The sequence below is a fragment of the Choloepus didactylus genome, chromosome 3 (genome assembly GCF_015220235.1).
Source record: "Choloepus didactylus isolate mChoDid1 chromosome 3, mChoDid1.pri, whole genome shotgun sequence".
Lineage (NCBI taxonomy): Eukaryota > Metazoa > Chordata > Mammalia > Pilosa > Megalonychidae > Choloepus > Choloepus didactylus.
Window position 1 is genome coordinate 13310204 of NC_051309.1, and position 72089 is coordinate 13382292.

Below are 72089 nucleotides of genomic sequence, written 5' to 3' on the forward strand. Positions count from 1 at the left end.
AGACAAGCCACTACATATTTTTTGTTATTAGCTGAAACTCATCCCTATTAATGAAAATAAGGAACTCTCATGTTCCTCAGCTCTAAGGTCCCTTCCAGATCTGAAGTTCAATTCTATTTGGGGAGGTAGGGTGGGGGCAGGCCATCACTGGCTCATATTTGAATATCAAAATGCAAGAATATACCTAAGCCCATAGAGAAGAAACGGTTTTCACAAGGGAGAATTTTAAAATTTGGGGAAAAAAAAATCTTACCACTCAAGTTTTGGGAAACATTTTATAATTTATATATAAAATCTCAGTAAGAAACCATGTAAAATGACAGAAATATCCACCTTACAATAAGAGTCCAAAAAAAAAACCAAAAACATAAACAAAAATCAAACTGAAACAAAACCAAAAATCACACACATTTAATGTAAATTTCAATTATAAAACAAGAATAAGAACAAAATATTTTAAAACAATCTCAATTATTTGGCAACTCATCACATTATTGAGACAAATTTGATCTCAAGAAAAGTTTAATCTTATGAAAAACTTAAGTTGGACAGTTTGCTCATATGGGAGTTAAAACATGTTTAAAAAAGAATCTGGCAATAAAGCCAGTTTCTATCATGAAATAATTGTGTATAAAACAACATAAAATCCTTAAGCTCAACACATAGGAGTGACCTATTCTTCAATGCATTTCTCATCACTGAAAAAGATAACAAGGAAAGAATATTGGTAGAAGCCTCGGAAGAGCGCGGAGGACCGGGGGTTTCTGCGGCAGGTGTCGGGAGGGGACTTTACCTGAACCAAAACCACTTACGCCAGTGGGGCTGGTAGCAAAGTCACAGATGTGATTACAATCTAAAAACAGTTACATTCTTAAAAAAGAGTCACAATTATGACCAGAAAAGCAATGGAGACCTTTCTTTAGCTAAACTACTTTACTAGGATACATGCGAGAGGATTCTGTATTTCCTGCCAGATTATAGTCAGATAGTTATAGGGCAGGCAGAGTCCTCAAAAATGTTCTACTCCTGACTGCATAGCATTTAAAACCTTTTTTTATTAAAAAAAAATAATAAAATAAAATAAACAGATATATAGTAAAGTTCACAGATAAGTTTTCTCTGTAAAATAAATAAAGTGTTCATTGATTAGCATCATACATAGAGTAAAATACAACCTATTTTTACATGTTTATATACTGTACACAGATTACCAGAAGGCAGCCTGGTTGGTGTCTGATGGACTGGAAGGGTTTGCATTAGTGATGTGCCACATTGGGAAATCCCAATTTTGAATGTTAAAATATACAACTACTTTGTTTTGAGTTCAGATACAAAGTAAACTTATTTTCTTTTATCTGAAATAAATGTACATAATATCTTCTATGAACAATCGTTTATAAAGCTGTTTAAAACATAACAAGAAAAAGCTTGCACCTAAGAACTTACAACACATGCATACTCTTTTCCTGGTTTAAAAACAAAACAAAACAAAACAAAACAAAACAAAACAAAGGCCTATGGCCACCGAGGCTCCTCTCTGACAAGCCGGATTCATCAGTGTCAGGATTACCGCTTCGCCTTCTTCGTAGGGGCTTCCTCCACTCGCTGCTGGCCTCTTGTTCGTGCCCCAGGAGGGCTGGCTTCTCTCTTGCGCTTGGTAGATGGGGAGAGCTGTGTCTTTGATCTGCATTAAACAGAAGTCAAGGCAAGGGTGCGAGTTATAAGCAACTGCTTCAAATAATTTGGGAGTTCTTAAAAAAAAATGGAAGATCTTTGAACTTGACAGCCAAGAAGATAAAACCCAGTAACATTTATACAGGAAAAGGAAGGTACAGAAGAACTTGAGTTAACTGGTTACCACACACAAACACAGGACCCTGGAGGACAAGCCCAGAAGTCAGTGCCCTGGTTCTAGTTCTACACACTCCAGGTGCTGACAGTGACCAAGTCAGCTTCTTCTCTGGGCCCTAGTGCTTCTATCTATAAGATAAAGAAACCAACTGCCATCCTACCAATATACATAGTGTCCCAAGTTGAAATAAATAATGAGAGCACAGCAAGATTTCAGCCTAGGTCTGACTAAGTGCAAAATCATGTTTCAGAGTACAACATTATAGAAAAGAGCTGGCAATGTTAGTAAAGGCACAGGTATTTTGGAGAGCATTCTAGTCAATCTCTGCCATTCAGCCTATCCCTTCTTTCCATGCTGCCATTAGAACTATTTGTTGGAAACTCCAATTAATCATTTTACTCACCTAGATATATATATCTAAACTCTTGTTGTTCTCTGTTGCCTTCAAGATGAACTCATCCAGAGCATAATACATAAAGTCCTGTAAAATCTGCCCTCAATTTTTGCACCATCCTCAAATACAGTCCTTCTCAAGTATTTCCATTCCCCAAACATGCAACACTCTTTTACATTATCACGTTTGGTATGTGATGTTTGTGAAATCACACCACACTTCCCATCTGACAAAATTCCCCATTCTGAAGTCCTAGTTCAAAAGGAACTCCTGGGAAGCCTTCCCCAGTCCACAGCAAGCTGCTTCCTCTTCAGAAATCCCATAACCCTCTGCATTTTCACTGCGGCACATACCACTGTAATTTATCTACTTGTTTTTTTCAAACGGCAGGTTACAGTCCAGTATTTTGATGAAACATATTAATGGAACCCAATAGAAATACACTGGTATCATATCTATTAAGTTTGACTCATGAAAATTTTGTTTCAGTTACAGAAGCAAGAATGTGAGCACTGGTTGTATTTTAAAATATATTCTTATTGTGGGTTGTAGTCCAAAAAGTTTGAAAACCATATATAGATACGCTTCCCCCATCAGACAGTATGTTTCTCCAAGGCAGTTACGGAGTTTTAGTCATCTTCCTATCTCTAGGGCCTACCACAGTGCTTGTATTAGGTAAGCAAGTAAGCAAGCAAGCAGGCATTAAATGTTACCAATGAATGAAAAGACTTGGGAAACTAAAACACAAGACATGGAGAAATGGGACTTCACTGACAGAAAGAAATTTTTTTGCTCATTGTTCCTTTGACAGCAAAAGTATTTTTTTGAGTTGAAAATGAGGGAAATTTTGCTGCAGATGGCATAGATTCAACCTGATGTTACCTATGCCTGCACTGAAAATGGCTGAGAAGCAGTGTGTATTAATAACCCATGTCAACTGTGTCCAAGGAAAACCATCAGACACCTGATGAGTACCTATTCGCTGCACAGTTGTATGTGCTGGCACTGGGTGCCAGGCAGCACAGGACAGAAGCTTTGAGCTTCTTCCTAGCGGGGTGAGCTTAGTAGGCCATCCAGGCCCTTTCCATCCAGACTGTGTTCTGCCACTAGCAGACTTAGGAGCTTGTAAGAAATGCAAAATCCCAAGCCCTACACCAGTCCTACGGAATCAGAATCTGCATTTTAACACGAGCCTCAGATGATTCATCTGCACATTCAATTTTGAGAAGGATCCAGACCTTTCTGAGATGCTCCCCCTTACAAATAAAATAAGGGTACCTTTCACTTAGTAAGGAGTAAATGAGAAAATCTATGTGAAAGGTGCCTGGCACTTTTAGTTTTCTTTCCTTTCCATAACTTGTGGATAAATAATGCACCCATATGTTACAAGTACACTGTGAAGATCAATATGACAGATGTCAAAATGGTTTTTGTATATTATGAAGTCTTCAGTTTTTGGATGCAATAATGTACAGACAGTAAGACAAGTTCTTCATCTCAAAAAAGAGGCTTATGGTTCAGGGAAGGGGAGACTAAAGCAATATGCCTAAACCAATGGCATATGCTATTCTCAACTGCACAGTGATAGTTGGAACTGCAACAGGAAGGAGAGATCAGAATGGGCTGAAGCAGGAAGGAAGGCATCCTGAAGAATGTGGCCTCGAAGGATGGAAAGGCCCTGGCTGACTGGGAAGCTGGTGGTGAGGGTAGTCCTCAAGAAAGAACTAGCACAAGCAAAGGCAAAGAAGTAGAACTCTGTATGGCCTGTGGGAAGCAATGAGGAGATGATTCAGGCTGAGGTGGAAGGCGCAAGCTTGTGGGTGGCTGTCCCTGAAGGTGGGTGTTTTACTTTATTACCTTGTCACCTTTCCAATGCTCTGCCTAAAAACAGGTCCTAAGACTCTAGGTGGTTACATGCTCTTTACCATGTTGCACTTACTGCCTTCAGATTGATGACCACTCAGGGACAACAAGCTTTGTTTTCTGGGCTCATGGTATCAAGGACAGGCTTGTGTGGGAAGGCCATGAGGCCAGGCCAGGCGAGACTGGTGAGGCCACTAGGAGACACCTTTTACAGCCCTTCCTATTCATCTTGGAAGCCAGTGACCCCAAAGGACAGTCATTTGATGAGACAAAAATCTTAAAGGAAATTAGGAAGACAGCATTACAGTAAGAAAAATAGTCTAAGGGGGTTAATAATGACTTGACGTGTAAGCAGGGACTTACCTTCCTAATGGGGGAGATTTACTAACTTTTTCGCTGGTGGACAACTTCTCTTTTGCTAATTTTTGGCGATTTCTAGGAGAAACTGTTTCTGGGCTGCCAAGTTTGGATGTTGCACGTGCAGGTGGCTCGCTATGCTGTTTTCTGAAACAGATTATAGAAACACTGGACAATAGGTAGGTGGAATAATAGCACTGAACACTCCAGCCCCTATGACTGTTTGGAAAGGATGCGGCTCCTTGTGGGCAAGTCAGAGCAAATGGGACTAAAAGCAGGAAATGGCTAGTTTTCTTGACTATTGCTAACAGATAGATCTTAATGTCACCCACAGTTAACTCTGCTTGCATGGCTCTATCTTTGCTTTTACTGTGTGTGAGTTTATCATGGCTTCGAAAAAGATGTAACTGTTAAAAATAGAAAACTTAATGGCTGACAAAATGAAGATCCCATTAGAGCTCATGAGAGTAGAATAAAGGGCCAAAATTTAAAAAAAGTACAATTCACAAGGCTAAGTGTTAAGGCCCTGTAACTGGGTCCAAATAGTCAACTGTACCATTATCAGATGAGGGAAGATGTGGCTTACCAGAAAAAAAGCTCTTAAAGAAAGGACTTTGTTTAGGTGGCGTACAGCTGAATCCAAGGCAACTATATGCTATGCATGCACACTGAAGCACAGTATCCAGAAAGTAAAGTGGGAACAATCTCCTTCTGGATTCATTAGACCACACTTGGTCTTAAAAAGGGGATATAGACAAACTGAGGAGAACAGACAGGGATGATGAGGGGGCTCAAAACAAGAGAAGACCTGGAAGATGCCTTCAAGTCTTTCAGGGTAAATTATATAGAAGGCTCCAAGATTAGACCTATATCCAATGGGAGCTATAGGGAAACTGGACACAAGGAAGAGAATGGGTGCCAGGCAGCAGGTGCCTTCCCCGTCACTGAGCATGAGTAAAAGCAGTAAGATGGTTTCAGAGGTGCTGCGGGCACAGCAATTTAGGGGTAGTACTAGATGACTGCCAAGAACCCATCCCATCCTGAGAATCTGTGAAATTATGAGGACACCAGAGCTCTGGAACCCATCAGCCAACGCCAAAGAAACTAAACTAAAAAGAAAGAATACACTTGTAAATCAAAATTTCCTAAAATACATTAAGAGCGATCACAATCCAGGTAACTGAAGAACCTTGTAAGTCAAATAAGATTTGTTTTTAAAGAATGAATTTTAAAAGGCAAATCCGATAGCTGCTTTTAGATGCTTGAAGATGGCTGGAAGGCCTATGGAACCTTCTCTTGGTGAGCCCTACCATATGGGACGATCTTCCTATGACTGTTTAAGAGAAGGTAGTGGTGCTGGTAGAGGGTCCTGTACCAGAAAACAAGGATGCTGGGCTCCAGCACCACTACATCCCTCTCCTGTCAAGAGGAATCTTGATTCTGTGACTTCTCATCTATTTATCTGAGTTGCCCCACCTCAAAAAACAAATATAATACCACCTTATCTTTAGCCATGTGAGTGCCTAAAGTCTTTAAGAAATCAAACCATGACATGAATGGCTAACGTGCAAATTTGGTGGGATCAGAAAATGTCTAATTTTAAGTCTTTAGGTAAATACAAAACACTATTACTATGATCCTACTGACAAGTGGTGCTCTTGAAATAGAAGTTCCTGCACATTTTGATTAAAAGATTATAATCACAGTAAAAAGGGAAAATAGTCTTGCTTTCAAAGATATTAACCATTTGGATGAAACTGTATAGTGATGCAACATTTCTCAAAATGAGCTATGAGGAAGGCTGGTTGATGTTAATATGTGTAATGAGGGGGATGGGCGTTGATGTTAACATGTGTAATGAGAGTATAGTGGTAAACCATGCTTGTTTAAACAAAGTTAGCCAGTTTCCTTTCCTCTAGGACTTTGCCAGGTCCTAAATAAACTACACACACCATGACTTTCTAGGGGGAGAGAATTCACTGGCACTTTCAAACTTGTTTAAGCATGGTACTATTTTTCCAGAGACTCTGGCTAGACTAGGGTTTGGGAGAACATACTTTGGGATATGTGAAATTATCATTTACTTGAGTAAAAAATGGCTGAATATGAGCAATTTCATAAAACCAACCTATTACATACATTAGTCAGCAGTGCCTTATGGTAGTGATGCATGTGCCTGCTCTCTTTTACAAGAGTTAGGTATGTTGACCGCAGGGACTGTGTTTTGCTTCTCTGCCTTCACTATGCACACTCTGAGACATAGTAGATGCGCAATAAACATTTGTAAAGAAACTGAATGGGTCTCACCAAACAAGCATTTAAAACCTGGCAAAGGACCATAGTGATCTTTTTGGGAAAATGGTTTCAAATGAGAAACAGCTTCTCCAAGAAGAACCCAAATGTCAGAAGGCTGAGAGCTGGTACTCTCTGCTGAAGATAAAATGAAAGGAAACAGCTTACGTGGAGGAGGTATGAGTGATTCAGTTCAAAGAGAATCCCATGAACCCCAAAGCTGTATTCTGATGGGAGAAGGTGGGTGAAGATGTTTAGAAGCTCTTTCTAGGCCCCATTACCTCTGGGCCTCTGATCTGGTGGAGGATCTTGTGGTTGCTCCTGAGGGCTCCTCCTCTTCCTCCTCCTCCTCTTCCTCCTCAGACTCCTGGTCCTTCTTGTCCTCAGTTGCATCAGAAATTGATTTCTGACGTTTTCTTTCTGACTCTGAGGACTCTATAATGAATAGAAGGGCAACACCTGGATTGTACAATTCCCAAAGACACTTCCAAAGGATAGAGTCAAGGAATTTAGGAGAACTTAGGATGGGAGTTGGAGGCAGAAGAGGTGGTTTTCCGCTTCCTTTGTGTTTTAGCACTTGCAATTCACACTGTTTAATTTAATCTCAAACACATTTGGGATAGTTTACTTAGGCAGTTCACAGGCAGCATTCATGAAAAACTCACATGCATTCAGAAAAGCATCTGGGACATACCATTTCTGACATGAGATTAGAGCCATTTTGCACATATTTATGTAAGATTATTACTAGCTGTACCCCACTGGGTTTTTCCTCATCAGAAGAAAAACTTTTAAAAAAGATGATTTTGAAATAAGACTCTGTAATTAAGAATGTGCTAGAAACAACTGAGTCATACCGGCATCATCTGACAGATTGAGTGAACGCTTGGGCTTTCTTCCTCTCCGACGCACGTTTGTTACTGACTTTTCTTCACCATCGTCCTAGAAGCAATAAAATTGGAGATGAAAGGGTGAACAACTGATCACTGACTAAGTTTATTTCTAAAGGTAAAATCTGATAAGAAAACAAACACTTACATTGCTTATGCTTCTTTCTTGTAGGTTAGCTGTTTCTTTAGTGGACTCATCTTTAAGAAAAGGGAGATCTCTGCATTAATACTTTATTAGTGCATAATTAGCTTAAGAGGACTCCAGAAAGCTACCACCAGAATGCTACAGATTTTGGAGAAATCATGGCCTTGCTGACACTTTGACTTTGGATTTCTATCCTCCAAAACTGTGAGCCAATAAATTCCTGTTGTTTAAGCCAATCAGTATATGGTATTTGTCATAGCAGCCTTGACAAACAATGGCATCTCCCTTTTTTTAGAAAATAAAAAAATCTTGCTTTTCCAGAAAACAAGAAAAACTTGACCACAGGACCATATATGGTTAAAAGTGGAAAAAAGACGTAAAAATCACATATTTAATTTATTTTCTCTGATCAGAATACATACTTTCTTCATCTCGACCATGCTATTTATTTGATCTCAAATAGTCACATTCATCTCTTTGTCCATGTCAATCTTTTAAATCCCTCAATGGCTCTTCTTGCTTCTTTGCAAATATTTTTAACTTATGAAAATAAGATATTTACATTGTAAAAAATTGTAGAAAAGGCATGCAACTGTAAACAATATTATGGACTGCACCCATTATCCTACCATGCAGAGATAATCATTATCAGCATTTTGGTATTTTTTCTTTCCTTGGAATGAGAACAAAACGATTGAAATAATTTTGGCTCTTGAGTCCTGGCTCTGTAAGCTGCACAGGCTACTTTTAAAGTTTATTATTTCTTGGAGAACACTAGTTTCTTGAGCTGAATTTGTGCCTTGCTGTTCACAGCACCTAGCCCCAATCTGACCTATTTCTTCCCTAAACATATCCAGTAAATTATAGCTGGATGCACAGTGCAAGCTATTTCTCTGATGGAATGCCTCACTTTCCTCTCTGAAGGCTCCCCAGGTTTCTTTCACCTCCAGTGAGCGCTCCCTCTTCTGAGCCTCTGTGTTACCCAATGTCTCTGTTACTCACCATTCATCTGGCATTTACTGCATCATCTCTTCCTATTTTCCTCTCTTACCCCTTGAATTGGGCTATACTTCCCCTGAACATAGAGGCTGCCTTTTATTTTTATTTCACAAAGTTGTTTTATTAATTTTCCTTGAAATTGATAATGAATTCTCAGTGTACAAATTAAAAGGTACAAAAGAATATTCAGTGAAAATTAAGTTTCTCTCCCAATATTGAACCTCAGGCACCAGGCTCCCCTCTTCTGAGGCAAACATATTTCTCAGTGGCTTTGTGTTCCTTCTGGAGCTGGTCTGTGCATGCACATGGGGCTGTGTTTCTGAACGCAGTATTCTTACTGAGAATGGCTCAGATCACAGGAAAAGCCAAGAGGTATAGACCTTCACGGCTATAAGGACAACTGTTTTTACCCAAGAGGCTGCCTACTTCAATGAGAAACAGAATGAAACTCTAAAGGCTACCCCACAGCCAGCCTTTTCCTCCCATTTAGAGCATACACAGAGGAATCCTGTGAGTACCGACCTGTTTGTGTAACTTTCAGTTTGCTGCTAAGTGGAGACTGTTTCTACCTAAATTTTCAACAAACAAAAAAAATTGAAATCAGCAATTTATCAACTTCACATAGAAAGGTAAGCAACAATTTTAAAGAAGGTTTAGGGCCTCTATTTATGTAGGTAGCCTATCTGGGACCTATTTTTCTGTAGCTCATTCAAACTACCAAGCAAATGTGGATCCCAGTGCACATGGTCTTTGCACAACAAAAATCAAGGGTGCAGCAAGACTTCTCCCCAGCAACCCTGCTACTGCACTGGAGGAAGCACACAGGGACAATGCAGCAAGGCCCACTGTGCTTACTCTCCCCAGCACTAGCAAACTGTGGTACATGTTGGCAGATGCATTCCTATGGCTCTAGTTCTGGTACCTTACAATAATCCTATGAGTCAAGTGCAGGTATTATTGCACCAACTTTGTAGCCAAGGACACTGAGGCTCAAGAAGGGCATGTGACTGGCTCAGTGTCGCAGATTTGGAAGCAAGGGCCAGAGCTGAGGCTTGAATCCCATGGGCACCATAGGCATATGTTTGTCCTCGTTACGATGCTGCCATTGAAATTCATGCAATGAAATCGTCATATAATGATTTTGTTCGGTATATACTTCACGGTCAAAGATAAAGAACGTTTAAAAAGATAAATGATAGGATTTTCTGCATGGAAATCAGTGTACCTTTTATTACAAAATGAATTCCATAGCAAGTAGTAAGATGGCAAGATGCACCAGAAGTTTCCATAAAGAAACTACCATCTAAAAATCATATAAAATAGCTCATATCTATATTTTAACCAAGAACTGACTACAGGAAGACAAGTCCCTTTATAATTTTTAGATAACCAAATTCTCAAGAGAGGATGGAATCATACTGAAGAGCAAGAAACTAATATAGATCTGTTTATATGTATATAGCACTAATAATATTATTTGAATAGTTACTTAATGTTTTATTTGAGAAAGTCTTTTAAAGCTTTTCAAATACTTTTAGAAAAATAAAGTAGTGAAAAACTGGATATACAGTATACTCTTTCAGATCAAGAGCAAATTCTCAAAGTTTTCATCTTTTTTAATTACTTACAGTGGCAGCGCCAGTATCTGTTTTGGAGTCCTCTTCTAAAACACAAAAGAAATCTCACTTAGAAAATCAGTCTGAAAATTTTTTTTGGGTGTAAACTGAACACACATCAAATACCTACTTGCTTTTAATAATGTTTCTATGGGGTATTTACGAGGCCTTCCTCTTTTCCTTTTAATAATTATGGGCTGGTCTTCCTAAGGGACAAGTGAGAAAAAGAAAACAATTTAACAAAGAAAATATAAAAAAAAAAACAAAAAACAAAAATAATTTTAGCTTTTATTATACAAATAGCTCATTTTTTAAAAATGAGATTTAGAGTCCCCTCATAGGAGGGCTCAAATCCCACCTTTGTCATTTAAAAAATATGTGACCTTGGGCTTCCTGCTTCACTTCTCTTACTGCAGTTCCCTTCCCTGATAAATGCTGATAACAGCTAAATGAATTCATGAAGTTGTGAGGATTATGAAATAATGAAAGCAAGCCCCCGTGTTAGTTTTTATTTCTATAATAAATATGTACCTCCATTTAATTTCAGATTTATTCCAAATTACTTGTGACCACAAAAAAACAAAAAAAACAAAAAAAAAACATTGAATTTCTCATACACAAGTACGAGAAAGCGAAAAGAAGTTTTACTTTTTAACTGTTTAATTTTTTTTTGTACCATTAAAAAATTGGCTAACTCAGTGACGGTTACTCTAGAAGATCTAGTTCGTGTACAAGATTGTTCCCCTTGACACATGGGGCTGTCCCAGGCACTGTGACCCTCTGCCACACTGGGCTCTCAGCAGATCCGAATGTGCCTGGAGCAGGCAGGCCTCGGGTGGTCTGTCCACTCCTGCTGCCCTCCGGAATCCAGACCCTTGCATCATGAAACTGGGTCTCACTGGGTAATCTCTGCATGCTTTCTGTACACCCTGCTGCTGTTCCCATTTCATCCTGTCCAAACCACATGGCGCAGGCAGCCACTTGTTCTCTGACCTTTTCTGGTACCTGGTTTGGCTGCACTAAGCTTTAAGGCCAGGAATTTGACCTTGTCCCTGATTTAGAGCTTTGGGTTGATCCTAACTGGTCCATGACAAAAGTTAGGTCTCATACAAATGTTTTGAGGAAATGAAGAGGAAGAGAACAAAATTAATCATAATGACACTGATAAATACACTGTATGAAATGGTGTCCTACTGCACTAAAAAAAGTAAGCTCCTTCAAAAGCACTTAAGACAATCTTTAGGTAGCAATATTTAATGCATTTAATTTGTTTTTAGTACTTAAATAATTCTGAACAAATAAATAGGAAAAATATTTCTTGCCTCCTGAGACTTTGTGCTGTCATCTTCATTTTGCTCTGTCTTTTCGCCAGTAGCTTCACTGCTGCTATATTCATCTGCAGAAAAGGCAGAGCTCTGTTCGCTTTGGGTAACCAAGGTCAGCCTTCCCTGCTACAACAGCTCACCACAGTGACTTATAACTGCAGACACACAGGCACACACGCTCCATTTTCACGCCTATCCCATCAAAATTAATGAGCCTGAATGTGGTTAGTTGATAACCAGCACACTGGGGAGAATGGGATCCAAATTAACCATTCCCAAGGCCCTATTAGGCATGAGTTTTATAAAGGGAAATCAATGAGTGCAAAAGCCTGCTGAAGTCTCAGTTGGTGAAGCACGGTGAGAGATATGCTGACTGCTCTGAAGGCTTAGTCTCTTCTCAAAATAATTTATCTCAGTAGACGTACCACTCACCTTTTTCTTCCATGGCCTTAGAAACACTGCTGTTTGTTTTAGAACTCGTTTTTGATAGCTCCTCCAAATCTCCAGAGCTCTCTTCCTGTAGGGAAGTTGAACAAAACAAGAAGCTTCTTTTGCAAACTTAACACTGCCTCTATTTACCCCCTTGAAAGCATTTCTTTCAATTTCAAGAATAATTTTCTAGCTGCCTTTTAGAATAACTTGTTGGAAAATGTTTCTAAAAAGTATTTATTCTGCTAGTGAGACTATTTAAAAAGAAAAATTCTGAAGGCAGAAAACCATGAGATAAGGTTCAACTAAAAAGTAGCAAGGCTATTATTTTTTCCTCCTACAAAATGAAAATTGCTCTTTTTCTCCCTGTTCCTGGACTTTGCCTTTTCAAGAGACCAAAAACTCCCAAAGAAGAAACTCCAAAGGAAGAACTGATAGGAACTGGCAACAGTTGTAGGGTGGAGGGGAGGGGCGGGGGAGATTGGGGAGAAAGGATAAAAAGGAAAGTGTCAAAGGAGTTTCTGAGTATCAGCTCAGCCCATTTAGAGCAGCGGTCTAAACAGTTCAATTTTTCATTCCTAGCAACAAAAAAGTCTTAAGCATGAAATACCAACATGTTACATTATAATACTAATCTATCATGTAAACAAAAATACATAAAGTAGGATGAGAAAAGGATGAAACAAAAAATTAAAGTTGTAATTTTACTTCTTTAATGGCTCACTAAAAAGTAATCATAAATCCTGATTTAGTTTTAATTTTACTTATTTTTGAATAGACACATATCCTCCTGGTTCAAAATTCAAAATGCCCCCACTCCCCACCTCCCTTAGGCCATCAATACCATCAGGTTTGGATGTAGCCTTTCAGGGATTTGGGGGAGGAGGAGAGAGGGGTAAAAGCAAACACATCTGTAAAATGTCTACATTTCAAATAGTCTTCTTAAACATTTTGAACTTTTTGGCTGACCATGGCAGATATTATCAGATCTTTTTTTTTTTTTTTTTTAATCTGTTAATGAGGATGACAAAAAGCTTCTGTTATTTCCTAGTAATAGGAGTATCAACTCAGCCATTTTTTATTATCTCTTTGTGCTTGCATTATAAATATTATCTTTGTCTTATGGTTTCTCTGCAGGAATCTTAAGCCAATGACTATCTTAGAAGGGTTAATTCCATTAAAACTAGATTAATTAGACTATAAATTCATTGAATTGAGCATCTGTACACCGGTAAACTCCAAAAGGCTGAAAATGAAAAAAGACCATAGGAAAAAAGGCAATGACTGAGGACAATCTCTGGACCCCCTATATTTTAGGTGTAAGAGCTAAACTAGAAGGAAGTTATGGTATTAAAAATTTTAAAGTAATACATATCATAATATTTCAACATTTGGTGCAAGTGTATCTATAGGAAGAATTTAGAAACCTTAAGAAGCGAACAGTATAACTGAACAAAAACCTACGCAGTGATTATATTTAAAATGTAATATTAATACAATCTTGCAGTTTAAGAGTTATAAAGTACAATATTTGTTTTTATGGAAGATCCTAAAAATAACACACTTTTTATACTAAAGTGATTATTAGAAATATATAAATAAAAGAGATACCAGAACAACAAAAAAAAATTGTAAGTACTCATAGTGATGTAAATAGGTTATCCAAAACTTAAAATTAATAAGTGGAAAAATACCTTTGTATCTTGTGTCTCTGCTTCTGGCCACTGCCTCTGTGCTGTTCCTGTTCTGGAATCCAGGGCATCTGGATTATCATCTGTCAGTTTGGACAGAATCACAAAGGAATAAAAACTAAATGTAACATGAAATTCATAGTTCCATTATAAGACAGTCTAAGATTTTTTTTCTTAGGCTTGTGATACAATGAAGCCAAAATATTATCATGTGATTTGAGCACTGAGCCTTTGGCCCTGAGAACACCAAAAAAAAAAAAAAAAAAAAAAAAAAAAGAGACAACAACAAAGTAGCAGGTTTCTATGAAAAGTTCCCAGAGAGATTTTAATTTAAACTTCCTTAATGAGTTACCATCTGAATCACCTTAATGATTCAGACAACAGGCTTTAGAATCAGATTTCCCTGCTGGAAATAAAGTCACGATCTCTTGGCACCTTCATTTTTTTACTTATAAAAAGTTGGTAATACCTAACTCACAAGGTTATTGTGAAAATTAAATGAGAATGTGTATAAGGTACCACGGATAGCCTGTAGATATTCTGAACTCAATAAATTATTATAAAATAATTATATGTAGCTAACTAAAAAAGGAAAGAATTTTACTTTCCATTCTTTCTCACTTATTCATGCAATAAATCTTAACTGGGTACTTAACTGAATTTCTACTTTGTGTCAGGTATTAAAAGTATGTTCCTGCACTGTCCAGTATGGTAGCCACTAGCCACATGTGGCTATTTAAATTTAAGTTAATTAAAATTAAATACAATGAAAAATTTAGTCTTTCGGTCTTATTAGCCACACTCAGGTGCTCAATAGTCCCACGTGGCTAGTGTGGTTACTTTACTAGACAGCGAACAGAGAACACTTCCATCATTGAAGAAAGTTCTATTGGACAGCACTGTTACAGACCACAATGAGAAAATCAACAGGAGGGAGCACAGAAGAGGCATTATATGCCCCTTTACTAAAGTGCTTCACTAGTTCTGCAAGACATCTATCTATGCTATAAAATATGGAACTTGGTGGCAGCTGGCTGGGACCCAGGCCCATGCCACAGAGGGAAACTGGACATGCATGACTTCCAGGGGTTAGGACTTCCAGAAAGGGCCTGGAAAGAAGGCCTGTCTGGAAATAAACCAGCCTCAAGAGTTGTAAAGTAAATGACTATCCCTAAGAATTCTGTTATTGGTCCACTATTTTGGATATGAAAATAATATGGTTTTGAAAGGTCTGTAAAACAGGAACATATATATTTCAAATACCCAGTTCATCTTCTGAAGAGGGGTGATGCTTCCTTTTTTTCCTTTTAGGCATATGCCTTTCTTCTTCTTGAACTGAAATTTCAACCTGAAATTAAGAATGAATATATTAAAGGCAACAGAATCTGGACCCAAATCTACTGAAATGGAGCTAGACACATAAGAGTTTCTAGCCTTTGGAATGACTTTATATATACATTTTTTAAAAAATCTAGAATAACATTTTTGGCATCTAGCTTAGATTCATTTTGTAAGCATGACTACTTTTTTTGAACTGAATGTAAATCCATACAAAACATCTGTTACTGGCTAAATACTTTATTTGTACAATTCTAAGAAGCATTTTTTTTTAAGAAAAATACTATATATTTTAACATCTCTGAAGTCAGGATATATCTTACAATCCACGGTATATGATAATTTAATTGGTAGTGTTTTTCTCTTTTCTTAGGGGCCCATTACATAATGCTGCTTTTTACACTTGTTGCAAAGTGGTATGAAAAAAATTTGATTATATACCATGGACATGTCCAAACAGTCCTAAGACCTGCCAAATTACCTAAAAATTAGAAGAGCATCAATAGGTAAAAGTGATATGAAGGTCTCTTAATAAATCTGTTTCATATTTAATATATATATAAAGAATTAAAGCTTTTCTTTAGGCACACATGAAAATACTTTATTAGGAAAACACACCTCTTTAGGATTTGCTTCAACACTGTGGCTTCTTACAGCTTCTCTGTTATCTTTTTTACTACTGGAAATCTCTGAGTAATAAAAGCAAAAAAAAAAATTAATATTTATTCATTCCAATTACCTTTTTGTTTTTTGTTTTTTTTTAGGATAGTATGTGTACAGAGGAAAGGGAGAAAGAGAAGGGAAAGAAAATGGATTAGTAATTTTATTGAGTACCAGTTAAGTACGAGGTACCGCAAAAGATCCTTTACAAATGTTTTTTGACAAAATCCTCACATTAGGTAAACTCCATCATGTCAGGTTTCAACCTGAGTAAACGGGGTTCAAGGGGGCAAGTAACATGTCTGGGGTCCCAAAGGTGGCCTTTACATATCAGACTTTAAAGTTGTTCCCTTCCTCATGTGACAACAAGGTATGAAGAAGTATCCAAGGAAAACAAAGAGATACCATTTCATGGTCATCAGATTAGCAAATGCACACAAGTCTGACGATACTAAATACGGATGAATGCATGCAGTGACAACTGGTACACCAGTTGGGGACAATTTAGTATGTTCAGTAATGCTGAAGAGGTGCCCATCAACCCATCAGTTCCACACCTAGAGATACAGGTGTACTACAGATGCACCAATATGCACTAGGTGATGGTACAAGGTCATGCATGGTTGTACTGCTTGTAACTGGGAAAAGATGCAAAAAACTAAATGTTCACCAACAAAAGAAGCAAAAATTAGTAACTACGGTATATTCACACAATGGAATACTAAATAGCAATTGAAATAAAGTAACAAGTATTACACAAATCAACATGACTAAATCTCAAAATAAAATGCTGACTGAAAAAGTAAGGTTTATAGAATGTGATGCCCTTTACCTAAGGCATACAACATAATGCTACATATTGTTTATAGAAATACTGGTTCCCTTTGGAAAGGGATGGAAAGGAAAGAGATTGGGATTAGGGAGGGGAATAATGGGAATTCAACCATATCTGTAACACTTTATTCTTGAGATAGGGAATCAACAAAATTTGTAGGACTGAACAAGATTCTAAGTTCAGTTTGAGAAGAGAATTATCCATCTGGAGCTGGTGGTCTCCAACAGCTCTTGGAATGAGACCTGGTCCCTGGGAGAAGGACATAAATGTGCTGTCTCTGGTCTGCTCCCAAACTGAGACTGCTTGTCAGAAGTTAACACACACGTTAAAGTTGACCACTTGGCACAGAACTTCTAGACTTCTCTTATGGTACAAACTACAGGTGATTAGGCCTGTTAAATTCACAGGGAATTGAGTATACTGTGAGATTACTGGCAAAATTCTAATGGTTATTTAAGGCATGGCACCACTTAGAAGCTGTATATCCTTAAACAAGCCACTTCACTTCTCCAAACCGAAGTTCCCTCAACTACAGATGCGATGTTCTTAACACTCACCTTACTGGACTATATAAATTAAACAAGAGAAAGCTGTGATGTAATCAGCATAAGTCCTGACACATAGAAGGTACTCAACAAGTGGTAATTATAATAATTACTAAAATTACTACTCTGAAACTCAACTTACCTTCTTTGTCAGAAGATTTGCTTATTCTTGAGCCCAAATTTTTGACCTAAATACACAATATAAAATGTTACTTATGGATATTTTCACAAAAAAACTTGAAGGTAGAAAAAACAAAGGGAAGGGAAATTTCATAATCTGGCTGTATCTGCAAATAGCCAAAGGAATCAGAGTACCTATTCTTTTTAATTTCATCTAGAGGTTCAAGCACACAGAGCATCTCCCTTTGGAGAAGTTTTGATTATCATCTACCGTGTTCATTCTCCTTGTTTTTAGAATGATCGTGGCAAAAAAGTATGTGCTGGTTTGAATCTATTGTGTCCCCCACAAAAGCCATGTTTCTTTGAATTCAATCTTGTGGGTGCAGACTTATTATGGGTAGGATATTTTGATTAGGTTGTTTCTATGGAGATGTGACCCACCGAACTGTGGGTGAGGCTCTTTGATTAGATTATTTCCATGGAGGTGTGACCCTGCCCATTCAAGCTGGGTCTTGATTAGTTTACTGGGGTCCTTAAGAGAGCTCAGGGGCCGACACAGACCCAAATGCTTGGAGATGCAGACAGAAAGACGTCTGGAGATGTTAAGATAAGAGATGAAGCCCAGAGTTTGCCTGGAGAAGCTAAGAGAAGACCCCCCAAATGCTCAGAGATAAACACCCTGGGAGAACAAGAAAGGATACACAGGAGCTGAGAGAGAGAGATGCTAAGAGAGACAGAAGCCCAGAGACATTTTGGAGAAAGCCATTTTGACACCAGAACCTGGGAGCAAAGGACCAGGAGTCGCCAGCCACATGGGTTCCCAGCTGACAGAGGTGTTCCCAATGTTACTGGCCTTTCTTCAGTGAAGTTATCCTCTTGTTAATGCCTTGGTTTGGACAATTTTATGACCTTAGAATTGTAGATTTGTAACCCAATAAATCCCCTTTATAAAAGCCAATCTATTTGCAGTATTTTGCATTCTGGTGGCTTTAGCAAAACAGAACAGAGTAGGAACCAGGAGAAAATTTTTCTGAATTCTACGAATTCCCTGCCATCCAAATATCCCTCATGATTAAACACTAAAGGATTCTGCTATAAGATTTCCTCTTTGTTACAAATTTGGTCAATCCTACTTTATTTTTTACAGAGGGGAAGGTCTCAGAATATCCTACAACACTCAAAATCCTAGCCAGAATTTTATGAGCATTTGTAAGGGGTTGAGCTTGGATGGAGCACATGCCTGGGACCTTGCAATCTTGTCAGCCACAGCTAGAACCTTCGTAACTTTTGGAGGGCAAACCTGAACCAAATCAAGTGGGGGTTTTCCCTTCCTTCTTATTTAGCACACTGTGTGAGTTTCTAGCCGGAACTACAGAAGAGGGTATTTTGACAGAATAAGGTAAAAACTCTGATCCCGGGTAAACAGTGGTCTTGTGGTCAGCAAAGGTCTCCTCATTCCTCTGGAGGCACTGGAAAGAACGTGGCTGTCTGCAATTAGCAAGCATTTAACAAAATGTTCACTCCTGATAAGGTATTAGGTCCCCTATAAATGCACTGAGAGAGAGAGAAAAAAAATCCCTTGCACTAAACGGATTATGAGGGCCACATCTTTGGGGCAAAATCTGTATATTTGGCAATTATGGTTTAGCATCTTCAGAAAACCCTTCTAAAAGCATAAAACCAACCTTAACCCCGAAACTAAAATCTATTTTGTGTACATGACAGGATGGTTTAAGACATCAAAGTCCAATTTTCAATTCCAATATAATAATAAAACACAGAAAGTTCACAGTTCTTTACAGAATTTCATTAGCAATACCAGCTTAGTTTCCTAGGCTGATGTAGATGGGCTGCCTTCTATTTCCTTAGTTCTGTTTCATCAAAGAAGTTGTGAAAAATACCCTTTTAAGACATTGGCCCAGAGAGCAACTAGAAATACAATGCTCCTGAATTCAGAATGACTTTTTTTTTTTTTTCCTGAGGAAAACAACTACATTTCATGGTATCAGTGGATACAGGTGACTGTGGAAAACAGCAAGTAAAGCTGCTGTCAGTATGTTGGACTAGAGTGGCAGGCACGCTAACTAAATGGCTTCCTGTCCCTTAAAGAAATACACAGACAGCCTTTCAACCCAAATGTTCCGTCTCTAACCACTCTTAACAACACAAAACAAAATCAAAACCCAAACAATAACAACAAAACCACAGCCATTACATGATCTTACATTTAGTGATTCATTCACCAAAGAAGGATCCTTCTGTAGTTCAACTGCTCAAAGACAAAAAACATGAGAAATAAGGAAATTGAATATTGTTTCTCACCACAGTGAAACAGTGAAAAATTTGCAGGGTAGTTTAACATGGTGCTAAATGGCCTAGTTGGTTTCATGAGTTGTGAAATTCTGACCAATTATTTTCTACAATTTGCACCAGAAAAAAAAAACAAATTAATATTGCAGTTTTGCAATTACGGTAGTGGTTCATGAATTCACTACAGTGATTTTACTATGTTGGTGACATGAAGTTTAGAAATAAAGTGGAAGACCTGTATGTAACTGTTAAGCTGTGGGATAGCACTGGTTCATTTAAAAATACTGCCTTCAAATGAAAAGTTAGATCCTATCCCTTCAGACAGCAATGGTCTGTTTATAGTCTTTAAAAACTTGAAGTACAAGGTCTACTGTTTCTACTCAACAATGACAGAACACACATTTTTCTTTCAAACAACATCCTTTTACGTAAGTAGAGCTCTCATTGTATTGTACCTAAACACAGTAAAGCAATCTGAAATATCACTGTTGGAATAAAGGATTTTTGAATCCAAAAATGTTACCTTCTTGACAATTAACCAATGAGATGTTAATTATTTGTACTATGAACTCCCAACATAAATTTTAACTAATGTTATTTATCCAGGTTTTGGACAGACAAGTCATTGTCAGGGTTTTAACACTTTAACTTAAATGGCTTCCCAGGTCTTGGGGTGGCCTTCCAGGACTGGCTGATACTTCTGCTTATAAGGCTCTTGAGGTCACATTTTGAAGGCTGCTCTTTCATATTATTTTGTCTAGAAAGTTCCCCCTGACCACCCACCAGATAGTCATGGGTGAGGATTTATATACACTGCTCCTTGCACCTGAATGACCCACCGCCAGTGCCCTTTTCTTTGCCTTGTCCACCTAATACACACTTATTCATCCTTCAATATTTGGTTCAAAATTAGGGGGAGTGCCAACTGCTTAACAAAATACAAAACTTGCATAAGGAAGTTAACTGCAGCCTCATGTATGGCAAAAAACCAGAAACTACTGACAGATCTAACAAACAGGAAAATGCCTTATGGATTACTATTCAGCTATTAAAACAAATGAAGCAGATCTGTATACACTGACAGTGAATGATGCCAACAATGTATGGCCAAGTGAAAAAAAGAAATTATGGAACAATATAAATATAATGATTTCTTTTTTGTTTAAAATACCTAATTATATTGGAGGTGGTTATCCAAGGGGAGTGAGAACTATTATTATGCATTTCTACTAATTTCTTAGTTTCTATAAGCTTAAACGATCTTCCTGAGGCCTTACCTAGCAAAGCTGACCCAAACAGAGGTAAGTATCTTTATCACAGCACTTTACAGTACCACTCATTTGCATGTCCACCTCAGTGAACTCCTTAAGGGCAGGGACTGCATTCTCCACCTTTATTTCCCTAATACTCATAAGTACTTGGGTTAATAGTGTTTGTCAGGGGAATCATTTAAAGAGCAGAGCTACTGTATGTTATGTGAATATATTTCAATAAAACTGCATTAAAAAAAAAAAAAAAAAGAGCAGAGCTAACTGCAGTAGACATTATGGCTGCCCTCCCTCCACCTTATCCTAGATCCAGGACTGAGGTCTGGGGCACCACATGGTTTCAAACATACTGTCTCTACTCTTGTCCTGAGAGCAAAGCACTTGGCTTAGTCAACTGGCAAGTTATATTCCTTTGGTCACATAATTAGTAGAGGGTGGACACAGGGAACTCAGTTGAATCAGAGTAAGTCTCAGGATTTAGGTCAGCAATGACAGGACAAAGATATTTTCCTAGAGGTCAAGAATTAGAAAATAATTGCCTCGTGGGGGTTGAGGGAGAATGTAAGAAATTGTATCTTTGCTAGATTTGTTTCTGGGAATAGCACCATGCTGTTGGATCAAGCCTTTCCTGAACTTTTCAACTTTCTGGGCTAACAAATTCCCCTTAATCAAGTTTTTGCAGAACTTTCTGTTACTTGCAACAAAATCACCCTGGCTGTTCCTCCTGACTTGCACTGACATTTCAGCAACATTAAAATAAAGGAGAACTGGCTTAACCTTGGTCACATTCTCTAAAATTCCTATTTCTTTTTTACTTAGTTCATGTGTGATCAGAATAAAATATACAATAATGACCAGAGTACCAACTAGAAAGAATTCTCCATGGTCAAGATTCTTCTCATTTCCATTTCCCTAATTCAGTAGTTCTCAAAGTGTGGTCCAAGGAACCCTGGGGAGTCCCCAAGACCTTTCATCAAGGGGTCCACAAGGTCAAAACAATTTTTATGTTAATGCTAACAGGCTATTTGCCTTGTAAACTCATGAGTGTACAATGGAGTTTCCCAGAGGCCCCGTGATGTACCCATAATTATCTGAAAAGGCTATTAAAATAATTCTCCCTTTTTCATTCATTTTTCTGTGATGTTGGATTTTCTTAAGCCAGAATAACAAATAGTATTAGACTAAATTTAGAAGCAGATATGTGACTACAGCTATTTTCTATTAAGCCAAACAAAGTGATATGAAAAATGTAAAACAATGTCACTATTCTGATTACATTTGTTGCTTTGGAAAACCTAACTGCTTTTCATTTAAAAAATTTTTATGATAACTTATAGTGAGTTTGTTATTTTTACAAGAATTAATACATGTTTAAAAAAATCCTAATTTTATTTTCTTATAGGTAAGTGCCAACAGATATAATCCTATAACAAAAGCTCTTTGGAGTCCTCAATAATTTTTAAGAACATAAAGCAGTCCTGAGACCAAAATGTTTGAGAGCTGCTGTCCAAGTCCTTTCTGATAGTATGCCTCTCAGGACTTCAGCTCTTCTATAAAATGTGCAGTTGACAATGATGAATGTTGCTACTGGGAGGCTGAAAGGGTTCAGGTCCAGGAAAAGGCTAAGTGAGCTGACAGTAGTTTCAGTGCAATTACTGGGGCAAAAATGTCAGATTCCAAAGGCCAAGAGTGAGTGGTTTAAAGAAGTCGGAGCATGCAGTGCTGATGAGCTTTTTGGAAATGAGCTGGGCTTGCACCCAGCAAGGGCAGGAAGGGGCATGGAGAAACATTGTTGGGATAGAGCAAGAGTTTGCTCCAAAACCACTTTCTTTTTGCCACAATTATTGGAGATAACAGATTTAAACAATCGCTTTACGTAAAACTGAACATTTAATGAGAAAAAGTATACGTTAAAAAGGAGATAGTAAAGAATTCTCTGCAACCTATTTTAAAACGTGAGAGGCAAATCCATACAGCCTGTGTTTTCTTATGAATAGTTATTGATTTTAAGCTGTGACAAAAGGTAAATAAAACACAAGGAAAAAGACAATCTAAGCAAACCCTGAAAGGAGCTTACCTATTCCACTCAATTTTCCACAACAGGGACTTTCTGTTGGTGCTAGAATTTCATGATTTTTCTCTTCCTCGGAAGACACAAATGTCTAAAAAATCCAAAACACCATAAAAATAAGTTAACTGAGGTTTTCACAAGAAGCTAAGACTGACCACAAGTGAAATAAACAAAACAATCAACATCTTGCAGCAATATAAATGTATACTTTCGAGTCTGGGAAAAATTTTTAAATGGATATGTTGCATTTAAAAACAAACAAAAAATTGGAAACCAGTCTAATCTCATATTTCATCCATCAATGGCTTTTCTCTTACTTTCAAAGTAAACTCCAACTTAGCAAAGCACACCCGGTCCTTCACAATCTGGTTGCACTCCCTAGTTTGGCTTAAGTCCCACCCCAGCTCTCCCTGAACCTCTGTAGTGCCTGGGACACACCATGGACCCTCCTCTCTCTGTCTAGAACATGCTGCTCCCTTTGCCTGTGAGGTCTTTCTTTTCTTTCTCCTTTGGCAAACTTCTACTGTATGTTCAATATTCCACTCAAATGTCCTCCTGGGCAAGCCTTTCCATCTGACCACACATCACCCCATGGGTAAGCAGTGTCTCCTTTGCACTGTTCAAAGCCCCAGTTTTCAATGCTAACTTGTCATGTATATTTTGAGGGTACCCTGAGATCAGGCTGGAAAGGGGGCATACAGACTGTGGTGGTCTGGGCTCTATGCACTCCAGAAAAACACGTTCTTAAAATTAATCCATTGCAAGTAACATTTTTTGATGAGGTTACTTCAGTTAAGTTGTGGCCCACTTCAATCAGGATGGGTTTTAATCCTATTACTGGAGTCCTTTATAAGCGGTATGAAATTCAGAGAGAGGGAGAAAGCCACAGAATAAGCAGTCAGAAGCTGAACATCGATAGAACCCGGAAGAGAAAGGAGAGAACAGGACATGCTGCCATGTAACAAGCTAAGGACCAACGACCACCAGCAGCCAGCCCCAGAACATCACAATCTTTGGGGAGAAAGCATCACCTTAATGATGACTTGATTTGGACTTTCTTTTAGCCTTAAAACTGTAAGCTAATAAATTCCCATTGTTTAACGAGACCCAATTCATGGTATTTGCTTGAGCAGCCAAGGAAACTAAAACCGAGACTAAATTGTTTAAGGCACCTAGACCAGGACAAAAAGTAGATTTTATTCTAAGTGCAATTGGAAGCCACTGGAAATTTTACTTAGAGCAGTGACATGACCTAATTTATGCTTTTAAAGATTATTCTGTTTTGTGAGTCACAGACTTGAGAAGAGACTCCTTGGAGTGGAAGTAGAAGTCCAATGGGAAGTTACTGAAATAGTGGCTTAGACTGTGGTGGTAGTTGTAGAAATAAAGGAAAATAGATGGAAACAAGTTATAGTTTGGAAGGGGAATCCACATACGAATAGGTGATGGATTAAATGTGGGGGAACTGAGGGTGGCTCTGGTTTCTGGCTTGTGTAAATAGGATGGATGATGGTACTGTTAGGATAACTGAGGTTCTCAGCATCCTTCCACCGCCCCGCCCCTGCCCACAGGATGTGACAATAATAACGCTTAAGTGTCTTAAGTACAATGAGAATGAGAACTCTACACTGCTTAAGCAGTTTACTATCTAAACTGTAAATGGTTGGCAGACCATTTGCAGTTCAGCATAAATAATCAGCCATACCTCAGTTTTCAAGTTGGCTTTCGGTTCCAATTCTCCCAAAACATTTGGTGGAGACTCTTCATTGCCTAGTGAAATTCAAACCATTAAACCAGTTTGAGAATTTACTTGCAAAATGCATTCTGAATCAAAAGGTAGTGGACATTATCAGGTGGGCCAGTTTGGATGTATTGTGGCCCCCAAAACACCATTAACTTTGATGCAATCTTTTTTTTTTTTTATAATATTTGTTATGAAGTTTTATTATTTTTGCAGAGGTTTTTTTAAAATTCATTTTTATTGAGATATATTCACATACCATGCAGTCATACAAAGCGTACATTCAATTGTTCACAGTACCATTATATAGCTGTGCATTCATCACCAAAATTAATTTTTGACATTTTCATTACCACCCACACAAAATTAATAAAAATAAAAATTAAAGTGAAAAAGAACAATTACAGTAAAAAAGAACACTGGGTTCCTCCCCCCACATTTTTCTACTCATCCATCCATACACTGGACAAAGAGGAGTGTGGTCCACATGGCTTTCCCAATCACATTGTCAACCCTCATAAACTACATTTTTATACAATCATCTTCAAGATTCATGGGTTCTGGGTTGTAGTTTGATAGTTTCAGGTATTTACTGCTAGCTATTCCAATTCATTAGAACCTAAAAAGGGTTGTCTATATTGTACGTAAGAGTGCCCACCAGAGTGACCTCTAAGCTCCTTTTGGAATCTCTCTGCCACTGAAGCTTATTTCATTTCCTTTCACATCCTCCTTTTGGTCAAGAAGATGTTCTCCATCCCATGATGCTGGGTCTAGATTCCTCCCCAGGAGTCACATTCCATGTTGCCAGGGAGATTCACTCCCCTGGGTGTCAGATCCCACGTAGGGGGGAGGACAGTGATTTCACCTGCCAAGTTGGCTTAGCTAGAGAGAGAGGGCCACCTCTGAGCAACAAAGAGGCATTCGGGAGGAGGCTCTTAGGCACAATTATAGACAGGCCTAGCCTCTCTTTTGCAGCCAAGTCTTGCCAAGGGCAAGTCCCATGGTAGAGGGCTCAGACCATCAAACCACCAATCCCCTATGTCTGTGAGCACATCAGCAACCATTGATGTGAGGAAGCCCAACACCCCTGCATTCTCCACTAGCTCAAGGGGGCTCTGTATATTTTTTTCATTTTTTTTTTTTTTTAAATTAACTATATCTTTGATGCAATCTTGTGGGGCAGATTGATTAATCTTTTTGATTATGGTGTGACCCTTTGATTGGATGTTTCCATGGAGATATGACCCACCCAACTGTGGGTGATCACTTTTATTGGATAATTTCCATGGAGGTGTTACCCCACCCATTCAGGGTGGGTCTAAATTAAATCACTGGAGCCATATAAATGAGCTGACAAACAGAAGGAACTCAGTGCAACTGTGAGTGACATTTTGAAAAGCAACTGAGAGTGACATTTTGAAGAGGAGCTACAGCCAAAAGGGACACTTTGAGGAATGCACAGGAGCTGAGAGAGGAGATGCAACTTAAGACAGACATTTTGAAGACGGCCATTGAAAGCAGACACCAGCCACGTGCCTTCCCAGCTAACAGAGGTTTTCTGGACGCCATTGGCCACCCTCCAGTGAAGGTACCTGATTGCTGATGACTTACCTTGGACATTTTATGGCCTTAACACTGTAACCTTGTAACCAAATAAACCCCCTTTTATAAAAGCCAATCCATTTCTGGTATTTTGCATAAAGCAGCATCAGCAAACCAGAACATCAGGCATGCCATGTCCCCTTTCTCTGCTCATTTTATCTTGTTGTCAGTAGAAAACAATAAAAAGTAATTTGTTATATGAGAAGGATCTGGATGAGAGACAAGAGTCATTTACCCATTTTCTGGAGGTGAAATCCTTTCAGGCCTGCATAGTAAGATGGCTGCCCAGAAAGAATGATAAAATATTATTTGTGGAGAGATCTTACTCCCAAGTATTTTTCTACAGTGATCTATATCAAGTCTATCCCTAAAAGAAAATATTCTGGGTCACTGACATATGTTCTCAATAAAGAAGGTGATTTATGAGTAGATTCACTTCACTTGCTTCATGCTGACATAGCAAAATTGAGTAGAAAGCTTTGGGGCAGACAAAAAGAAAATGGAATTTTCCCTGGTGGAGACTCAATTCTACCCTGGTCTTGCCTCTTTCTTTTTCACTCCCACTTCCCCTTCTTTCTCTTCTTTGTCCCTCTGCTTTGCAGCTTCTCCAATCTTCCCTACATGCCCACACATGAGCCACATATGAGCTCCCCAAGGAAATCTTTCCTCTTTCCAAGGGGCTACAGGCTTTTCTTTGCTAAAAGCTCTTGGAATGCTCTGCTCCTTCAGAAGGAAAAACGGAGGGAGGAGAAATAGACCATAGCAATAACTGAGTCATAAAAATTCCAGAGCACTCAATTTACCCCAGGCTAAATTCAATGGAAAATTTTAAAGTTACCTATTCCAACCCTGGGAAGATTTCTTAACATTTCCTATTTGAGCCCCTATAATGAACAGGACTAAATCTACTGACCTCAGCTTCCTGGGAATGAATTAGATGATATTTAAGGACTGTTCTAGTTTAAAAGTCCAGGATGTGACAATCTACACAGCCAAAGTGGAAGAAATCAATGTCTCCTGAGCCCTTCTAGTCTAGGCCACGTGCTAGCATCTTGCACTTAAACCCATTCTAAGCACTTGTCACACTACAGTATCACTGCCTACTTATGTGACTGTTTCGTAAGCTGTCTTCCTGTCTCACCTATTTGCCTTTGCATCCCCAGGGCCTGGCACAGTGCCTGGTATGAAGTATCTGAAGTTGGATGGTAAAATGAATGTATGAGCACAAAGATTTTACCTTTGAGAGCTACCAACTACTTCTAATAAAACAGCACTCTCTGAAATCTGTCAGGAGTGAATGCAGTCCTTTTCTCTTTCAAACATACCTTTAACCAGAAACTAACTTATCTTACTTAAATAATAAACAGCTAAAAAAATTTAATATGCTTCTTTGATTAGAAGTAGCCAATCAGACTGAAATATTACATATTAAAAACCTGTAAGAAGTCAGATCAGGAATGGACTGATGTTTTTGTACTATTATCCCCATTTTACAAAACAGAAAACTGAGGTTCAGAGGTTAATATTTTTATAAAAGGGAAACAAATGACTGCAACTTATCTTAAACTCTCTGAGCCTACTTTCTCATGTGTAAAATGAAGGTGATAAAAAATACTTAACTCATGGTTGTTGTAATGTTGTTTTGATAAACAAGAAATCTGCCTGTCAGAAAGGATTAGTAACTGGCCACATGTAGATAACAAGTGGACTGACTCTTCCCATCCCACAGCCACCTGTCTCTTTTCTTCTCACACAGGAGAAATAAGTCAAAGGTTTTTGGCTTTTAAGCATGAGTACATCTTAAAAAGCTTGATCTTGAAGTTTGATGAAACCTATTTTGTGTTACGATACAAGAAAAAAAAATTTACATTGACATCATTCCAGAAACAAAACCATCTTTTGGAAGATGTCATAAATGTACTCTATGTTATATAATCATCTTTGCAAAATTTTTAAATTTACAATTAAAAACAGATTCTTACCTATGTTGTGCAAATTTTCTTCAGAAGAAACAGTGACCTCACAGTCCCCTTCTTCCTGGAGTGGTTTTGTCATGTCACTATCTCCTACTTTTTCAGCTGTAGCTTTAACAGCCCCTTTGCCACCCTGACCACTCTTTATGGCCAAGTCCTGCTCACATTTAGCAGCTTTAAGAAGCATGTCATTGGCAGCTGGAAGGAGTGTAATGTTAGAAGGAATTTCTGACTCTTGGCCATTAATACATTCAGTTGTGGTAGTTTTCAAGTTGTCTGTAGACCTCTGTTGTTCAGGAAGAAGAGACGAATGCTTTGAAGCAGCATCTTTGGCATCTGGCATGTCACCAGCTTTTGCAGCACCGCTATTTACTGCTGCCGAGCAGCTAATACTGACAGAGGGGACCTCAGTCATCTGCCCAGATGTTTCTTCTGGCCTTCTCTGACTGATGGGTGAGTTAGTGCTTATCTCTAAGCCCCTCCCTGGGGAACAACTTCCTGTTGTCCCTGCCTCAAGGCTTTTATCTTCCCTCTGAACAGAGCTCAACAATCCACTCTCTTCTGTATTAATGAGGCTCAAAACACTCTGATTTCGTCCTCCTTCTGCACACAGTGCCTTGCCAGAACAGTCCTTTCCAGGTCTGTCTGTCTCTTCTGCACACCTGGCACTTGGTTGGCTGCTGCCTGCAGACAGCATGTGGCCTTGTGCACTCTTGTGCTCTTCCTTGGTGCTTTCAGTGATTGTGGGACCCACTGCTTTTCCTCCTGTGAATGGCCCGGGACGCTGACAGTTATTCTCAGCAAGTAGGCCAGGCATGGGGATGCCACACTTGCTCACCTTTGCAGCTACTGCTGCTGACACATCATTGTTTCCTTCAGGGTTGTTGGTGGTCAGCCGACTGGCCTTGTGTTTATCTGGGCTGGCGACAATCAACATGCATTCTGCTGTGCTGGTGGAGATGACGGCAGCATCACTCAAGTCCTCTGTTCTTGCGTGAGTGACCTGATCTTCATCCTGTGCAACAGCATTAACCATGGCTGCCTCACACCCTTCGGAAGTGCTTGTGGAAATCATGGCGGTGTCACTTATCTCTTCTGGTGTGACGGAGTGATGGACTTTCTCCTCAGGTACTGCACTGGACACTGGGCCTTCGCAGTCTTCTACTGAGCTTGTGGTGATGAGAGCACTCCCATCCTTTTCTTCCATGGCTATATGAGACCGCTCATTTCCACTTTCCACAACTACACCAGAAACAGAAGCCTCACATTCTTCTGCTATGCTTGTGGAAATGAGGGCGCATTCATCTTTCTCTTCTTTGCTGGTTGAGGCAAGAGGACTTTCAACATCCGTGGGTGCGCTGGGCATAGGCACCTCAAAGTTGCCAGTGCTTACCAAGATCGCACCTTTCACGCTTTCTTCAACTACTGCAACTGGCCGCTGGCCCTCAGCACATTTGATGGCTGCTGCACTGGAAATAGGCACTTCAAACTCTTCCCCTATGCTTGTGGAAATCATGGCGCACTCATCTTTTTCTTCATTTCTAGTAGCAGTGAGTTGGCTTTCATCTCCTGAAACTGCACTGGGCATGGGGGCCTCAAATTCTTCCAGGTTTACTCCAGTGCCTTCCATATTTTCCTCAGTTCTCAGAGCACTTGAATGACCTTCCATGTCTACAGTCATGTTTAATGGAGTGGTGTAATCATCTGTCGTACTGGTGGAAATCACTGAGCCTTTACCTTTACTTCTCCCTCCGGCTGAACTATTCTGGTCAGTAATATCATCACTGGCTGTACTAGCCATGAGCCCATCACACTCTTCATTTTCTACAGAGGTGATGATCACCTCATCTTTATCGCTTGGTGATGTGTGATCAACTTCACATTTGGGGATTGCACCAGATACAAGAATCTCACAACTGCCTCCCACCATGCCAGTGGAAATCCTGGTATCTTCAACTTTTTCTTTCCTGTCACTCTGATCTGAAGCTGCACTAGTCATGGGACCCTCACATCCTTCAGGAACTGGTGCCACTTTGTCCTTTCCTGACACTGCACTGGTCACGCTGCTTTCTACAATGCCTTTGGCACTTGAGCAGATTTCTGTATCTTTTGTTGCATTCTTGGCACCACTTAGGCTATCTACATTATTTTCATGTACATTTAGGAGGGCCGTTCCTGCCTCAGCTTCCACATGCTCTACTGCAGTACCAATCTGACTGTCCCCTTCTTCTGCACTTTCACAAATCAGTGCTCCTTCACTTTCTTCTTCTCTCCCTGTGCAAGTTGAAGCATGCCCAATTTCATTTCCTCTTCCAGTGCTAGTCACGACACCCTCACCTTCATCATCCTCTTCTTTTGCACCTGTGCTGGTCACAATGCCTTCATCATCACAAGGACCAGCCGCAACTAATGGTACATTAATGACATCTTTGGCTACTGTGCTGTCCATTGCACTCTCTCCACTTTCTTCAGATTCAGAACTTATGGCAAAGCCTTCGCTGCCATCTTCTGAACCTGTGCAACTTGCTGGCCCCTCTCCATCTTCTTCCATTATCCCTGTGCTGGTAACTGCACTCTCACCTTCTGTACCATCATTAACAGAACCATCTCCTTCTTGGTTGGCACTTGTTCCTGGCGGTGTGTCATTATCTACCAGCACCATATCTGCACCTGTAACCATGCGCTCCTCCTGTGGCTCTGCACCAGTTACCGAGCAGATAACAAAGTTATCGCTTCTTCCTTCTGCTCCTGTACATGTCACAGTACCCTCAGTTTCTTTTTTGGGAGCCATTCTTGTCATATTTCTCTGGAATTCATCTACCTCTTCACTGCTTAAGGATCCATCTCTTATTTCTGTTCCGGCACTTGTTACCGCCCCATCACTTTCAACTTCACTAATAAAAGTAACAGTTCCTTCAAATATTTCTGAGTCTCTACCAGAAGAACCGTCACATTTCTCTTCAGAGCCTGCACTGGTTACAGCATCATCTTTTTCTTCTGTCCCAACACTATTCACATTGTCCTCAATTTTAACTGTGTAAACAGTCACTGGATCTGTTGTTCTTCCTTCAGATTCAGCTGTGATACACTCTCCACTTTCTCCTTCCTTGGTGCTTGTAAGGACAGTTTCACTTTCGGCAAATCCTTCTGTGACAACACCCCCACTCTCTTCAGCTGCAGCAAAAACAGTGCATTCACTGGCTTCTGCCCCAACATGAAGTGGATTATTTCTGGAGCATGCACCTGTAATGAAGCCTTCATCTGCCTCAATGCTTGTGCAAGGCAAAGCCACCTCACCCTCTCCTGTTTCTGAAGAAGTAGTTATGGAATCGCCTGCCTTCACTGAGTTTAAGGTATCAGCTTTGTCCTTCCCTTCGGTACTAGTGGCAATGCAAGTCTTTCCTGCTCTGTCAGACCCAGCCGTCACATTCTCAGGTTTTTCATTCTTTCGGTATAAAACAGAGGATGCATCATCACCCCTGGCGCTGGTGTCAACCTCACTGTTTTCATTCCTTCCTTCAACATCAAGCGACACATTTTCAATTTCATGTGGGCTTCTACTTATGTTTATTTTTTCTGTAAGTTCAACAGTTTCAGCATCTTTTTCTGTACTTATGCCTACCACATGATCAACAGCAACGCCATCCTTTTTGCCATCATCGACTGTGGCTCTATTTTTTTGCTTTAAACTGTGCTCTGTACTTAAATCATTTTCTTTCTTGGCTGTGTTCACGGAGCCAACTTTTTTGTCAATATTCTCATTGTCTACAACCACGTCCGTTGACTCGCTACCATGAGGTATGTTTACTTTTTCTTTACTGTGTGATAAAGTGGCCTGATAACCTTCTGGAATGTATTTTATACTATCCGTGCTTGGTTTTGTTGGTGCATCTACTGTAGAATGTTCACCTTCTTTTTTGTGGTCACTTGTTCTAGGGACTTCCAATTCTCCAACAATCAAACTTTGATTAGTGACATCAGAGTGATCCACCAGTGAGGTGCTGGCTATGCCACCTTCTAAACCAGTTCCTTTGCCAACTAAAGCAACTACACCTGAATCATGAGATTCTTTCTGAGGCCCAAAAGTCACTGAACTTAAGGACAGTGAGGGGTCTAAATCTGTGGAATGTTTAAGAGCAACGTCTCCATGAGCAACATGTTCTTCAGTGGGTTTGGGTGTGTTTTTCAAATTCTTTTGTATTCTATCATTTTCTGATGAGGCACTAGGTAACATTCTATGGCAAGTTTCAGAGTCTACATTCATTTCTTGAGTTCCTGGTTGAATGGATTCTTTCTCCCCAGGATTTGGTTTGGGCCCAGCACTTTGGATATGAGCTTTCTTGCTCAAGGTGCTTTTATGGTCAGTATGTTTTTCAGAATTACCAACTGTACCACGTCCTGTTTTACAGGTTGGAACTACTGTTCTTGAATCTACTGTGGAAGTCCTTAATTCATCCTTTAGAACTGTAGAAGTTCTTTGTTTTGTAAAATTTCCAGAGTCAATATCTCGCTGAGAACTACTATTGCTGCTGTCTTGGGTTTTAGATACATCAGATACATTTTCAATGGCTGGCTCAGAATCCATTTCCATTGGCTCTTGTTCAGGAATCATTGAGGTATCGCCACTTTTTTTTGGTCTTTGAAGGGAGGAAATGCTGGGAGAGTCCAAAGTGTTGGCTGCTAATTTTTCTTCTCCTTTGGTCATCTCCTGTGATAAGCTTCCTCTTCGATTTTCACACAACCTCCTACTTAATTTCTTTTCCATGACTAAACTATTCCCCTTGGCCTTTTCATGATTGCTGTCAATGTCTTTACCATCCTTGTCGTCTGATTTATTTTCTTCCTTCTTTTTCACGTCCTTGCTACTATGCTTTAAGCTTCTGCTTTTGTGCCCATCTGATAACTTCCTTTCAAGTCTGGAGGAACTGGAATCTTTATCACCCTTATACTTCTCCTTTGCTAAAAATAACTTAGCTCTATGACTAGACTCTTTCTGTGCATTATGTGCTGAAGAAGAAGTGTTCTCTAACACAGGTTCAACACCAGTTTCTTCAACAGGTTTGTCTTCAAGTTTAGACTTTCGCTGTTTATCTGAGTCACTTTCTTCCACGTTCTTCTCCTTATCAGATTTTGGAGTGACTGCCTGTTTTGTGACACTTTCCTGTAATTCTGTTTCAACCACTTTTAACTGTTTGACCTGACTTTTTGATTTAGACTTTAGCACAAGTTTCTCTTCTAATAAACTCTTTGTTCTTCGCTTCTCCTTGTGGATACCCTCTTCCGGTTTTAAATTACTATCATTAGTTGAGTCCATATCACACCTATCTTCTGAATAACTTTCACTTCTTCTCTGTAATGTGATACCATATTGTTTGGAACTCAGAGAATCTTTCTGAATTTTAGAATCACTTGATCTTCTTGATTTGTACTCTGCTTTAGGTTTTTCGACTGACATGTGTCTTTCTTTTTTGTTGTTTTCTTTACGAGCATTTTCATCTGTTTTTATAATATATTCAGAAACTGGTTTTCCATCTTTGCCTAAAATTGATAATTTCCTTTCATTCCTATGTTTACTTTTACGATCAGCTTTATCATCTGAAGAAAGCTTTGTTTGTTGACTTTGCTTTTGAGTATTTTCATCTGCTTTTACACTTTTCTCAGAAGGGTGAAGCTCAGTTTCATCACCTGTTTTATGGATACTGTCACCTTTAGATTTATGTTTTGTAGACAATTTGTCTTCCGACAGAGTTTTCTCTTTTTCAGGCTTCTCCTTGGAAGATTTCACCTCTTTCTTAGGTAGGATTTTCAAATGTGATATTTCAGATTCATCTTTCTTTAGATGCTTTTCATTTTTAAGCATATTCTTCTGTTTCTGTGATTCCTCTGTACCAACTTCTGAGCGTTCCACTTGCCTTTTTCCATCTCTCGTGTCAGTCTCTTCCTGTGTTCCTTCCACCACCACAGGGGTAGATGTCCTTCTTTTATGTTCTCTTTCTATTTTTGATTCACTCTTGTTTTCATCAACTGAATGCAAGGACTCTGAAAGTCTCCGGGCAAGTTTACTTGGCTCACTTTTTGCATGAACATGTTTCAGTTCCTTTGAAGAAGACACCTTCTCCTTTTCACAATGCTGCAAGAAAATGAAGGTTAAAATATAAGAAATACCAAAATAAACTTCTAGATTCAAATTTAACATCTGGTGCATTAAACATGTTAAGTACTGTCACATACGTCACATCGCTCATAATCCTTGCAAACAACCTGCAGTAGGTATTACTAAACTTGTTTTATGCATTAGGAATGTGAAGATCAGTATGATTCAATAACTTGACACTCAGGTTACTAATCTTGTTTTCTGCATTAGGAAATTGAAGCTCAGTATGAGTCAATAACTTGACACTCAGGTCACAAGTAGCTATGCTAGAATTGAGTTTGGGTGATCTCCTTCTGAATCTAGTACTCTTCCCACTACATTACAAGCACCTTTGCAGAGAATAGGATTTCTCCTGAGATTTGTCCATGCATTTTAGGTCTTCCTTAACTCTGTAACACTGAAACCCATCTAATGGTCAGTAGTCACTAGTAAATATAAGCTGAATGAATGGCCATCCAACATTCTTTTCAGTCCATAACAATACCAATTTAAAAATTTTATAATGAAATAAAGTTTCCTATTTTAATTTGGAAACCCAAATCATCTATGGAGACTGATGAATTTAGGCTCCTTATAGGACATTCTATCATGAAGTTTCAAATACATACAAAAACTCATGGTAATAATAATAATATCACATACAATGTATGTATCTTTATGTAACCAAGGAAACATACTGGTAGACCACATTACCTATGGTACCTACCTACCCCCTACTTCCTCCCAGTCTGGCACCGAGTAGATTATTAATGTTAATAAGCAGATGCTGACAGAATCCGTTTCAATAACAACCACTAATAACTATAATTATTCAAATAATGGGCTGAAGTTCTTGGAAAGACCTGTATGTCTCTGTGTCAGTATAATATTGCATTTCCTTAAGCTTTAATACAATAATTTATGAACTTCTAATATAGAGACCAGGATACAGCAAGACCTTCATAAATACTTTAAAAGTTAAATTCCTCAGAGAAAGAACTAAGGGGAATTGCATATCAACCTAATTTTTCAATACATTCTAAATAATTGTGAGTGAATAAAGCTTTGTGAGATTACTTTTCATTGAAATTTAACACAAAATCAACTTAAATATTTTAAAAATATGCCTTAAAAGATCAGGATATTCCTCTAAATATACTCCTAATTCCTGAATAGAGAATTAAAAATACCTACTTGCTATGAACAAATAATCACTAAATTACTAATTTCTCCCCCTGGAAATATTAATATATTTCAGCTACAGAATTATAAACATAGCAATATAAATAAGTAATTAAACCTAGTGAGAGTAAAGTTTATATAAAAAAAATCCAAAAATGGGAATAACCAAATGCTCAACCATAAATAAACGCCTAAATAAGTTATGAGTAAGAAGGAATTTTCAAAACATTTTGCTAGACTGTAGATATGTGTCCACATATGTGAACAAGGAATGGATGAGCATGAAACAAAGATGCTTTGTTATAGTGGAGGGATCGTAGTTATTTTACCTATTTTATCTTTTATTGTCTAGATAAAAGACCACAGAAATCAACTCACCAAAATGAGAATATGATAGGATGGAGGTTAAGAAATGCTAAACGTGAGGGATTTTTCTAGTTAACTTGGAAAAGATCAAACTGTATTCTAAGTTTTGCTCCAAAGGACTGAATGGCCTATATCTAACAAAAAGAGCATCTGAAATGGGGTTTTACTGATTAAGACACACCTCACTTGTTTTAGGAGTTTCTTTGGAATCTTCTTCAGGTTGCTGTTTCTTTTTAGAATTCTCTTCAACATTCCTAAGGAAAAAACCAGAAAAGTTAAATATGAACTTTATTTGAATTGTACGTAAGAATTTCTCAGTAAGGTTAAAATAGATCAAAATTTTCCTTTACAATAAATACTTGGTCCATAAATGGTGACTTGTTCCATTTCAATTTAAATGCTATTCTTAGTGAACAGAGGAGCGCACAATCTCAAAATGTGGCATGAATACTCTACACATGTTACTAAAGGAAAGTATACTTGAAACAAAAATTCCTGATTTGCTGCTTGAAAGGATGAATACCTTTATGGACTATAACTGCCGTTTGAAAGTCTACAGTATGAATCTTACTACCTTTGTAGGAAAGAGGGTAGTCTCACTTATTTAGGTCAGTAGGAATGAGGTTAAATACAAAATTGAAAGCTGACTCCAATTACTTAGTTCTAAAAATTATTGATTAAGCTATCTTGAAGTCTGTGATAATGTTTACACAATTGTACTCGGATGGAACGGTAAAATTGTAGCCCATGGCTCATAAGACCTTAATAGCCACTCTCATGATCTCTTCAGCTTTCTAACTCTTATAGAATTGCCAGGAAAGACTGGAGAATGGATGCAATCATAAATAAATGATCACTGAAAGAATATCCAAAACAGGGATGCTTCCAGAGTACTTCCAGAGGAGCCACAGATAGATAGTAATGTGTCCATAAACTCTCTGACACTCCAGGTACAATTTTATGTGTACGCTAGTGCATTTTTTCTGGGGATAGGGTCCAAAGCTTCCATCACTTTATCAAAGAGGTATGGGACCCCCATCCCCAAAAGATTAAAATACACTACTTAGGAAAGTTAGATATTAACACAATGAAATGAAACCCTGAGGTCCTTCATAAACATGCAGTAATACAAGTATTAAAGGTGTGGTCTTTTACACTACCATTTTCAATGCCTCTCTTCTGTAGGCATGCTGGAAAAATGGAAAATGGGAGTGTGGCTAAAGTATGTACCTTGAATCTTTTTTTCTTTTTCTGCTTAAGGCGACTTTTTTCTCTAAAACTTTCCGTTCTTTAAGGACTTCTTTAATTCTGGGGGCTTTATGTTCTAAGCTCTTTGCAGATGATTCTTCTAAGTCCATACTATTTTTGCCTAGGGAAAAAACAACCAATTAACTGTATTTCAGAACAGTCTTATGAAACATGTACTATTTACTTTCCATTAAATGTCCTAATCATCGTTAAAAATGCAAAATGGTTTTAATCAATATCCTTAGGTTGTGCTGGAATAAAAATAATATTTCAGATGGAGAAGTCTTACCTTTTCTATTTCAAATGATCACATTTTGCAAAGCTAAATAAATATGCAAACATTTTAAACAAATATATACATACGTATATATAGATATATATATATATATGCGCTCAGAAGGAGTTCAATTTTGTTTAACGCAATATTCAGACAAAAGTTTGAAGCTATTTTAGTTAAAGTAAAACATAAATCAATTCCATTAATATCACCAGCCAGGCTTGATTACTCATGTGTTAACAATTTATTTTCTTGTGATAGTTTATTCCACGATCACAAGAAAATGAATTAACACATAAGTTGAGTAAGCTGACCCCTGAAAGAATGTTTAATTTAGCGAAAGCACTATGAAAAAAGATGTCTAAACACATTGGATTAAAAAGTAAGGAAATCTTCCACACTTGAGAATGGATCATGTTATTTTTCATCACATCACATTTCATAAGTAATATAAGAGTATCTAGAAAGTAATAGGGATATGAGATAGTGTAACACATTAAAAATTAACAACTTCTATACCTTGACTCTTGGGTTTTGAAGATTTTGTCTTTTCTGCTTTCTGTTTTCGCTTTTCTTCAAGTTTCTCTCTATTAATTTGCCTTCTTAAAAGCCTTTCCTCTTTTGCTTTAGCCTAAAACAACAAAATAAAGTAGTCATAATTATCCTGAGAGACAACTAGACAAAAACAAAAATACTCTGAAGAAAAATACACTAAGGAATTTTTATAAGAAAAAGAAAAGTAGTAGTTTGCCTTTCAGATGTTGTCATCACAAATTAATGGGGTCTGCAAAAATGTATATATATCACATACATATATATAAATATATATACACACACAATTATTTTCACATGGCTTTTTAGAATTTGGAAGCTATCAGAATAAAAGAGGTAGATGTAAAAATTTTCTATAACTCATATAAATCTTAGAAAAGGTGATTTAATAAGTTAGTTGCTTTAATTAAAAGGTCAGGCAAGAAAAATATCTATGAGCACCAAGTGAATATAGGTAAGTCTCCATAACTTTTCAATTATTCTTGAAGAAGTTGAAATGCAGATTCAAATGACAGGATAGTCTTGTACAACAACTCTGACTTACTGGTTATACTCTTGGGACCCAGGCTTTCGAATTGGGACTTTAAGCTGTTGCATTTTAAATATGTTTAAAAATGTAGGGAGCATTCATGGTCATTCTGTAACTCCCACTACCCACCTCCAGCCCTGAGCTCAAAGCCTCAAAATGCACAAAATCCTAAGCACAGGTGTAACTCTGGACCAAGTAACTTTAAAAGATAATCAAGAAAAGGAAAGTAGAGAAACCTACTTTCCAGTATGATTTTTTCCCAGTTGAGCAAAAGATGATGATAACTTGAGACAAAAGTTTTCACACGTGGTCTCACATGACTACACTGGCATCTACTTCCCCAGTCTCCCTACTAGGTTGGTATATAATGCTACTTAGCAAAGTGGTAACGAGAGACTACACTGATCATATCCCTCTCACCAGAGAGAGCAAAAGGCATTCTCTGATTTGCCAAATCCAAAATCAGGATTCTATTTTGGGTACTCTTTATTTGTATTAATAAAAATGATACTGATTCAAGTAAGGCTGATTTTTTTTTTTTTTTTTTAATCCAGTGGTTTTCTTATTACTTTTGAGAAAGAGGAAAGATTGCTCCTGGTCACTTTTCGGCTTTTCTGCCATTCAAATGGGTTGATTCACCATCTACCCCAGATAGTTTAAGCTTATTCATTATGAGAGTCTTCCGAAGCTTTCCTGCCCTCTTGGAATTCTCTTCTTTCTCCCTATTCAAATTATACAAGTTCAACATCTATCTCAACTTCCACCTCTTTGTTTCTCCTGTGCCCCCATAGTGCTCTCATGCAGGGCCTGCCAAGAATCTGTCAATAATCACCTGTGGTTAGCAGGTTATTTCTTAGCTCATCTGACAGTACTAATTCAGCAATCATCCTTTACTCCCTCTGATATCTCTTATAGGAAAAGAAAAAAAGCACCTTCTCTTCCCCACCATCATAAAATACATGTTTATCACACAAATTAAGCAAATACAAAACAGTATAAAAAATAAAAAGCACATGTAATGCTGCTAGCCACTATTAACATTTTGGTGTACTTCTTCAAATCATTTTTCTGTGTGATATTTCCTCATTCTAAGGTGCACATCTTTTAATATTTTAATGTTTTTGAAATTGGAAGCCATTTTACAACTCTAAAAAAGCTGCTATCAATTCAATGGCACACCTTATAATTGGAAGCATTTTCAAATCCAGGAAATATGTGGACTGTACTTCCCTCCTAATATTATGTTAATGGTTAAACATAATATTTGTCTTATCTTTGAATGACTTGGTCCACACTTGAGTCACACATTTCCATACCTGAAACATTTAGGTTGCTACAAATATTTCCCTATTATTAATAATGATGAGATGCACACCTCTGCCACTTGTTTGTCTATTCTCCCTAACTAAATGAAGAGGTTCCTGAAGGAAGAGTCAGTATGTAACTGTCTGTCCACTTGCCAGTACTTTGCACACAGACTATTCAAACCTGTCACCTGTTTCACTAGGCGAAAACAATAACAGAGCAAATCTGACTTACAATAGACTGTCGCCGTTGTTCTACAGTAAGTTCATCATCAGAATCACTATAGTACTTGGAATAAAGAAATGGTTTGTGGACATAAGCATGCCGTACACTCTTTGCTTTTCCTTCACTAGGATCACTGGTTGGGGTTTTTGTTTTATTCTGCTTGTTCTCTTCATCTGGAAGAAAGTCAATAGAAAGAGGAATGCTTCTGTAAATTAGTAATAAATCAGCATTATGCTGTACAAGCAACAAAAGCAGTATAAATGCAGTTCAAGTACATTTGTGGGTCCAACAGGGGAAATACTGGTATGGGGAAATACTGGTATGGGAAAACTCAGAAATTGGTATATTTAAAGGCTATAACTCATATCTTAAATTATTTCTTAACAATCAGTTTCTCACACATGTAGAAAGGCAAAGAAAAATTAGACATTATAGTTATTTATGTTCGCTTGACAAATAGCTATCAGTCCATGTCAGTAGCCTTGATATGAATGCTTTAACATTGTTCAGTTGAACTAATTCATTTGCAGCCTTCCTTTAGAGTTAGCTTAAGATATTAATAACCACCCTCTAGTCTCTATTCAGGGAAGAAACAGCAATCAATAAGTGGTCCTATACCAACTCTCTACAATAAGAAGGTTGACTTGTTTCCCCTGTGATATAACAAGAAGAAGGAAACTTGTAAGCAAAGCTTTTATTTCCTACCACTTAGTTCTCTCAAAATAGCCATCTTCTTCTTACATTTAGATCCCATACATATAAAATCTACCCCTGCCCAGAAAAAAACTTAAAAAGGCCCCAAAAAAGCATCCAGAATTAGAATTTTAGTTAGGCTAGAGAAAGTAGAGCATGTTCAGCAGATGATCAGCGTTTTCCCTAAGTGGAGTGCTGCTGCTTTTTGGGGTAAGTAATTTATTTTTTTTCATGGATTCTAAGAAAAGAACGAAAGATGGGAGAGATTGAAAAATAAATCTATGGTATTAAAAAATAAACTGTTATTCTCTTTGTTATTCTTTGATTCTACTTTTCTTGTCTTCTATATCATCTCACTAGGGATCCTATCCAAAAGCCAATTTACAAAATGCTATTTAAAGGCAATTGCAAAAAATATTCAGTATTTTTGATTTTTTAAAAAGTCATTAAGAATTTAATGATGTAATAAAGAGCAGTATAAGTGGAGGTTAGAAGCAGATTCAGGTTTGAAATCTGCGCTGGTGCTCACTAGCTCATGCGCTCTCTGTGACTTCACAGGGTTGCTGGGAGGATTACACGAGTTATTACGTAAAAGCCCTTAGCATGGGCATAGTGCTTGGAACATTTTAAGTGCTTAATAAGGGTAAGCTTAAAAACAAACAAGCAAAAAGTATCTTCACATACATGACTTCATCTAAATCTTATAATAATTCTAGAGCATGGAGTCAGAGCTGGAGAAACCAAGGCTTGTTGAGGTTTAATAACTTACCAAGTTTGCTTAGACAGAAACCACAGAGCTGGGACTCAGAAATAAATCTTCTGACTAGAAAGTCCCATTCTGTTGTCACTATACCACACTGTCTTTCACTGAATACACAACAATGACTGGTGGGAAGCTTCACAGAGGCATTATAAGGAAAAGACTTTACCATCTGATGTAATCTCTCCTTCTTCTGTGCTATCAGACATTACAACTTCCTCCTCGGTATCTTCTTCAAAAGATGAAAGGTCACTGGTATGGACAGAGCTAACTGTGATGTCTGTGAGTCCATCCACATCAGAATCTATCAAAGAGGAATCTTCAAGAATAAAATAAAAACACAGAAAATAAATCACCTTGCTACTAGAACATACTCAGAAACCCAATTTCCAAATTACATTTAGAATTTTCTGCTTTAAATACATGTCAAAGAAATTTATTTACTACACAATTATGGATTAAGTTGCTTGGAATAATGTATATGAATAAATTATAAGACAAATTATATGGTTCTCTGTTCATTCACTTCATGAACTAGTACATTAATAAAGAAAAATGTTTATTGTTTTTTTTCGCAAAGGGAATCTACATTTTATGTATATATTTTTTATATACCTTCTTTCGTCCCTTCAATGGTTTTAGTTTTATTACTGTTCTTTTCTGAAAGAAGTTTTGCACTCTCTTCTTTTTCCTTTGCTTGTTTTTCATCTTTTACTTTTTGTACATCTTCACTCCTTTTTGAGTGGTCAATTTTCTTTTCAATCTTTTCTTTCTTTTCTTTCTTTCTTTCTCCTTTTTCATTGCTGTCTGGTTTCTTTTCTGCTTTGTCTGTTGGTTTATTTTTTTGGTCACTGTTTTCTTGTTGAACTTCCTTATTTAGCAGAATTAAACCAGTATTCTCTTTTGTGTGATTTTTAGTTTCTTCAACTGGACAAGAGAGGTCACTGGATTCTTCGGATTTAGGGGCTGTTTCCAGTCCTTCTCCTACAGAGTCAGGTACAGATTTTTCTTTATCAGCCATGTCTTCTGAAGTTCTCTCTTTTTCAGTACTAGCATCAGTGCTTGGTTGAGATGGGAGTTTTTTTGATACTCGCTCACTGGTCTTGGCATTTGATGTTTCTGTTGAAGCTCTGGCAGCACTGGCTTCTTGGTTAAGAGAAGTTATAGTTTCCAAGATTGACATGGCATCATTAGCAACATTAGCACTGGGCCCAGGAGCAGGGATACCTAGAGGGAGAGACGAGTTTTAGAATAAGTTTATGGAGAAGGCAAACACCTCTGCCAAATCAACCCTATGTGTCACTAGCATCTTTATAATGATGCATATGCTGTGTACATCAGTGATATTCCCTTAGACTTTCAGGTACAGATACCAGTACACGCCATATTCTTAATTCTCTACCTTTCTAATACAGAATCTTAGGAAAGATAATATACAAATCTGAGAGGCACCAGTCTCTTTCCCAGAAATCAAATTAAATTAATTAAAATTAAGCATTTTAATTATTCCCTTTATTAAAACACACACAAGACACATACAACATGTTACTAAAATGTGTATTATTTTGCATTAATATATAAAAAAAGAAATGCTATGCCAGTTCAATTTGGGTGATATTTACAGTAAATAAAATTTCACTAGAGTAGCTAAATAGAGAAATGTTTAAGAAACCAGATACCCCCAATACAGCACCTGGTGTAATGAGGGAAGAGTCAGGTTTCTCAGCATCGGGAGTTGTGCTGCCACTTGCTTCTTCTTTGTGATTTAGTGTGGCCAAAAATTCATGCACAGCCTTCTCCACCTGAGGTCTGAATGTGTGGTTGATCTTTGGATCCACAACCTGAGAAATAATTCGATCAATACCAGACTCCAACATTCCTGACCTGTAACACAGGATAATTTGAAGGAAGGTAAAAGTATAAGTTCATATTATTTGTATTAATTACTTTTAAATAAAACTGTATTTTAGTATATATATGTTCAATCTTAATTTTCCCCAATCCATTCATCTGGATATATAGACATAATAGGCAACAGAAAATAAATTTCACCCTCTAATGGCATTTAAATATATTATGCAGCAAAAAAGTCCATAAACATTCTACCTTTGTGTTGCTGGTGGAAATACCAAACCAAACCAAACCAAACTAAACCAAAACATCTTTAGAACTAGACACAATTCACTGTCTTGAGCCCAGGTTTACAGATGATGACTGATTCACCCAAACCCTGCCTGCAGCTCATAGGAATAAATGATCATCAAAGCTGAGTTTGGGGTATAAAATAAATGTATGGACTGTGCAACTTTTTTTTTTTTTTAAACAAAAAACCATAAGCCTTTATAAGTATTAGAGTCTCCAAGGAAACTAAAGAATGCACACAATCTATAATTTCATTAAACTAAAAAAAAAAAAAAAAAAAAAGACGACGACAACTTTAGGCAAAGAAAAATAAAACTTAAAGACTTTTCTGGCTTCCTCTTTATTGTCTCCCTGCTAAAAAAACCTGGATGATTTATTCATTCAATAATTACATTATGAGTGTCTTCTATATAACTGGTACCCTGTTGGCCACCAGGGAAGCTACAAATTAAACCTGGTCTCTTCTGATGGGGGAAGTAGACATGAACAACTAACTAAAATCCAAGGTGACAAGCACCAGTATATATCACATACTACAGGAAAGAGGAGCCAGAAATGATTAAATGCATCTGAGATAATTTGGGGATGCTTCACAGAGGAGGAGACAGTTGAGTTGGGTTTTGATTTTCATAGCAGAAAAGGGGAAGAAAGGTACTCCTGGTTAATGAAATATCATACACAAGGGACCACTGAACAAAGCAGACGGCAATGTCTGAAATGTGCAGAAAGACATAAAGGCATCTGAGCAAAACAAGAGAACATGAATTTATTCTACAGAAAGCACTTAAACCTTCCTTCTTCCTAAAAAGAACTCAAGGCATCGAAGCATCCTGGACAGCGATGGAAGAGCAAGGAGCTAGCCATTGCCAGTTTGTAGGCCTTGCTCTCTCACTACAGAATGGGTGAGGAGATGACTCTCCTTACACTTCACACTGCTATTTTTTGAGTGCAACTCTGTCTGGAGTGCAGGATGGATTCAATTTTCATCTGCTGAGGCACACTGCGGCCCTGTGATACTATAATTCCATTAAGTGGGTCATAGGGAAATAAATGTATCAGCATGCCACAAAGTAGGTTACTTGCTTTTTAAAATTTTAAGATTAAAAAGAAAAAGTAAATCCTGCAAACAGTTACATCTTAGAAGTGTCTTTAAAATGTAGCTGAGAAAAGAAACAGGAAAAAGAGTCGAAAAAATGTTTTAAGTCATTAAGTACAAAGGCATAAAAATAAAACCCACCTACCCACCCCCAAATTATTGCTTCAGTCTCTATCTCTGCTTATTTTCTGTCTCTTTTCCTACAAACAAACCACATTTCTACTTCAATCCTCTTGTGCTCAGAGGCCAGCTCTTATCTTAAATAAAAATCGAGGCCCCCACCGCGGGTCCCAGCAGCTCAGGCAGCGGAAGGAGCAGTAGCCGCCAGCAGCCCAGCTTCAGGACACCACTCGGCACGTGCCCGTTCCGCCGCCAAGACACCCAAGAGGAAGGTCAGTTCCACCAAAGGCACAGGGAAGAAGCCCAAGAGGAGGTCGGCGAGGCTGTCAGTTAAACCTGCTCCTGTGAAAGTGGACACGGAGCCAAAAAAGGCAGCGGGAAAGGATAAGCCTTCAGACAAAAAAGTGCTTTTGGTTAAAAGAGCAAAGGAAAAACAAGCTGAAGTGGCTAACCAAGAAACTCAAGAAGATTTACCTGCAGAAAACTAAAAATGAAGAGTACAGCCTCTGATGAAGGAGGAAAGAAAGAAGCCAAGTCTGATTAATATCGTATGCCATGTCTTATCAGTGGTCCCTGTTTCTCCCTTCTTGTACAATCCAGAGGAATATTTTTATCAACTATTTTGTAAATGCAAATTATTTAGTAGCTCTAGAAGAAACATTTTTAAGAAGGAGAATGAAGTTCCACCTCATCCCATTTTTAAAATGTATATGCTTTTTTTATTAAGAGAAATAATTCGGTTGTTTATTTTTTGGTACAAGAAAAGAGTGGGATATTGAATTATGAGAGGTTTTGGCTGTCTTGGATGTCAACTTTAATATTCCATAGGGTGGGGGGTAGCAGTGTTTATACCCTATAATACAATGCATACTAAATGATGATTTGGAGCCACAGTTTTGCATTTAATATGTCTTTAACACTTTAAATTACTTCTATTCCCATGTTCCTTAGTAGAACTGTTTCTTAATGCTCCCTGGTCTTGGCTCTCCCTGTCAGAACTGTGTGTACTCTGTGACATCCTTGGTCATGGTCATCCAGTTTTCCTAATAACTTTGCTATATACTGTAAAAGATTGGAAATATGAGTATATAGTGTGTATGATGTTAAATTGTGAATCAGTGGGACTTACAATGGAACAGCTTATCAACATTTGAAGATACTGGTACTTGATATCCTCTTAGGGAAAACTTGCCTCCAAATTTTAAGCTGGAAAGTCACTGGAATAGCTTTAGAAAAGAATTACAACTATATGGCTTTTCTGATTTTCTGTACATACATTAATTGTGTAAAAATAGTCCATAATGTCTGTGTGCTGATCTTTAGAACTATCAATAAAATCTCAATTATGAAAGAAAAAAAAATGGAGGCTGGTGCTAATGTCCTCCACTGTTCTCAGTGGAATCACTGCCTTGAGGGGTGGCCAAAGCTGCTTCACTAGATGGGGGGAAGTCAAAGCCCTGGGTTCAAGAGCAAAGCCAAAATGACAGCAGCTGGCATTTTTCTAGTTAAAGCTAATTCCTTGTTTTTGTTTTAAATTATGTTCCATTAAGATCATTATTCAGAGCTGCCTAGCATTTCCAGACTCTGTTGGGCAAATGAATGCGTAAATAGAATATGATTTTCCCCCACTGAATCATATTAGCTATTAAGTTAAATCATATGAAATTGTTATTAGATCATTTTTGTCCCTACAAAAAATGGCAATTTCAGACAGTTCAAGACAACAGACAATTTAGGATTTTCCAGGTATTATGTATGAAAAACTGAAATTATATTCACAGGGGCTAATTCATCCTTATACCATTATTTTGAACACAACTACATAATCTCATTGGTTGAGGAAGCTTTAAAATGTTCTCATTAGTAACATAAAATTTCACTGATGGAATTTCACTGATGGACGAGAATAGTTAACTTAAAAATAAATAACAGAGCTAGAAGAGAATTTACAGATATCCCAGGAAGAACAATGTCTAAATTATTCAAGAAAGACAGTTGTGCTTTCTGTTTTTAAATACCTCTGGCTGAGGAGATCTTTCATTTCTCATAGGTTGATGGCTCCAGTATTTAATCAATGACACAGTCACAAGGACCCCTTACTGGTGTGTACAGCAATCCCTCACCACTAGTGATGATACTGTGGTAACAGAGTCTTATATTTGTATACCAAAAACTGTAAGTGCTTGATTTTTGCATGTTCAAGATTCAGTTTAGTTCTCTTAAATAAAAGAACAGAATAAATGACTGCTTCCCTATGTTAAAGATCATGTGTGCTAAGGAGCAAATGCAGCACCAGGATATTTGTCCTCCATTTTAGTTCTCAACATATCAAGAAAAGAAGGCAAGACTCTCCCACCAAACACGTTCTCAAAATAAGGCAATCATTTGTGAGAAGGGAGGCAGCTACATAAATTTCTAAGTAAAAGCACTCACTCTGTTAACTTATAGAGCTGGGTAGAAGGGCACCTTGTCAATAACCTGCTCTCCCCACACAGTCCACCCCCACTTTCTCCCCCACACCTGGTTCTCCTGAAGGCATCTGTGGACAAGAGTAACCTTCCAGGCCTGCCACCCAACAGACCTCTTTCTATTGCTTCTTTTTTCTGAAAACAGTTTTGACTTTCTCCCAACAGGTATTATTATACAGCCTTCTAATGGCATCTTTTGATCTCACCTGGACTCTTTACAGGTTCTTCAAAGATCCTTCAAAATGTAGACAACAAAACTATTGTTAAATTTCCCTCTTCTCTAATTCATGAGGAGACACAAGCTCCTGGTTTCTTGCATTAACTATGGCTAAATGGGTCTGACTTTTAGTTAGTGTTATTTTTATTTGTGGGGCTTCCGGTGCTTTGAAACTATTAACAAAGCAGCGCCTTAGTTAAGTTTGCAAGGTTTCTGTGGGACAAGAGGGAATTAAGGGGTGGCAGGTATGAAATAGATTTGTTTAACTGTTTAAAAGCCACATTCTTCTCAAAGATGTGCCTGAACATAAATATTTGTCAAGGCAGAAAGACTAAGCGCTCTTTAAACTAAACTTAGTTATCCTTTTTGGGGGGTGAAACAGGAATAGAACGTCTGAGTCTTCTTGTCTTGGCAAATATTTATATTGAAGAACAATATAAGACTGTAAATCTGCCTTTTTTTGGAGTAAATATGATTTTATGTCTCTGAGAACATTCCAGTTCTTCTCATTATTTTTATATTACGTTCACCCAAAATGACTTGATAGGTACAAGCACTCTTTTTTTGCTACATCACCACCAAATAGTAGAGTTAAAAGTAACAGTAAAATGTAAAAAAAAGAGGGTTGTATCAGAAGATAGAAGACATGGACCTCAAATCAGGTAAAACTATTTTAACTTTGGTAGTCTTTACTGTCTTTATTTATAAAACAAGAATAATAGAGCCTGTTCTACTTAAGAACAGTTAAGAAAATAGTTGTAAATGTAATTATATAGGATATTATTGCATTTATCATCTATTAATATCTTATCTAGATTTTTTAAAAGCCACTTTCTTATTCCATTCCCTCAAATATTTCTAAAGTCTACAGGAAAAAAAAAATAGACTGCTAAATTTAGGGGAGAACTGTAAAGCGATTAGAGCATACTTCAAAATTATACTGCATCAAAAGAAGTAACCATACCAAACCTGATAAATATGCCAACATCCTTAGTTGAACAAAGTGTCAATGTCTCTGTGTCATGTCTCTGCTTTCAAGAAAAAGTAGATTGTGAAATTTTAAAACCTACCTAAGAACCCTGTAATTCTGAGACTTACTTGAGGACTTGTTGTCTAATATTGTTTCTTAACTGGTTCTTATTGAGATGTGGACTCCATGTATGAGTTGCTAAGTGGTTCGCAACAAAGTTGTCAACACGTTGTCTCAGATTTTGATAGGCAGGCTAGAAAGAAAAAAAAAATGGTAAAAAGTTCCAATGTTACACAGTATCAACTGTGACAGCACCAGGAATTTGAGTATCTGTAACAGTGTTAATATTTTTTAGATTATAAGTATCAATGTGCCTGGCAACAAAGTTTCATAGCTCATGACAATCCTACCTCAGGATAACTTATATTCATTCAAATACTGCTTATTTTATCTTAGACAAGGTAAAAGGTTTGGAGACATGAGGAATACAAAGAAAAAAGACACACCTCTTATCTATAGATAAAGGACTAGAAAATGAGACACAAATAAATGTTATGGATGATTTGGAGCAAAGAAAGGGAGAAGAGCAGATGGGGTAAGGCTTCATTGAGAATGTGACATTTGAGTTAGATCTTTGAGGTTTAACAATGCAGCTGGATGGTGGACTTTGCAGGTACAAGGAACAATATAGGCAAAAAGCAAGGGGATGAGAAAATGTGGCGGCAGGAATTCTGGGGACCTCCAAATGTGGTAGTCCAATATGACTGGAGAAGAGAATACAAAAAAGCAGAGAAATGAAGTTGGAGACATAGGTTGGGACCAGGTGATAGAGGGCTTTGGGTACCTGTTTAAGTTTGGAACTATGGGGTAGAGAATGGGAACACACTGCACATATGAATAGAGTGGTATGATAACTAAGCTCTCTCCTGATTAATCTTCCTACAGTGAAAAAACAAACAGAAGCATAAAATATACTTAGGAAAGTATATAATAACTAGAATTATGAAGATCTGCATTGGGGTGGTAGGAAAATGCTGAAAGGCATGGATCCAAGAGAAATTATGGAGGGAAAACTACTTGAACTCTGTATTAAATTTGATGTAAAGCAGTGGTTTTCAGGTGGGAGTGATTTCGTGCCATGCAACTGAGGGATGTGCTGCTAGCATCTAGTGAGTAGGAGCCAGGGATGCTGCCCAATGCCCTACAATGCACAGGACAGCCCCTCCCAAAAAGAATTATTCAGCCCAATACGTCAACAGGGCTGAGGCTGAGAAACGCTGATAAGGGGAGCAGTGGAAAGAGGACATATATTTGTCCTCTCTATTTAAAAGGACATTGCATAGAAGGACTGTTTGACTACACCGGATGGCACACTGTTTCTGGAGGTTGTTCCCACCACCTTTATTCTTTATGTCTTTCTTTTATGTGGCTTTCATGTAGATGGGTTTGAGCATCTCTGAACGATTTTAACCATAACTGGTAGTATAGCTTCATCTTATGCCACTTCACCACCGCTCCTGAAGTTTATACTACAGTGATAAGTTCTCATGCCTTTCATCTTTTGCACCTTTCACTCCCTCTACTGGTCCATCTGGCAAACTTTTCACCTTCTGAACCCACACTAATCCAGGAAGTTATTTCTGACACCCAAGGTAAACTTACATGATTCTTCTCCCATGTTTTCACTGTCCTGTACTGGAGCAAGTCTCATATTGTATTTTGGGAGGGGCATATTTATCTCCTCACTCAAGTGTAGGCCCGCTGACTTTTGTTTCACAAGACTGCTTGGCAGACAGGCAATCAAAGCATAGTTGTCAGATAAATGGATAACCATCCTGAACACAGAATGACAAAGGTTTTATCCTATGTAATGTACTCTCATAGCTTCTACTTTTAAGACTTTTGCTGATACCTATTTGCTGTTCTATAAGAAGCAACCTCATGATCGTTTTTGAAGTTCCTCTCCATTTATCCAAAGTTAATGATAACTGAAACTAATTCTTTCCAATGATTCTAAAACATAATCCTTCTTTCCAGTATTCCCAGGTCTAATAAATCTGTATTAGGCTCTAACACTACAATGCATTTAGCACTCCAGTTCCCCCATAACAAGTTCAAAGCTGAACTACTCAACAGGTAATTTCCCTTGTCTCCAAGTTCTTTTTTCAGTAAAAAGTCTAGTGACTAGAAAAATATGGATCCCATTATCCTAGTAATATGCTCCTTGTTCGTTTTTTAGTGCTCTGGTAAAAAACCTGGGGCTTATCTTTGACTCCTCTTTTTCTCTTCTGCCCCACACCCAAACCATTAGTACATGCTGTCAGCACTGGCATCAAAATACATCTAGAATCTGACCACTTCCCAATACCTTTACTGCTACCATTCTAGTCCATGTCATAATCTCCTATCTAGATTACAGTTACTGATCTCCCTGCTACTACCCATGCCCATCTGAAGTCTCTTTTCCACAGAGTAGCCAGTGACTTCTAAAATTCAGGTAACCATATAATTTATTGTCAAACAAGATAAAACTGAGTGTAAAAGGGGACCTATTAATAATCATATAGGGTCAACCTATCTAAAATGGAAATTAGATCACATCTCTCTTCTTACACCCACAATAGCTAGTAGCACACCCCTCAGAGTAAAAACCAAACTCAATAATGGCTTCCAAGCAGCCTGATGTGTGAGTGGAGGGAGGGCATTCCTGCCTCACCTCCTACCATTTTCTTCCTCAGCATGCTCTGCTCCAAGGCCTTTTGTACTTGCTGTGGCTACTCAAACATAAACTTATTGAAACTTTCCCTTTAAAATAAAAGAGCAACCCTTTCCAACCTTCATCCTGCCATATTTTCCCAACAGACCCTATCACTATCTGATACATTATTTGCTTATTGTCCGTAGTGACAGTCAGTGAAAACAGTGTTTGGTGCCTAAGAGTTGCTCAATAAATATTTCTGGGTGAATGAACTAATTTATTCCTGTTGTTGATATTTCCATCTAATCTAAAAAAAAAAAAAAGTCATTTTTCTTGGTGGTTAAGGGCCAAAAATGGTCCTGGATTGTTTGGGGAGTTCTAGGATGGCAGCAGACTTTGGGACAGATGACAGTTTTGCTTTTGGAGAGCATCTGACAGGTATCAAATGTCTTGATTCTTAAATATGTATGTGATTTAAATAGTCCAGTTACTGCTACAACACTATATGCTAAAATCAGACTCTGACATAAAGCAGGTCAGTCTTCAGCAATGAATTATCAAAAACACTAGCTCATAAATAGTCTCAACTTATACGGTGTTCATAACAGATAGGACATAACGATTCCATTAGAGTGATACTCATTTGCATGAGTAGGAAATCTTATTTCTCCTGTAGCCACTAATTATACTGATGTGACTCTTAAGGTCACATGAAAGAAAAATTTGGCTTTAGTTCTTTTTAAATTCACTCCAACTTACCCCTTTTTAAAAAATAAAAGTAAGGAGTATAAAAAGTAAGGGAAAAGGAAACAGACAGACATGGCGGAAAAGAGAAAAGACAACCAGAAACATGCATGGAGTTAGGAAGACAGAGAGCCTGAGGAGTGAAGACAGAACTTAGACCAAAACCAGCAGTTTCTTTCTGCCGGGAGGAGGCATCATTTCAGTTCTACTCTTCTCTAGCCTCAAACAGTGTAATGAAGGACCTACTCTGTGGTCCCTGAAACTATATATTATGCTGAGCCATGTGAAATTACTTACAGTCAACAATTTTGACTATAAAAACAGCATTTTAAGGTGCATGTGTGAAGTTTTCTTGGGAGAATGTCCTGGTTTTCATTAGATTGTCAAAGCAACTGCTACCCACTTCCCCTCAAGAAAGGTTAAGACTCCATTTTCAGAGGGTTTGGCTGGGATATAAGACACATAACAATAACATTCAGTGGGGAAGGGGATGAAGAAAAGTTGAGTCTTAGACACTGTGGTCCCCCAACAGTATATTTAAGATTTCTGTATGTACAACGATAACAAACAGATTTGTGGGTTTCTGAAAACATCACTGAAAACATTAAATAAATCAATCAATTAAATAAACAGGTGATAGGATTTATTTTCAAAAAGGTGGCTGTGCTTATTTCCTAAAATAAAGCAAGAAAAATATACTTCCTAGCTAGATAAACACTCCCAAATAAATGGAAATCTCTGAGGCACAAAAACCTGAACACCCTGAGGAGGCATATCCTATTCTGGTCTAAATAGTGGGTCCAGTACCAGAGTTCTTGTTAGTCAAGATGCCCACAGATTTTCAGGAGACTTTTCCTGGAGGACACAGCAGAATCATGTACAGTTTATCTCAAAGTCTGGTGAGTTCTGAGTTACAAAGAACAGATTTATTTACAGATTCTGCAAACACCTTGTTTCTCAAAGAAATAACACTCCTAAGAACAGCCAAACATGTTATGAGTGAAAAAACCTTCATCCTCAACCAAACACCAATCTGAAAGATACAACCAAATCTAAGTCAAAAGCAATTTTCCAATTTGCTTCCCACTTCACTTGCTTCCAGGATTCCAGATTCTAGTGTTTTCCATCAATTGTCTCTGAATTCTCCTTCTTGGAGTCCTTTGATCATTCCTTGCCAAACCGACTAAGTATGCCTGTTCTTGCAAAGACCACTTTCACACTGATATTTGGTACAAAGTCCCTTCTCTTTCCTGGCTGCTAACTCTTTTTGGACAGGCAACCACTTTGTTGACCTTTCCCCCTCTCCTCCCTTGTCTTTTGAACTCACTTTTCTTTCCTGCCCTTCCTCTACTTCAATATCTGCTGTCATCTCTCCTTCATCTTCTCTTCACTGACAGGCTCGGTTCTCCCTACCCCTACCTCCCTCTACTTTTTTGACCTTAGGTGACTCTGCCTAAGCTACCTAAATCAGAGAGTCACTGGTAGAAACCAAAACAAAAACCGCGATCTCCCCAATCAGCCTTTTCACTGCCCAGAGCTCTGCCTCATTATCTTTGAACGCCCCAAAATGTCCAGCAAAGCACAGTGAAAATAATCTGATTCAATTAACATTCAATGATTTTCTCCAAAGGACAAAGACATGGCCCCTGACTCCCAGGAGCCTTCAAGAAAGAAGGCAAAAATAACTTGAATACAAAGTAAACTGGGGAAGAACGATGAGAGGAGAATGAATACAAAACTTGGCACAATAGCATTAATGCTTCCAAAACAGTCTCCATAAGAACAAGGACTTACACGTGCTCACGGATGTATCCCCAGCACCCAAACAGTGTCTGGCACGTAGTAGGGACTTAATGAACACTAGTCGGTTAAACGGATGAAAGGATGGGAGAATGAATGAACGCACCGTATCTTGCACAGTGCGCGGCACATAGTAGGAGCTTCAAGAGGAAGTGGCCGCAAAAGGAACTCAGCGAAAGGTGCGCTCGAGAGGGACCGCAACTGGGGAAGCCGAGGCGCACCTGGCCCACCCGACCGACGCGGAAGGATGCCGGAGAAGGCGGCCCTCGAAGTCCTCCCCTTTCCCCGCAGACCCTCAGCTCCCGCGCGCCCCGCACCTTGGTGTCCACGTCGGCTAGGCAGTCCCTACGGAACTGGTCGAAGAGCCCCTGGCTCTTGAGGTGGTTCACGATCATGGCCACGAGCTGCGGGTCCCCGGCGCTGGCTCCCGCGCCGCCTGCCCCGCCCGCGCCCGGGCCAGCCCCGGGGCCCGGAGGCGGCGGCGGTGGCTGCGGCTGCGGAGGGGGAGGCGGCGGCGCCGGAGGAGGAGGCTGCGGCTGCGGGTTGGTAGCCATGACAGCCTGGGCCGGAGAGGGCGCGGGCGAGCGAGCGCTCCCGGGAGGCGGCGGCTGCACTTCTCCCGCCGCCTGAAGGAAGCCAACGGGATGTTGTTACGGAACCAGCGGACCCAGAGTAACCCCGGAAGTGAAAGGGAACTCGGGGAAGGGAGGAAAAGGCGGTGACAACAGTAACGAAGGGCTGGTGACGGGGGCCGCGAGGAGCCGGTTCTGGCCGACGTCGCGCGGGTGTTCTCGCGAGACCTGGCTGCGCCGTCCCGGAAGCAAGCAGGAAGAGATGTCGCGTCTGGGATCCTTGCTTTGCGGTCCATGGTGTACGCGGCTCTTACCCGCGGGAAGCTTCTTTCCATCCACGATGACATTTGGACCCGACGCTCTTGCTCCTGCTTCATGGAGCAGTCGAGATCCATAGAGACTTATTATGTGAAGCGTATATGGAACTGCTTGTTCCCAACTCTTCAGCCCTCTAATTTCTCGGTTTAAGATCCTGCCCAATGTTCTGATCATCAGGAAGCCTCAGGGCTCCCCTCATCTCTTCGCGTCTCCCGTCCCCATGCCATTTTTACCTTGGGCTCTCCTTGTTAACTCTTCAAGTGTGCCTGCGGACCAGATGCCGGTCTTCTCAAGGCCTTCTTCCCGCCGGTGAAGACAAGCCTGCAGGCTTTTGGTTTTGAAAGTTTTGCCATTGATGACTGTGAGAAAAGATTACGCCTATATAACACCCCCTGTGCGCCAGGCGCGGCGTTAAGGTCTTTTACATGCATTGACTCATATAATTTTTGGAACACTCCAAAGAACTAGGGACTACTACTGTCCCCAATTTGCAAACCAGGAAACTGAGGCCCTGAGAGATTAAATTGCCCAAGGTCACATAGCCAGCTAATTGCCTGACACTGGACTGAGTTATCTTTAAAATTACTGATTGTACACGATCAAAAGAACAAAAGCATTATGAATTTTCATAATTACATTAAATAGAATGTACGATTTATTGAAAAATGCATCTCGGTGAAATGGGTATTACTGTTTTTTAAAATTTATTATACGTGAACGCATATTTCTGATTGTTGGAATGAGAAGGGTAGAGCATCAATTCTTTTCCTTTTTCTAATTTTTATAGCTGTATGCCTTGAGAAACCTTGTTCATATATATCAAAAAAATGAGCATAGACGTTTTCTTGTAATGTCACTCTTTTTTTTAACCACAGAACATTAGATTTGATGATCTGTTTGTTGACTATTCAATTAGGCCCTCTGTCAATTTTATTGAAAATCAAAAAATGACAACCACCTGACTTGCAAAAGGATTTGTTACTCAGGCCTTATTCTTTCATTTTCTGAGTTTTTGGGAAATATGTCAGGTTAGCTTTGTCGAGATTTATCAAATGACTATTAATTAGACCTATTTATTTGATTAAGTATACCTAGTTTGTATCTGGTTCAACTTGATGCACTCCACGTTTTGGGGAAAGTCCAAGTATAGTTCATAAAACATTTTTGGATAAAATGCTTTTTTTTGTTGTTATCAGGTGGTTCAAATATATTTTCTCAAAGCTTTGTAGCTGCAGATTTAGCTGCAGATGTTTGTCAAATATAAAAAAAATTGTTTGTTATAGGACCTAATTGACAGAGACAGCTTTCATTATCAAGCTAGCCAAAGGGGATTTACTTTCTGTAAGAAACAGTCTGATTCATTGTTTCAATTCAAATCATCATGTGTTTTAAGGAGTATAATGAAAATTGCAAAGAGGAAAAAGTCATGGAATGCATCTTCTAAGATTTATTACTAAGAGCAGTTAAGAGGAAGATGTTAGATATTATTTTTATCCGTTTTCACGTAATGAAAACAAGATGTAAAATGATGTTTCCCTTTACTTAATTACCAATAATGCAATACAATGTCCCTAAATTTATGTTATTTATGAAGTCTGTGATATGATAAAAGGCATGGTATTTCCTTGGTATATCTATAATTGTTTGGTATCAAATTTTTGAGAATAAATAATAAATGTGTAAAAATTCAACAGAACTTCACAAATTTAATTAGACATAATGATCAAAATTTTCCAAAAAAAAAAAAAGAAGAAGGTCTTTGCTGCTAAAATTGAATTGTTTCAGTGGCTAGCATACAGCAGGTAGAAAATACTAAATATTTTCTAAAATGCAATAAGATTAGAATTTAATATAATCTAAATGGATAATTCATGATTAATTTTATAAAATATGTGTTAACTGCCTTATTGAATAACACACGCTGAATCTAAAAGAAATAGAACACTATTTGTAACCATGAGTTCAAGTTACACTGGATATTCACATTGCATTGGATATAGTGTAACTTGAATGATTTCTTAGCCTGGGAAAACATAGTTACATTGAAAGGAATCTGGATCACTGGTCTGTACTGCTTTGGCTGTTCAAAGGTGCTTTTCTTCCAACTTGAAGACAGGTCCTAGAGATGAGTCTTTTGAATATTTGAAAAAAATTGTAAACATTTAAATCTGAAAGAAAAAAAATGCTTTTTTAAGAAGTCAACTTTTCTTATGAATGACCTCTTTACTTTGTTCTCTCCTGTCTCTCTGAAAAAAGGGAATAGATATTATCTTTGACGATAATGAGGGGATGGAAGAGATGAGGTCTTCACACAAAAATTGCTAGTACTTCCCTACCCCACACTATGTATATCCTGAATTTAGAGTGTCCCAACCAGGGTCAAATACTTTCTTCATGTACGTGATTAAGCTGTCATTTTTTCCCTAAGTCTGAAGCTAAGGTGGCAGTTAAACAAACTTTATTAACACTTTGGGAATGAGGGGAGCAATGGCAAGTTATTATGGCAGCCATTACTGGTAGGCATTTGTATTCTTGGGTGCCAGCCTCCTACCAAGTGACTGGCCCCTCTGTGACTTCCTCTTTTCTACAGTCTTGGCCCTACCCACCCCCACCCCCTGACTCTCTCCCTTCCCACCATACTCTGTTTCTGGAGGCTTATTTAGAGAAAGCTGAACATCTTTTTTACAACAAACTGATCTCCTAATACCTGGGAGATTATTAGACCACCATTTGTTTCCTTTCCCTGGTATGCCCATGATGTCCCCCTTCCATAACATCCCATTCTGTCCCGTGGTGCCCCCATTCTGTATTAGGCCATGGGTCTTGCCTTTCGTAATCAAAAGGATGACAAATGTCTTTTTCTAAGTGACTTTCCTTCCCTAGTGACCTAAAGAACAGTGGAAACTTTGAAAGTTCACTTTTTTCAATGATAACAGAACAAATTCCTCAGTGAAGAACAAATTCAAAGCACCCCATTAACAGTTTCTGTAAGAGGAGGAGGAGAAGTATTATTTGCCTTTCCAAAGCAAATTGCACGTGCCACAGCTAATTATTTCTGTTGCAGAATAAAACAGATGATGAAGGTGGGGATGGCATTGGGCAGAGCATTATACGATGTTAATGTGAAAAGGGAGATTGCTTTTCCCCTTGAAAGAAGCTAAAGGAATTGTAAATTGCTGTGGGGTCAGGACATGGAGGTAAGGGTTGGCACAGAAATATGGTAAGGTGGAGAGAGAGAGAGAGAGGGGTGGTTCTGGGATAGCATTTGGTGGAGACTAGACACCTTTTCACTCCCTATCATTCTGGGAATGCCTGAGAGCAGTAGTGTTTTGGAAATGGTGGCTGTGTGAGCATGCATTATGTTTAGGAGCTGCAGAACTCAGGAGTGTGGTTGAGTCCTAGTTGGTGGGAGAAAGGAAGATGGGTCTGGGATAGTTAGACAGTACTAAACACAGCAGAGAACCAGAATCCAAGGTTTGGGTTACATAAGTCCCTGGGATACTGGGGCAGAACCCCAAGGGAGGAGAGAAATCAAGATGGGAGGCTTTCTGATGCAGTGAGATAATCACCTTAGTTATTATTACCTTTTGTAATACATAGATTCTTCAGAGTGAGAAGTCCTCTATAGATTTAAGTAATTAGGAAGAGTAGCAGTAGTTCTCAAACTTTAGCATGCATCAGAATCCCCTGGAAGGCTTATTAAAACAGATTGCTGGGACCCAACCCCAGAGTCTCTAATTTGGTTAAGTCAGAGACTCTGGGGCAGGGCCTGAGAAATTGAATTTTTAACAAATGAATTTAACAAATACTGATGGATCACCATTTGCGAAACATTGGTCTAGACAAACTACAGGCTTACAGGCCAAATCTGGTACACCTGTTTGTTTTTTTTTTGTGTGTGTGTGTTTTCAATTCAGTTTTATTGAGATATAGTCACATATTCTATGATCATCCACAGTGTACAATCACTTGTTCACAGTACCATCATATAGTTGTGCCTTCATCACCAAAATCAATTTTTGAACATTGTCATTACTCAAAAAAATAAAGAAAAATAAGAGTAAAAATACAAGAACACCCAAAACATTCCATTCCCTCTATCCCCTCTAATATTCATTTAATTTTTGTTCCCATTTTTCTATACATCTATTCGAACACTGGATAGATGGAGTATGAGCCACAGGGTTTTCACGATCACACAGTCACACCATGTAAGCTACATAATTATACAATCATCTTCAAGAATCAAGGCTACTGGGTTGCAGTTCAACTGTTTCAGGTATTTTCTTCTAGCAATTCCAATACACTAAAAATTAGAAAGTGATATTGTGCCAGTTTGGATATATTACATCCCCCCAAAAGTCATATTCTTTAATGCAATCTTGACAGACCGATTGGTATTGATTAGGCTGGAATCTTTTGATTATTTCCATGGAGATGTGACTCAATCAACTGTGGGCAAAACATTTGATTAAATTATTTGCATGGAGATATGGAACCTGCCCATTCAGGGTGGGTCTTGATTTAATCACTGGAATCCTCTAAAAGAGCTCACAAACAGAAGGTGCTCAAAGCAGCTGAGAGGGACATTTTAGAGAGAAGCTAAGAGCTGACACTGATGCTGACACTTGGAGATGCTTGGAGACATTTGGAAATGCTCGCCCAGAGTTTGCCCTGGAGAAGCTAAGAGAGGACACCGATATTTAGATGCACAGGAGCTGAAGAAGCTAAGAGAAATGCAGAGACATTTTGGAGAAAGCCATTTTGAAATGCAAGCTGGGAGCAAAGGAACAGAAGACGCCAGCCATGTGCCTTCCCAGCTGACAGAGGTGTTCTGGGCACCATTGGCCATTCTTCAGTGAAGGTAGCATCTTGTTGATGCCTTAGTTTGGACACTTTTATGGCCTTAGAACTGTAAATTTGTAACCAAATAAACTCCTTTTATAGAAGCCAATCCATTTCTGGTATTTTGCATAATGGCAGCATTAGCAAAGCAGATGAGATATCTTTATAATGTATAAAAATGACTTCCAGAATGACCTCTTGACTCCTTGAAATCTCTCAGCCACTGAAACTATTTTGTTTCATTTCTCTTCCTTCTTTCGGTCCAGAAGACTCTCTCAATCCCACAATGCTGGGTCCAGGCTCATCCCTGGGAGTCATGTCCCATGTTGCCAGGGAGATTTACACCCCTGGGAGCCCTGTCCCACATAGCAGGGAGGGCAGTGCGTTTGCCTGCCCAGTAGGCTTAGAGAGAGGCCACATCTGAGCAACAAAGAGGTTCTCTGGGAGAGACTCAGGCACAATTATAAGTAGGCTTAGCCTCTCCTTTGCAGTAACAAGCTTCCTAGAGGCAAGACCCAAGATTGAGGGCTTTTTCCTCTGTTCCTCAGGGGGGCTTTGCAAATACACTTTTATTTTCTGCCCAAAGTACTTTGGGATGTATCAGGGTTTCACACTAACCTATATAACCCTACCAGATCTCACTCCCTATTCAGAGTTCCATGTAATTATGGTGTTAGAATAAATTGGCTGTACAAGTTAAATTATTTAGTGTGCTACAGAAAATATAGATTTTGTACCAAATAAACATCTCTTCCTTTGGTCTTACACAGAAGTTGAAGTTTAAAGACACCATCAATATTGTCCTTTACCCTTTAGTCTGATTTGCCTTATTCCTAACCAGATCTACTTCATTCATATCTCTAATTGAAGTCTGAATTCTTTTTCAGCTTTTTTAACAGTTGCTGTATGGGATAATACTGACATTCATAGTTGCCAAACTCTAGCTCTGAGTCTCAGGTGTCACACAGGTACTCAAAGTTCCAGGGACCGACCAGGTTATATACAAAGAGCTTAGCATCTCAGCATTTAGAGATGGCCATTACAACTCATGAACAGATATGACTGCTGTAAGAGCTTACAATCTAGGGACCTTTACAATAAGCCTTCCCCCTATAACCTATGCTCTAGATTCAATTCTCAGAGTTTGCACATTATAGTTAGTCCATATTAGTGAGGTGTTATAATGTTTTGTCTTTTCATGTCTGGCTTATTCCACTCAAAATGCTGTCCTCAAAATCCATTCATTTAGTTGCATGCCTCACCACATCATTCCTTCTTGCGGCCACTCAATATTCTATTGTATATGTACACCCCAGTTCACCATTCTGTTCATCAGTTGATGTACCCTTAGGCCACCTCCAACTATTGCAAATCGTGAATACTGCAGTCATAAACACCAGTGTCTAAATGTCCATTCATGTCTCTGCTCTCAGTTCTTCCAGGATATACCCAATAATGAGGTTGTAAGACCTTATGGCAACCACATACTTAGCTTCTTGTGGAACCACCACACTGCCCTCCAGAGGGGCTGCACCATTCTACTTCCCCACCAACAGTGAATAGGCACATCTCTCTCTCCACATTTTCTCCAGCACTTGTATCCCTGTTTATTTTTTCCCCTGAAATTTTATAGAGATATATTCACATACCATACAATCATCCACAGTGTGCACTCAATTGTTCAGAGTATCATATCATCAAAATCAGCCCTTGAACTCATTCATTACTCCAAAATAAAGAGATTAAAATAAGAATAGTAAAAAGATAAAAGAAAAAATAAAAATACAATACAATACAATAAAAAGCTCAGATAACACCAACACCTAGACTCCCATACCCCTCCCTTAAATCTTCCTATTATAGACATTTAGCTTTGGTATATTGCCTTTATTACAATTAAGGGAAGCATATTACATTATCACTGTTAACTATAGACTCTAATTTGCATTGGTTATATTTTTTCCCCAATACCATCCCATTTTCAACACCTTGCAAAGTTGACATACATTTGTTCTGCCACATGTAAAAATATTTTTATGTTTGTATATTTAATCAACATCATTGACAACTCTAGATTTCACTAAGTTATACAGTCCCAGTCTTTATCTTCTATCCTTTTCTCTGTTCTTAGACATGTCCTTAGCCTTCCTCTTTCAAATTTACTCACAGTCATCTTTGTTCAGTGTACTCACAATATTGTGTTACCATCACAGTATTGTGCTATCCATTTCTGGATTTATACAGTTAATCTTGTTAAACATTCCGTACTACTTCAGCATCAAATGCCTGATCTCTACCTTCTTTCTATCTCCTGATTACCTGTGTTTTCAGCTTTAACTCTCAAAGTTTGCTAATTAATGTTAGTTCATATTAGTGAAACCATACAGTCATTGTCCTTTTGTTTCTGGCTAATTTCACTCAGCATGACATCCTCAAGGTCCATCCATGTTGTTATATGCTCTGTGACTTTATTCTGTCTTACAGCTGTGTACTATTTCATCATATGTATATACCACAATTTGTTTATCTACTTGTCCATTGATGGACATTAGGGCTGTTTCCATCTCTTGGCAATTGTAAATAAAAACCACTATAAACATCAGTTTATAAATGTCCATTTGTCTTTGCTTTCAGTTCCTCTGAGTATATCCCTAGTAATGGAATAGCTGATCATATGGCAATTCTATACTTAGCTTCATGAGGAAATGCCACACTGCCTTCCAGAGTGGTTGCACCATTCTGCATTCCCACCAACAGTGAATAAGTGTGCCTCTTTCTCCACATCCTCTCCAGCACTTGTAGTTTTCTGTTTTTCGATAATGGCCATTCTAGTAGGTGTAAGATGACATCTCATTGTAGTTTTGATTTGCATTTTCTTAATAGCCAGTGAAATTGAGCATCTTTTCTTATGTTTCTGAGCCATTTGTATTTCCTCTTCAGAAAAGTGTCTGTTCATTCTTTTGCCCAATTTTTAATTGGGTTGTTTGTCTTTTTGTTGTTGAGTTGTATGTTCTCTTTATATATTCTGGATATTAAACCCTTATTTGATATGTGGTTTCCAAATACTACCTCACATTGCATAGACTGTATTTTTACTTTTCTGACAGAGTCCTTTGATGTACAAATGTGTTTAATTTTGAGGAGATCCAACTTATCTATTTTTTTTTTTCATTGCTCGTGCTTTGGGTGCAATATCTAGGAACCTGCCTCCTATCACAAGATCTTTAAGATATTTTCCTACATTTTCTCCTAAAATTTTATGGTATTAGCTCTAATGTTTAGGTCTTTCATCCATTTTGAGTTAATTTTTGTATAAGGTGTGAGAGAGGTATCCTCTTTCATTTTTTGGATATGGATATGCAGTTCTATAACCATTTATTGAAAAGGCTGCTCTCTCCCAGTTGCATTGGCTTGACTGGCTTATTAAAGATCAATTGACCATAGATGACAGGGTCTATTTCTGAACAGTCAATTTGATTTCATTGGTCAGTATATCTATCTTTATGCCAGTACCATGCTGTTTTGATCACTGTAGCTTTGTAATATGCTTCAAAGTCAGATAGTGTGAGACCTCCCTCTTCATTCTTCTTTCTCAAGATTTTTTGCTATTCTGGGTACCCTGCCCTTCCAAATAAATTTGGTTATTGGTTTTTCTATGTCTGCAAAGTAAGTTGTTGGGATTTTAATTGGTATTGCATTGAATCTATAAATCAGTTTAGATAGAAACATGGATTAGTCTTCCAATCCATGAACATGGTATGTTCTTCCATTTTTCTAGATCCTATTTGATTTCTTTCACCAATTCCTTTTAATTTTCTGCATATAGGTCTTTTGTGACCTTGGTTAACTTTATTCCTAAACACTTGATTCTTTTGGTTGCTATCGAAAATGGAATTTTTTCTTATTTCCTCCTTATGTTGCTTGTTACCAGTGTATAGGAACACTACTGATTTCTGTGCATTGCTCTTGTACCCTTCCACTTTGCCATATTCATTTATTAGCTCTAGTAACATTGCTGTAGATTTTTCTAGATTTTCTACATGTAGGATCATGTCATCTGCAAACAGTGAGTCTCCAATTTGAATGCCTTTTATTGGTCCATCTGTTTTTACTGTAAAAGCAGTACTTACTTCAACTATTTTATCCTTTGGTTTTTATTTGTCCTATCTTGTTTTTTTTTTTTTTTCTCTCTCTTTTTATCCTTTTAGTTACCCTTACTGATAATCTTAATTTCTGCACTCTCCTCCTAGCCTCTCTGCTCTCTTTTCTTTTCAGTCTGCAGAACTTCCTTTAGTATTTCTTGTAGGGCAGATCTCTTGTTAATGAACTCTCTAAGCTTCTGTTTATCTTTGAATATTTTAAACTCTCCATCATTTTTGAAGGACAGTTTTGCCAGATAAAGAATTTTTGGCTGGCAGTTTTTCTCTTTCAGTATCTTAAGTATATCATATCACTGTCTTCTTGCCTCCGTGGTTTCTGATGAGAAATTGGCACTTACTGGGCATTCCCTGTAAGTGACAAATTGCTTTTCTCTTGCTGCTTTCAGAATTCTCTCGTTATCTGTGGCATTTGATATTCTGTTTAGTATGTGTCTTTGAGTAGTTCTGTTCAGATTTATTCAGTTTGGAGTATGTTGAGCTTTTTGGACATGGATATCTATGTCTTTTTAAATGTTGGGAATTTTTTGACCATTATTTCCTCAAATATTCTTTCTGCTCCTTTCCCCTTCTCTTCTCCTTCTGGGACATCCATGATATGTATATTTGTGTGCTCTGTGTTGACAATCAATTCCCCAAGACCCTGCTCAATTTTTTTTTTCCATTCTTTTGTCTACCAGTTCTTTCATCTGTTTGAATTCAGATTTTTTTGTCTTCTAGTTCATGGATCCTTTCTTCTGCCTCTTCAAATCTGCTGTTGGATGCCTCTAGTGTATTTTTAATTCCATTATTGTGCCTTTCATTCCCATAAGATCTGTTATTATTCTTTGCATTCTTTTAAATTCTTCTTTATGTTCACTCAGGGTCTTTTTAATAGCCTTTATTTTTTTTAGCCATCTCCTTGAAATGATTTAGGAGATTTGCTTGAACATCTTTGATAAGATGTTCCAGATTCTGTATCTCCTCAGACTTTTTAATTTTCTCCTTTGACTGGCCCATATCTTCCTGTTTTTAGTATGGCTCATAAGTTTTTGCTGATATCTGGGCATAAGATTGTCTTGATGAGTTTACTCTGAAGGTCAGATTCTCTCTCGTCTAAGACTTTTTTTTTAAATTGGATTTGTGTTAATGTTCTTCTTTGACACTTGGTTCATCAGTATTACCCAACTAAAGCAGAGCTGGGGCCCACTAAGGGGGTGCATACCAGTTCCACAGGGCCTGGAGGAGAGGGTCAGATAAAGATGCCCAAAAGCCTTTAATTCTACTTCCCAAAAGGTTCACTTTGCTGGCCTGCCCAGGAGATAGCTCTCTTTGCCCCAAAACCTTTTAGATATCTTCCCAGAGTTGCACTTCCCTGTCCTTCCCAGCAGAAGGCACTCTTTGGCAAACTATTCCCCTCAGCCCTTAGAAGGCAGGCTGTTTTTAGCTCTCTGCCAGCTCCCTAGTGTGGGCTGAAACAATGGCACAGCAATGCTTGGCAGGGCAGGTTGAAACTGCAGGACCAGCAGTCTAAATTTGCTGGCCAAAAGCTGGAACAATGCTGACCGTGACCTGCCCTGTTCTTGAGAAAGTGGATTTTTCATGGCTCTCCCAGTCTACAGCCACTTGCCAGGGATCAGACAACCAGGAGCTGTTTGCCCCAAGAGCCAGGGCTTAGGGAGTCACTCACACTCTCTTATCACAATTTATCTGTCTCTGCATCCTGCCCTTTCCTGGGTGCTGTCTTGATCTCCAGCACCCCAGGCCACTGTTCCAGACAGTTCCTGCCCATTCCCTGCTGTTTTTCTGGGAGAGAGGTAAGCCCCACAACTTCCTAATCAGCTATCTTCCCCGAAGTCTCCCACATGTTTTTATAACTAAAATTTTATTGGAACACAGATACACCCATTGGGTTTGCATATTGTCTACGGCTGCTTTTGCTGCAATGGCAGAGTTGAGACAAAGACTTTATGCCCTATAGAACCAAGAATATTTGCTACCAGGCCCTTTACAGAAAAAGTTTGCCAACCCCTGGATTAAACAGAGGCAGCAAAGGTGTGGTTGTGAGAGCAGTGGCTTTGGAGTTGGGAAGTCTGCATTTGAGAACTTCTGCCTTTTACCAGATAAAAATTTGCTTCTCTGTGCAGTGGAGCCGATAATGATAATTCACAGGGTTCTTCTAAAACTAAGCCAGATCATATAAATGACAACAGTTTGTCATATGCTGCCCATACTCATAGAGTTATTAAGAATGGGTAGAATTTGGACAAAAATAGAGAGGGGAAGCTCTCCATGATGAGGAAAGCATAGGAGTAGCTTCTAGTTTTGCTGTAAATGAGAATATAGTGAAGGTAGAAACTAGGTCTCCACTATGATGCTGGGCACCCACACAAGGCATTCAGTAAGTGTTCATTTAATATAGATAATTCATTTCTGTTAGAAATAGTTTGTCATTAGCCCATTAATTAGTTCTGATATGCCTATTAGCACACAGGCAGATCTATCACTTCGTGAAAGTGTTTTTGGCATTGGGAGAGGTGGTGAGTACCCTGAGGTGGAATTCTAAAATACAAATGTTTCTCCTCAATGTTTGGGGAACTCTGATGGCCACTTATGGTTCCCTTAAGTGATTGACTTCTGTCATATTTTTATTTCATGCTTTGTAATGTGAACATTTTGTTTTTTTGCAGGGATCCTCCTGTTATGCAGATATCATTACTTTTTTCATATCCCTTTGATCTAAAGCTTTAACCTCTCACTGGTGATAGCTAACCAGATTTACAAAAGTAAGATTTTATTATGAGTTAAGTAGCCAGCATCTATTAATGTTACTGAGTTGCTGGCTTTTTTGAAAATTGAGATGGCAATATAGCAGATGGCTTAAAATAAAAGATGTTCCTTTATACGAGGAAGATTTGCAGTTAGAAGATGTAGTCTTCAAGAGATTGCTTTTATTTTGAAAAAATAGCCATAATGTATTTTTCCTGAGCTTTTGGATCATATTGGGCTTCATATTTGGATTTGCCTATAGGAAAAGAAATTACTAGTTTGTAAATGTGGGAAGCCACCCATTTTGTAGACGTTTCTCCCCGTAAATTATTTTTATACATAAGGCTCTGAGAACTTGGTTAACTGTGAACCCACCTGGGATTCGGATCCATTCTTCATGTACTGAAATTCAACTTCTGACTATGCAAGTCTGAAGTCTGGACCCCATGCTGGGGTGAAAAATCAAAGTATTGCCATGGGGACCAGGCTGGGTGACTAGCTGGACACATTTTTGATTCAAATGGCCATGATTGCAGTTGTAACCCAAGTTCCTTGTAGAAAACTAGGAAAACACAGAAGTTTATTGACAACAGGGAGTAGTCTGGAGATGAGTACCTGACCCAAGCTGGACCAATTAGAGCACTTCCTTGGGATCTTTGAAGTTAATTGTTATGTCTCTCCGCTGGCCAACTTGTAAGAAGAGGTCTGGAGTAGTCAGAATCCAGGTTCTCTGCCATTTCGATGGAGCTGGTCTGCAGCAGGAAAAAAAAAAAAAAGCCAATTTGTAGAGTGAAGTGGCAGCATACCACATATTCCCGAGCCCCAGTTATACTTTTCCCAGCCTGTGATTTGAATATGTGAGTATAGGAACATAGTTTATGTGTCCTATTGAAGTTAAGTTGGTATTAAAGAAAAACAAGATTGATATAAATTTAAAGGTTAAATTTAGGCCCAATGGTAAACATGAAGAAAGTATCAGAGAATATGACCATAGAGATGAAAAGTAGAGTATGGGTTACGAGAAGTAGGGGAAGGGGCAATGGGGAGTAAAGAAATGTGTGCAGGGTTTCTGTTTGGGGTGAAGGGAAATTTCTAGTAATGGACGGTGGGAAGGTGATGGCATTGCAACATTCTAAATGTGATTAATCCCACTAATGGAATGCTAGGGAGGGGGTGGAATGGGAAGATTTATGCTGTATATATGTTTCCACAATTGAAAAGAAAGAAAGGCAGTCTAAATAGATAATGACAATTAAATGCCAAGGATGATCCTGGATGGGATCTGAGGATGGAGGAGAGGAGGCTCAAAGGGACACAGTTGGGACATAGAAAAAAAATGGAATATAGAATGTAAGCTTTGTATTAATGTTGAATTCCTTGAACTTCTTAGCTGCGCTTAATGTGATTGCATAAATGAATGTTCTTGTTCACGGGAAATGTATATGTGAATTATATTGTTTGTTCAAGGATGTGTGCAGCTTGCTCTCATGTTCAGAAGACAGAGCAATAGATGATGGATGATAGGGAGGGAGGGAAGGAAAGAAAGAAATGGTAGAGTGACAGGATGTTAAAGTTGGTGGATCTGGGGTATCGGGGGAGGGGTGTTGGGGTATGCTGGAGTTCTGTGTATGGGTTTGTATTGTTTTTGCAACTGTTCCTCTAAGTTTGAATTTATTTCAAAATAAAATTCAACAAAAAATGAAAAAAAAAAAAAAAGAAAGACTTCCAAGGAATTGAACCAGGAGTTAACATCTCCAAGAGTTATCAGAGCTAGCTGAAAAAAGAGAAGATAAGCTTATCATTTCTTAAAAGAAAATTGAATAAAAATAATCCTTGGTAAAGCAATTATTTTAGACAATGATGTATTTCTGCATTGAAGTTCAAACCTGTAATGACAGGTAAACTTATTTGAATTTAAGTAAGAAGCGTATGTTTAAATGTGTTGTGCCACTCTTTTTCTGTGATAGGGGTAATAGACCATGATTAAAAGACGAGATTCAGAAATCCATTTAAAAGGCAGGGTGAGTAAGGGCCAAGATTCATCTGGATTGAATATAAATTTGAATTTTTTAAGTTTCTAGAAGTTTTGATGTGGTAAATATGTTGAACAAATTGCACTGGGGATTAAACAGTGAGTTTTGCAATAAAGAAAGCATCTATGTTCCCCAAATTCAGAGATTTTATTTACATATTCACAGTTTCTTTTATCAGGCACCTGTGCAGGCATTTCACCCCATCTCGTTGGCCCTGTGAGGGTTTGTCTAGGATAGGAAGTGATGGGCATGGACCTCAGTCTCAGGGACCCAACTAGCTAACTGTCAAGAAAAACATGCTTGATATGCACCCATAATCCACATATGAAATAAATTGAGTAGCTGAAGAGTAATGAAGGAAGAGTTGAGGTAGAGACTGAAAGTGTACCCATGTAGAAGGGTGATGGACATGCTGAATTAATCAGGGAAGTACTCTTCAGGAGGGTGGCCCTCACCCCGGTTTTGAGAGTTAATGGACACTGGATGGGCAGAGGGAGGGAAGGCGTGAACAACTTGTAAGCAGTTTAATTTTCAAGGTCTATCACAGAAAAGACAGAATTTTGTGATTATAGGTATATTCACTCCTCAAGTGGGCATTTTCCCTAATTTAGATTTATATAAAACATTAGACAGTCTTTTGCTAATGAATAGCAGAGGAACTAATTTACATGAATTTGTAAGCAAAGACATTTATATCCATGCCTTAGACTAAATGTGTAATATATAAACAAGGAAGGGCTAATGAAGAAGCTTATTTTTGTAGGCAGTATGATGAGGGCAATAAGCCTGGGGGCTTTGGAGCCACAAATGGATGTGTATTTCAGCTTTGCTCTTTTCTGGCTTTATGGTTGTGGACAAATTGCTCGACATCTCCATGCCTCATTTTCTTATTTGTGAAGTAGTAGGCATAGTAAACCTACATCCTAGGGTTTTGGGGGAAGATTGAGATAATCCATTCATTTAACAAATATGTTTAGAGCGTCTATGTGCCAGTCACTGTCCTAGGCACTGGAGATAAAACAGTGACCAAGACAGACAAATCCCTTGCCCTAACGGAGCTCCCATTCTAGTGTAGTTAGCTGGACAAAAAACAAACAAATGCATGAATAAAGTATCAGGCAAAGATAAGTGCTCTGCAGACGATTAAGTAGAGTGATATGATGGATAGCAACTTACTAGCCAGGGAAGGTCTTTCCAAGATCTGAATGTCAAGTTGAAGCCAGCCATGAGAAAATGGGAAGCAGCAGCCCTGGCCTCGGGAACAGGTCCTGGGGCAGGAATCAGCTCGATGTGTTTGAGAAACAGAAATAAGGTCATTACGGCTGCAATATATTGGACATGAAGTAGAGTGGTAGAAGATGGAATTAGACTATGTAGGACTTAGAAAACCAGGGCAGAAATGTGTTGTGTTCTAAGTGCCATGTAGAGCTTCTAGAGAACTAAATTGGTGAATGACATGATTTCATAATGGACGTAAAGTGCTCACCACTTCTCCTGGCACAGAAAAAAACACTCAGTGTTATCTTTCAGTGTAAACTTCGAATTAGTTTTCTTGAAGTCTTTTGCCTGGCCAAAAAGCTTGAAATAAACCGAGGAAACTGCTTTGACAGTACCATTAATATCACCATTTTACATACAAGGGAACTGAGACCTAAACATGCTGAGTAACTTGCTCAGAGCCACCAAAAGACTGCATTTAAGAACTCCACTATATTTTCCAGGGAAACCCAACATAATTCAACATTCTAAGAAGAAGCAAAGTAAATCTGAGCCCAAGAAAAGGCAAAATCCCCAGTTCTCTTTCTGTTCTTTCTTTTATTGCCAACCTACTGTTGTCAGCTTTGTTTCGTTTTAATTTATATTGATTCATTGTGACATCTTTTTTTTCCCGCTAAGATATACATGTGTCGTTCATCTCCACTTCTAACCTCCTTGATGATTTTTAAAAGTTCTAATTTACTCTTTCACTAATTGAACCCAATATTGACTTGGACAGACTTTTCCTCTGGTTTGTCAGGATTCATTAAACCTGTTTTTCCATGCTAGTAAATTGTTTACTTGGATCTTAGTCTGTCAGGCCTAGATCATTAATTCATTAGCATATGTGACTTTCGTTGAGCAACACAACCAGATTGTGTGTGTCTTTGAGCTGAAGTAAATTACTCATTAGCTGTCATGAGAAAAAACTTGAATGAAATCACTGAGGATGCGAACACAATGTCGATTCTTTCAGGGGTAGAAGATGGGGGAATCCGGACTTGTAACTAACCAGCATGATTTTCCTAGAATGGAATCTGTTCCCGTAGGTGTGCTGGAGCAGGTTTGAAGTGGCATGAGAACTGAGTTAAATTTTAAGGAAATTTGTGAGGTAGTTGATGCCAAGTTGGTAGCTTGAAATTGGCCATGGTATGTGTAATTACACCAGAGAAATTGGCAACTGCCTCAAGGCTTTCTCCCAAACAGCTGCTTTTTAAACTCTTAGCACATCGTTGCAAGTGCCTCTCAGGTTCTCCCTTCCTCCTGGTGACAGAACAAGGAGGGGGCGTGGAAAGACAGAGGATATGTGGCCAGAACAGGGTTTTGGCTGGCATTCAGTTTCCTGCCTGAATTCTTTTTCTATCATCAACTCTGCTAGAGGTCCTTTAGTCAAACAGACCCCATATTCCCAGTAGCAACAGAGATTCGATTCACTATCACATTTCCCCCTAGGATTGAATCTGAGCGCCATTGCTTGGATGTGGCTTGACTTGGGCTGGTCAATTATTCCCGTCTCTAGGACTCAATTCCCGCATCGCTATTATGCAGATACTGCTACCAGCCTCATAGTTTGCGTGTTGGTGTGTGTTGTGGTGTGGGGATAAACGACTTGATTCTCATGAAAGGCTTTGCTAGGATTTGGTGCATTGTAAGCTCTCAATAAATGCTAGCTCTAATTATATTATTATTACTAAGTGTTCGCAGACACTGTGAGAGTTTCTGTCCTTGAGACGTTTGTAAAAGTGCTGATTTACAGAGGCCTCTTAGCTGATATCCAAAGTCCTTGAACCAGCCTGGCTTGAACCACTTTTTCCCACAAGGTGTTTCTCTCTCTGTCTTTCTCCATCTCTCTCTCTCTCTCTCAGTGCTCCATCTGGGTGGACACAGGTGTAACTCACTGCTCGTTCCACTCCACGCCACCCATGTACTTCTTCCCTTTCACCCTGTGCCTGCCTCCCAGTGATACCCCAAGTATGTGGAGCTTGACAACTTTTTCAGCAAGAAAGAAATGGGGCTAGAAACCTCCTTGAAATGTGTTTATTTCAAGAAAATGGCTTTTTACTGATGTATACGGGAGTATTTTGTGTCTGTGGCAAGAACCCTTTTTACTCACTGCAAGAATTTTTTTTTTAATTCAATTTTATTGAGATTGTTCACATACCATACAATCATCCAAAGTACACAATCAGTTGCCCACGGTACTATCACACAGCTGTGCATCCATAACCACAATTATTTTTTTTTCAATTTTTAGAACATTTTTATTACTCCAGAAAAGAAATAAAGACAAGAAAAGAAAACTCAAATCCTCCCATAAC

General features: G+C 38.5%; 1 protein-coding gene across 5 annotated transcripts; it reads right to left on the reverse strand.

The window, feature by feature from the left end:
- Positions 1-396: 396 nt before the first annotated feature.
- On the reverse strand, positions 397-54531 carry BOD1L1 (biorientation of chromosomes in cell division 1 like 1). Of its 5 annotated transcripts, XM_037829407.1 has the most exons (27): positions 54159-54530; positions 48728-48852; positions 43280-43470; positions 42202-42813; positions 41756-41905; positions 40143-40306; positions 38042-38153; positions 37228-37366; positions 36179-36251; positions 28326-34446; positions 24706-24770; positions 23007-23091; positions 19577-19620; positions 17374-17419; positions 15810-15880; positions 15117-15201; positions 13857-13936; positions 12166-12250; positions 11731-11804; positions 10539-10614; positions 10414-10455; positions 9315-9353; positions 7797-7846; positions 7616-7700; positions 7040-7193; positions 4473-4613; positions 397-1684 (listed from the first exon to the last, which is right to left on the reverse strand). In XM_037829407.1, the coding sequence occupies exons 1-27, from the start codon at positions 54393-54395 to the stop codon at positions 1567-1569; spliced, it is 9264 nt and encodes a 3087-aa protein (XP_037685335.1). In that variant the 5' UTR covers positions 54396-54530; the 3' UTR covers positions 397-1566. The 5 variants fall into 5 exon arrangements, 2 of the variants coding, with proteins under 2 accessions (XP_037685335.1, XP_037685336.1); XM_037829408.1 differs by lacking the exon at positions 4473-4613 and having other exon boundaries at positions 54159-54531; XR_005215830.1 differs by lacking the exons at positions 397-1684; positions 4473-4613; positions 7040-7193 and having other exon boundaries at positions 9315-9361; positions 10421-10455; positions 54159-54531.
- Between the last annotated feature and the right edge of the window lie 17558 nt (positions 54532-72089).

Coding starts and splice junctions, on each gene's coding strand:
- BOD1L1 (XM_037829407.1), bottom strand. CDS start 54,395: ATGGCTACCAACCCGCAGCCGCAGCCTCCTCCTCCGGCGCCGCCGCCT. Junction 13,937..15,116: donor CTCTTCAGAAGATGAACTGG/GTATTTGAAATA, acceptor CCAAACTGACAG/ATGATAATCCAGATGCCCTG. Junction 9,354..10,413: donor TGGCGCTGCCACTGTAAGTA/ATTAAAAAAGAT, acceptor TTAGGTAGAAAC/AGTCTCCACTTAGCAGCAAA.